The following is a 72,089-nucleotide window of genomic DNA, read 5'->3' on the forward strand; positions in this document are numbered from 1 at the left end:
TCACATCTTAGGGATATTGCTGACTCCTCTCTCCTTCCTGTGGCAGGCTGAAATTGTTCCAAGGTCAGCATAATCTGGAGTAGGGAGCTGCCAGAGAAGACACAATCCCACAATTACGCGCCTCCGAAATTTGTCTACCTGTTACTTCTTTCAGTGGTATTCTGGCCCTACAGTGCTTCAAGTCCAGTGTCCTGAGGAATGAGAAGTGCTGGGAAAGAGTGGAAACTAAAGGAATGATGGCATTATGTATCCATATTTCTTACCACTGCATTTCATCTCCTATTCCATCACACATCAGCTCAGGCAGGATGTACAGTAAATGGAAACACTGGAGCAGGACAGAAGTAGAGTACTGTCTGTCTTCTAAAACGATCGTCTCATAGGGTTATTTTGAGGCTGAATGTAAGACCAGAAGTGAGAGAGAGGCCCCTCTCACGGGAGTGCCGTCCCTCCTGCCAACCGCTGAGAAAGAAAGACCCCGCCAGTTCCCCCACCCAGGAAGACAAGACCACCTGGACCAGACCTGGGGAAACTAGAGAAAGATTTAAATGAACTAATGGTTAAAGAGACCGGGACTTTCTTGGCGGGAGAAAAAGTGTGGGAAGTAATGGAGGTGGGGTCGGGAGATATAAAAAGTGGGGAAGGCGAGTTGGGAATGGATATGGGCAGAAGACCCTTGGACGGGGAAGGTGGAAAAGCTGAGGGTCCCGAAGGAAGAGGCGTATGCATGGAAAAGGAGAGAACTCACCCCCAAGCCATCATACTGGGGTGAGAGAGAGACCAAGGAGTGGCGGAAGAAGTTAAGGAGAAGAGAAAGAGAAGGTTGAGAGAGAACAGAGAGAGATATTAGAATAGAGGATATGGGAGATGCATCAGCGGGGATTCGAGAGACCCCATGGCAGACAGGGGAACCCACTCAGGAGTGTGGCTAGGTGGACTTTCGAGAGGAGGATACCATCCCCTTATTGGAAGGAGAGAAAGGATTATTATTAAACCCGGATACCACACCTGAGTGGCCCGGTCCTTGCAATGGTCATAGTAGAAACCCTTTTAAGTCTTGAATGTCAAGAAATAATAAATTTCCCATTTCTCTGTACATTATTTATATTTGTAAATTTTGCCATAATGGCATGTTTTTTAGACATTGATTCCCATGTATTTTGGCATCGCCCCCTCCCACTTTCCTCTTTTAATTGTACTAATACACTAGAATCCAGTGCTGGACAGGTTTGGCAGAGTGAATCAATACAATACGCTATAGGCTGAGAGCTGGCTGGATAGCTCGGAGAGTACATGAGTGCAAAGCTAGAGGTTGGAAATTTGATTCTCCAGTGTGTGTCCCAGGAGAAGAGCCAGACTGTGTAGCTTCAAGCAAGTTGGACAGTGTTGCCAGAGCATCCCTTGAACAAGACTTCTGAATACTCAACAGAGAAAACCCTTGAAAGAGATGCCATGTCAGGATCAAGCTGATGACACATAATTATTAGGATCAAGTTGATGACACGTAATTATGACAACTTTTTGTACAGCAGAAACCACTTCACCAGATGCATGAAATTTGTGTGATGAATTGGGTTCAGGTTGAACAAATGTTAGCATTTGATCCACATTTAGTTTTATTTAGAATAGGCACAGTGAAATTAGTGGGGTATATGTTAACCACTAACTAGTCCCATTGCTTTCATTGAGTCTCTTCTTGGTTTGGTATATCACTGACTTAACATTATTGCTTTTAAGGGGTCTTTTTAAAGCATGATCTGTCTCTGGACCTAGTCCTATCTTTTTTAAGGGGATACAAGAGCATCTGTTGTTTTTGACACAACAGATGCACCATGGCTGTACATTTGGACATCTTATTTACGATAGTAGTCCAGAAAGATTATATTATTTCATGTCATCTTAAATACCTAAATGCTGTTTGATTTGGTTCCCCCTCCCCCCCCCCACACACACACCATTGCTAGGGAAGAATTAAAACATATTTAACCAAATATAAGAATAATCCTTCATTAAAAAAAGAAAGAGATTGTTACCACTTCGAAAAGGAACACATTTTACTGAATCATATGGTACATACTAGTTATAATATTTGGCTAGGAGTTTTAGCAGAAATTTAAATAGGGATTGAGATTTCTTTTGTTGGTTACTAAATTACTCTGAAAAAAGTAGGTGGTGAATCAAAGAAAGACTATAGAATCTAGTCATTTTTAGCTGTTTATATACGTAGCATGAAAAAAGAAGACCACCAGCTTCTGTATTAACTTTTAAATTGGGGAAGCATAATACATTTGTCACATTTAAGGAATTCTAAGTAGTACTTAATGGGACTTTACTGGGGGGGGGGGAACCACACCATGACATAATTTTCCCCCTTGGATTTCTGATCGTGGAATGATTCAGTATAAAAGTAACTCTCACATTCTGCTGTCTCCTAGCAACTGCCCTGACTGGCTTGGCATCTCTAGCAAACTGATACTTTTAGAATGAGTGACAATGACATCACAGTACATCAGAGGAACCAGAGGCAAGAGTGCCTGTCTTTCAAAGTGACCGGGTTACTCGGCTGTCCTATACCTCAAGTGGCATTAAAAACCAGGCAGTGTACAAATGGAGTTCTTTGGTGTTTGGTTCTCCATACTCTCTGTAACATTTTTAAAAAATATTGAAAGAGAGGTAGACACATTATCCTATTGCAATAGAAACAACAGAGAATCTTCTAAAACTTTAAAGACATTACGGTGGTGCCTCGCTTAGCGAGGTTCCGGATTAACCCTCGCCTAGCGAAACATCGCTAAGTGAACTTAAAAAGCCCATAGGAACGTATTAAAACTGATTTAATACATTCCTATGGGCTTAAAACTCACTGTTCTGCGAGGTTCCTCCATTGCGGCAGCCATTTTGGGTGCCTCGTTAGCGAGGCGAAACAGCGGTCGCCATTTTGTTTTAGCGGTGGCCATTTTGAAACCACCGATCAGCTGTTCGCTATGCTTTGATCGCGTCCGCGCGATCATCGCATAGCGAAAAAAGCCCATAGGGGCCATCGCTGAGCGAACGCTCCGGCGATGGCCAGCAACCCCTCACTATGCGGTTTCATCGCATAGCGAGGCGCTCACTATGCGAGGCACCACTGTATTTGTGAACTGCAGCCCACTTCACCAATAGTATGTAATAACTGTGTGCCGTCAAGTCAATTCTGACTCGTGGTGACCCTCTTCAGGATTTTCTAGGTCAGGCTTGTCCAACCTGTGGCCCAAGGGCCGCATGCGGCCCAGGTCGGCTCATAATGCGGCCCAGTGCAATTTTTTATTTTTAAAGAAATTCCAAAGTTTCAAGTTACACTGCCGGCGCTTGCGGCCGAAATGCGGCTGGGGCATGTCACAATGGTGGGGGGGAGAAAGGGAAGGAAGGAAGGAGCGGGAGGTGGGGGGAGAGGGTGGTTGTGGGACTGCATTGGGCCGTCCCCATCAATAGGTGGACCCCCTCCCGGCCCCATAAAGCTGCCAGAGTCGAAGCTGGCAGCCTCTGCTGTCTGAGATCACAGCTGCCAGTAAGCGCGCTTGGAGCAGGGCTGTGGAGGATGGCTAGGGCTGTCCCCCCATGTGGCCCAAACCAAATTTATGTGGGGCCCAAACCAAGTTTTCATCTTCTAATGTGGCCCAGGGAAGGTGAAAGGTTGGACACCCCTGTTCTAGGTAGACTCATCAGTGGTTTACCATTCCTTTCCTCTGGGGGCAACCCTGGGACATTGCAGTTTGCCTGAGGCCTAACAGGCTGGCTCTTTCAGGATGCACTGTGGGCATTTGATCTCCTAACCAGATCTCCAACTTACTGCGCTATCCAGCCAGCACCTTGCTTCACCAGATACACCAGTTAAGACTGATGCAGTGGGTAGTAGTCCCCAACGGCACATGCAGAATAAAATGTTTTATTCTTTCATATGCCACAAACATGGCCCATTATATGTGAAATTGTCCTTTCCACTTGTTTGTATTCACTACTTACACACAGAAATTCCACTGCTTTTAAGAGGCATTCTCTGGCTTGAACATCAGCAGACTTAAGTTTGCACACAACATTATGTTGTCTGGCTACTGTAAGCTGCATTTCCTGAACATGCTTCTGCTCTTTGCTATTAAACTTGGTACCCAGCACCAACATGTGTTACCTGAGGTGACTACTTCATCCTGTCTAATAGTAGGACTGTGCCTGTTCCTTATTTTCAAATGCAATACAACTACTAGATGGATTGCAGAATCTCTGTAGCTCCTTTTGTTCACTGTTATCTCTTGGGTGAATGTCAAAGAGCAAGTGAAGAATTAATGTGGATTACCAGGGGGACGAAAACACACTTGGCTACCTTTGATGTTACCATCTGGCCAGGCCAATTAAACACATAGGTGAACCTGCTGTATCATACAGTTATTTGCTAGAAGAAAGATATCACACAAAGATATTACAGGGCTAACTGTGAAATATGGCTAGAAGGATGTCTAATAAACTACATTTTTGTAGTTTTTATTTATTTAATAGATACATTTATTTTATTTTTCTATTTTTACCATTATCTGTGGTTTGGATAAATGAAATTAGCAACTGACTTGGTAAGGACCCACCCACTCACTGTGCAGCACCAGTCAAGAAAGAATGCTCTGGTGGCTGCCATGCCAGCAAAATGTCACCATGTGGGTTTGTGAGATAGTTTTCATGATGGTGCAACTGTGCTAGGCTTATTTTTAGAACCAGAGTGCCCGTAAATGAAGTAGGCACATTCTTGGGTGGGGGCAATTTTATCAGTAACGTAAAATGTGATCTTTAACAAGAAAGTCTGCTTTAGGAATAAAATGTAGGCTTGATTTTCAGTATATTTTAGAGTAATTAATAAAGTACAAGGATGGCAACCAATGGTGTGGGCTAAGTTTTTTAATGTAGGTCCTCACAACAGTCTTCATGGCCATGATCCCAAAGAAAGTCCAAAAAAGCAGGCAGCTGCCTATTGATATTACTGTATATCCTTTTTTCCCTCTGTGTTTGTATAACTGACGGATCATTACTGCCTGTTCAAGACCAAATCACCCCACAATGCCCTGTGTTAATAATATTGCTGTGAAATCTATTTTCTGAAGACCACAGCTAAACTCAGAAAGAAGAATGAGACCTGAGGTAGTAGAAGATCATGTCTGCATCTCAGCTAATAGAAAATGATGGGCACATATTTATTTATTTATTTATTTATTTATTTATTTATTTTATTTACGCCACTGTTCTCCTTAAAAAGGACTCAAGGCAGCTTTCATCATTAAAAAGACAATATTTAAAAGTTTAAAACAGTAAGTATACAACTATTTAAAAAGAATTAAACAAATATCTTTAAACTGGTAAAGAAAACCAATACTAAAAAGCAACAAGGCACAACAATCTGTTTTTAAAAATCCTCTCAGACAGCCAGTCACTAAGGGAAAGCCTGCCTGAAGAGAAAAGTATTCACCTGATTGTGGAAGGACAGCAAAGATGGGCCGGCCTGGCCTCCCATGGGTGAGAGTTTCAGAGTCTGTGTCCTCACAAAATGCACCTGTGACGGTGGCAGGATCAAGAGATACGCCTCCCCTGATGATCTTACAACCTGAGCAGCTCATAAAGGGAGACACAATCCTTGAGATAGATCGGACCCAGGCCGTTTAGGTATTTAAAGATTCATCCATGCAGGTTCAGGCTCACTAACGGAGAATATTCTGGTATGTTTATCCGAGAACTTCATACTGTACATTCTTCATTGATGGACACCTAAATGATCATGTTATAGTCAGAAAAGGGCCTCAGCAAAGACAATCTAGAGGCAAGTTGACGCATTGCTTTCTCTCAAGTGCCTTGACAACTCAGTTCAGTTTCAGTTTACAGAATAGGAGGTGCCCAACTCCAACCTTGCATTGAGATTTATATTATGTTGCTACATATTATTTGTGGACAACATGATGACTTTGAAAATATGCATGACCTTTGAATATTGGGAGAGAAACTGTACATAGTCTTCAAATTAAAAAAAAAGTAAGGAAAAACTGCTTTTCTCATACATTTTAGTACCGTCCCTGCCACTACAACCTATTAAAAAAATCTCTACTATGTATTTCCAAGAGAAGATAGTATATTATGCAAGCTGTCACAGCCTGTGATTCTGCAGACAAAAATATCTCTTGCACATAAGGTTTCTGCTGGCACAGTAATCACCACTTACTGGGCACTTTATAGTGAACATTCAGATCATGCAGGAGGCAAACCTCAACTGTACAAATAGCACTGGCAAAACATTGTTATGAGTGACTTTCTTATGACTAACACATACTGCAGATGGGTCATTTACAAGTAGAAAAGCAGAAATGCTTCAGTTTGTTTTATCTATTCCCCTGCTCAGTTAAGATACGTACCACACACTCAGTATTAGTTAGACTGAAATCCAGTAGTACTGTAAGTCACAACTAGAGTAGGCCTGCTGAATCAGTGGAACATATGGAGAAGCCAACTTGCCAAATCCCCAGTGATTCCATTGGCCTGCTCTAGTTGCGACTTACTACTGGATTTGAGACAGACTATATCATTTATGTTCTTTAAACATCAGTCACTGAGCACATGTCAAATAGAACATGGAAAAATTACTTTTGTGAACGATGAGCCCAACATCCCTAGCCAGCGTGGTTACTGACAGGGCTGTCTGGGGGAATCCCGGGATTGCACTCTGAAAAAGTAACTTTTCGAACCTCTGTTCAGGCAGTAGTCACAGACGCTGTCAGTGGGATCACATGATAGCCAAACTTTACTGGATATTTACAAACATGAAAGAGGGATCACAGATGTTTCTTCAGCTAAATGACCAGGTACTGCGTGTGTTAGAGAGGCACACACCCTGCACTCACTCAGGCCTACGATCAGATATGCGAACAGCACTTTGTCAATTAGCTGTGGCAACTTCTGCAGTTCCTCTTGACATGCAAAAATCCAGTTGGACTCTGGCCATTGTTTGTAACATTTCCTTCCACTGCCCAAAGTGCAGGGGCAGACTTTTTACAGCAATAGCTTCTGTGCAAGGAAAGAGAGGATGCTTAGTGTTTCTATGATATCACCTTGTTTATAAGTATAAGTATGTGGAAGTGGACAGTCAAATGAGCAGTTCTACTCTACAAGTTAAAGTAACAATATAATTACCACCCACTGCCTTCTACACTAGGATCATTCTTGATAGTCACCTGTTAGACTCAGATATCAATCCTGTTTTCCAGCCCAAATGCCAAGCTGCATTTCTCTAGCTATTATCTAAACAGAATATAAACTAGTATATTCAGAATATAAGCTAGTATTCTCGCTTATACCTGAAAAATAACAGGCTGCCATTATTTTTTAAAATAACTAAGGTAAAACTACAATGCATTATGGCTGTAACTTAAGAAAGAATAACTACATTTATCTAATGTAACATATGCCTAACTTTATAGTTGCTGCGATTTGGTCTGACTAAATGGTGGAGGAGGAATATCACATGGTTCCAGGGCTGGCTTGTGCTGCATTTCATGAATATTGACAAGACAGCAAGGTAGACATGTGTGTTTTGTGCCAGAATCCAGTGGCTTGTAGCATTCCAATTTCTAAAAAAATATACAAAATTAATGATTTTAGAACTTCAACTTTCAAAAAGAAACTATAATAGTAACTTACTATGCGGGTGTTTGCAATTATGCTGTTGTTATGTGATATCAAGTTGCTTCCAACTTACAGAGACCCTATTAGAACCATAAACTAGTCTAGGAGATAAAATTAGCACTAGAACCTAAAATGATTAACTTGAGATTATGGTATCTGAGAAATATACTGAGAAGGCTAGACTCAGGAAAAAAGGGAATTGTAATGCTAGGAAAAAAATGGAAGACAGTATGAAAAGAGTGAGACCTGGTGAGAGATGCATTGACCCAATAAAGGAACCATGACCTTTAGCTTGTAAGCTCTGAGCAGGATGTTCAAGGTAGGATGTTCTGGAGATCTTTAATCAATTGGGTCGCCACCGTAACTAAGTTTGTAACTATAACAGTAGCAAAGATCCTTGCAGAAAGTAACTTTCCGACCTTTAAATCTAGTAGCTGCCTGCCACCAATTTATTTATTTATTAGATTACCGATCTTTATTTATGGAAGCATCTTCCTGAACTCAGATGAGAGGAATATGAAGTAAAGAGGAGATTTTGGGAAACTAGAGTGTGAAATCATTGCAACTGGACCTGCAACACTATGTCACACTTTAGAGTGTTCTTCTTCAGGGTTCAAGGCTAACAGCCACAACCTTTCTTCAGTATGTTTCATTACATACATCCCCACCACCCCACTGGTTTCCCCCAGCAGTCAGCATTTAGTGTCTACAGTTGTCATGTTCCTATTTATTATTATTTCTTAAAGATTCTCTGTTCTTCTGGAAGACTCAAGATCCCAAAACTTGTGTTGTGGTTTTGGCTACACGAGAAGTGGAGTAGAGACAACTAAACTTTAGTATATGCCTTGATAGATATGTAAATAAAAATTGAAGGGTGTTTGTGGTTTCTAGGTAGCAAAAACAACAACCAAAGACATAATTAACCATAATACAGTTATTACTTCCTTAGTGGAAAGCCATCTTAAACTATCATTATGTAACTTGCAAACTTGCTCCACCCTGTCTTTAATAACAATTCAGTTTTCCACATCTGAGCATACATTCTTCTTTAAATTAAATAAGATATTGGGTGTCATGCATAGACAAAGCTTGATATGATTAAAATACTCAAAATCCACTGATCTCAGTAGAAAACTAAGAATCACCTTAAAACTCTTTTATTCAGATCAGTAAAACCTAAAACACGTATTATGCCTTTGTCTAATTGTAATCTCAATCTCGTTATCTGGCTCTGTTATTTTACTGGTATTTTAAAACAACTGACAATTTCTGAACCTCTCTTCCCTTGAGCCTTTAATAGATAATCTGAACTTGAAATGGGAGTTTCTTTAATTCTTTTCCTAGCCTGGAATGTTAACCTATTCTCTGAACTACCTGGCAAATATGCCAAACTGGTTTAAGGAAATTTTATGGAAGCTCCAGAAAAGGAATCAATCTTCTCCACCCATGAAAAGCCACAAGTCTGGATTCTTCACACCAGATAGTAATACATGGGTGGTGACATGCTATCTTGGAGGAATGTGGATGAAAAATCCCTTGCAGTCTGCTCTACCTCATAGGTTGGAGGTGCAAACATAATGCGTCATAGGACGCTTAGACTGCAGTCTGATAACCTGGTTTCTCCTGAGCACATTAGGACTTGGTTCAGGGTGAATATATATAGGCTTGTTTTGTCTTCCTTATGAATGTCATTCCTAAATCGCAACTTGCTTAAAACTAACCAACTGCAATAGGGTGTCTGACAGAGGCATGTCCTGTACAAATGTGCCATTGTGTAATTTGAGCAAACGCCAATAACAGCCATGTGCACATTCTCTTCAAAATGGAACTTGATAACTGCTGGGCAGTGGCTCATATTGGGTATAAAATATATTCACTAAATCTAATTCTAATCATTAATATTAATAGTTAGCATAATATTTCCCTGTGACTTGATCGCCATAATTGATAGTTAGTGTAATATGTCTATTGGCTTAGCAACTTGTGCTCAGGTGTCCTATCCTACTACACTCTATGCATTAATTATTATTAAAGCATCACACACAGCTAATGATCAGATGAATCTTTGCTCTGCATCTTTTTTCATGAGAGTGGGCAAATAATTGCACAAATTCTTGTTATACAAGAATTTGTGGAGGTGCAAATAGCAGGAATTAGGCAAGTGGGAGGGATAGGATTGCAGTTTGAGATTAATAAACAAATAGCCAAATAATACTTCACAACTTTGAATGAGTTCAAATCCCAAGAGCTGGATGAACTGCATCCAAGAGTACTGAAGGAACTAGCTGAAAACTCTCAGATACACTACCTATTGTTTTTTTTGTGGTTTTTTTTAAAATCATGGACATGGGTGAAGTGCCAGATAACTGAAGGAGATCCCTATCTTCAAAAAAGGCAAAAAGGAAGAACCTGGGAACTCTAGATAAGCAGCATGCTTTAGATCAGTCAGCCTGACATCAATCCCAGACAAAATTCTGGAGCGGATTATAAAGCACTCACTCTAGCCATGCGGGTTTCCTATTGTCCTTGTCCTTTTTCACATGGTGTCATTGTATTTACCATAACAGAATTACACCTGTCCCAGCAAATGGTTGACAGATTGGGCCTTTGGTTTCTCTATTTCAAATGGAAGAACCCAGTAACTTAGTTTAGGAGTCCCACTGTTATTTGGAAAAAAAATGTAAAGACTCTCTCCTGGTTGTGGAGAGCAGAGCCTTCCTATTGGCCTCCTTCTCTCAAGAAAAACAGAACATCATTGGTAAATACAGAATTTCTGTCACGTTGCCATGGTATCCCACGGTTGGCTCCTTGCTAACATTCTTCCAAAGATTCCAGGGGAAGCTAGAAGGAAGATGGCCCAAGCAACATCAATTCCTGCCTCTGCCTATCTCGCCCAAGAACAGGACAACATGGGTGTAACTGAGCGGGCCCAGGCTTTGCAGTCCACACGACAGCTGAGCATCTCCCCAAACATCCTAGAGCTTCTGGGAATGCCTTGCTGCTTAGATGAACTAGAAGATGATTACCGGTAATATTTCAATAAGTTGCCTACAAGGAATAATCAGGAAGTCTCACAAAAGGGGATTTAAGAAAGGCAGGAGGTTGAGGGTTCTTTAGAGGTTCTCTGGAAGGCTCGATCTTCTGTGTGCACACATTATTTTCTTCTTATAATCATATTTTAAATACTTCCTTTCTCACAAAAGTTTGAAGTTGTATGCATGGTCCCTTTTCATTTTATTTGTTCTCCAGTTAAAGTATCTATACACCTCACTCCCTGGCCCACACAAGCATGCTTAAAACATAATAGTTATTATATAAATCACAAGTTCAAAACCAACAGAAGTTTAAAAAAAAAACAAGGAAAAGAGTAGGAAAAAACAGGAGAAAGTGCAAAACTAAAGCTAGGCAAAAACCTGAAACATCGATACAGCCAAAGATACAAAAAGATAAGGTGGGATGGAAACTAAAAGATCTTCACCTGAGCCTAATCTTTGTACCAGTTTTTTTTTGTCTCCTTTTGCTTTTACTGAAATATCCTGTTAGGCATCTAGGAATAAGGGATCTAATTAAGAGCACAGAGGTTGGCTGTGAGAATGTTCATTGATAAATAAGCATTCATAAGAGATTTAGGCAGATGTACTTTGAAAGGGCATTCCATAGCAGAAAACTCTCTGGTGGTTAGTAGATGAAGGCAATATGCCTCTATGTGGGAGTGAAAGCTGGTGAGGTAGATGAGGCCATCTGGGGAAAGGCTGTCCATTAAATGCTTTGGAGCCTGCTCTTTAGGACTTGTTAAATTAAAACTGGTGCTCAGAAATTACCCTCAGAAGCAGGCATGGTACCAAAATAAATGTTACAATCCAGCAGTTGTCTCCATAGCATCTTACAACAAGCCTATCAGATAGGTTAGGCTGAGAGAGACAGTAACTGATACACAAGAGCATGTTTGCTACATGTGATTATGAAGAAGTGACCCCAGGTTTCCATTGATATGGAACCGCACAGAGAATTTGCATATAGCATTGGCCATTGGCTCAAATGCAACACAGTACTTGGTTTTACCTGGAATCTAGTCACACTCATTCAAGCATACTGGGAGTGGCAATTTTAAAAGTCACATTTCCAACTTCTGCTGTAAGCTGGTGCTTCACGTTCATGCATTGATACCTGCTAGTAGTGATATGCATAAATGTGAATGGAATCAAGGATACAGTATTTACAATGTTGAAATAACTATGAGTGGAACAAGTCGTCACTGACTGCCTGTGGGTCGGAGCAACAACCTCATGGATCCTTCATGTTCCAGTTGGCTTTTTCACATTAAAAGGTTTTTAACCAAAGATATTCAGGGATTTGAATTTGAGGAAAAGAAAAAGGAACATAATGCACACTCTTCCATATCTATTGTACTTATTTTAATAAACTGTGTATTGCTAATACTATGGCTAAAATCTGGTTGCTCAGCACATTAAGTTGCATTAGAGTGGGCTGAATGAAACAGTGGTGATCGAGTGAGACAATTCTTCCACAAGCTTCATTGATTCAAGTGGGCCTGCGCTAATTACGAATTGCTTTAACACAGTAAGTTGCAGTTTGAATCAATGGAATTTATGTAACAGTTGAATCACTAAATCCCCATTGATTCAATAAGCATACTGTCGAGTGACTTACTATGCTAAGCAACAGGATTACAGTCTCTGTGTGTGATGGTGGATGAATGCACGTCTTCCTCTTCTATGGGCTTTACACGGCTCATTCAGAATTAGCATTGCATTTATGTTCGCCTCTCCCTCTTTCTCTTGTTTATAGTGGTGCAGCATTGTACCCTTTTAACAGATCGAACTAGAAAAAGTTAGAGGGTTTCCATGTTGGCTACTTATTTCATGTTGCATTCATTCTTCATCTTATAATATCCAGTAGAACACCACAGGAAATCCACCAAGATATTTTTTTCCATGTATAAGATGCCCCCATGTATAAGACACCCCCCACTTTTCTAACCCAAAATTAAGAAATCTAAGCGGGGCTTAGCAAGTGGAGGGGGAAAGCCAGGATCAAAGCACCACAGTATTGGTGCAGGGATCAAAGGCCTGAAAGCAGGGATCAAAGCGCTTTTATTCCTTTGCCCCCTCCTTACTTCCATGTATAATACAACCCCCAATTTTTAGTCTAAAGATTTTAGACACAAGTATCATCTTATACGTGGACCACTATGTAATACGTCCATCTCTGTCAAGCACTGCTGCCATTTTGCCATAGACAAGATAAATATTTACAGTGCAGAGCTCAGAGCTACAACACTCAGATCGCCGCCGCCGCCCATGGCCACACCAGCTAAAAGCTTCTGTGAAATGTAGTTTTTCCAAAAACAAACAAAACATTTTTACCATGTTGTTTCTTTCTTTCTTTCCTGCTCCCACTAATATTGAAGCACTACTCTGAGTGGTTACAACACATATAATAGAAAACAAAAAAATAAAGGTAGTAACTCATGTTGCCTGAGGTAATATGACTTAAAACTTAATTATTTTTCTGAAACAGATTCAGAACCTGGAAATACCTCCATTTTCCTTTTTCTTAAAATGTGGATGGCAAACTTTCTCACGCTGCCATTTCAGTTTCATATATGACGTGATTAACGTACGGGGAACACTTGTGGGTTACAGAAATCCAACCTGGGAGATGTGAACGTCAAAGGCTATTTTAAAAAATAGACTAACATTTGTTCCAACCTTGTCTTCCCACAGTGTCACGCTAAGAGTTCCCTGTCCGAATGAACTAAGTTTAGCTCATGTGACGTACATGTTGACTCAGTTCTAGTGATTCCACAGCTAAAGAACTAAGCAACTGCCAAGCACACCTGTTGCTTCGAGCTGGAAAATCCAGCCATGCTTAGAATAGTAACCACCTTCATGAGAATTCTGTGATGTTATAAACCTACCCCCACAAAAGCCCTTATTAATCTAAATGATTGCCTCTTCACATAGTACAACCAGGGAAATGAAGAAAGGGGTGGTGGTAACTTTCTCACAAATGAAGGCTGTGTCAAGATATTTCACACAGCAGGTGTCACTACACACTGAGCATTTGTATTCAAGTGCTTTGCCATGCGGGGTCCCCCATCTCATGAATGGATTGGGGGTGTATGACAGTGGCAAATTATTAAATCTTAGCTAACCACAGAATGACAGTGAGATGGAAGTCTATCTAGAAGCAGAGCTTGGAAATGTTACCCTTTTAAACGACAACTTCCAGGATCTCCCAGTGGCTGGCGATGCTGGCTGAGGCAGTCTGTGAGTCATAGTCTTGAAAAGTTCAATGGCTAGAAGTCCAGTGTAAACTGCGCTGAGAGAAAGAATGGGATAATGCTGAAAAAATGTTATTATTTTAGCTAGGACATGACTTAATGACTAAACAACAACAACAAAGATGCTGCAATTACATGACACATTACACGAGGAAAAATGATCAGTTCCTCATAGGAAGTTCTACTGAAAGGCTGTGGTTTTCCACTTTGGGCCTCAGTCAGCAGTTCTAGGTTTTTTTTCAAATAAATCAAATGTAGATTTAGTGGCATGGGATTTCCAAATAGTGGTGTTTATTCTTGAGGTGCTGATAAGTGAAAGAGTAATTGATAGTTTTTTTCAGATAGTAGCTCCTTCAAGCTTAATATAAAATATTACTTCCTATTTGGAGCAATTTATGTTTTTTGTTTTGTTTTAATCTGTAGGCCTAGCATTTCAGACAACCTAAAAATTGGCTTTGCAATTTCTGATCATGCCACTCAAACTGATATAAGTGAAATAGGAGATCTGAAAGAGTTTACAGCAACAACAAGACATTTGTTACAGGTAAGTTCTTTTTCTACCAAGCATCAGACACAGCTTTGTTGCAATACATATGAGGTGCTGAAGTCATGTACAGTACTGTAATTTGTTGAAATGCTGCTGCCATTGGGCTGGGAAATTCTGGGAACTACAGTTCAGAATAATAACGGTTCCAAGCTCTGAGTCATTTACATGAGTTAATCTTTATAAAAGAACTATATGCAATGGCTATAGCTGTATTTCAGTCACTAAAGTCTAGAACTTACATACTTTTTGCTTGATAATATTTTCACTGGCTTTTATTTTCATTTTGTTAATTCTTCATTTCTAACCAGTAGATAGCACGTGTAAGTGCATTTTTAAAAAAAATTTGGGACAGACCCTTTCCTGCCTATTTTGCTGGGATTGGACATGTATTGCCTAGTAAATCCTATATCACAGACAACCAGCCTTTCTTGGAAGGGCTTTCACAGGACAGTGCTCTGTCTGAAGATATCCTGTGTTTGGAAAGATCTTCAGTCCAGGGTGCAAGTTCATTGGCAGGCTGAGTTTGGGCTTTAAATTGGCTCGATTCACAGTCTTTTTTACGACTGCATTAGGGTTAGATGACCACACAAAACCCCTGAGTTTTGGTGCCAGTGTTCACAGTGGCCTCTCAGACCGATGTGGTTCAATCCATGTCCACAGTCTCCCTTCCATTGATACTTCCCTCCTGTATGCTGTGTAGCTGCTGGACTGTTTAAAAGGTTGTATGGTGGTAGGGGAAAAGGGAAAAGTTCACTGTATACATACAAATGCACACACATGCCATGGAAATATAGGAGTCTGCAGGAGTTTGTTGGAGTTGTTTTGATTTTATACTGATTTTTTTTAAAAAAATGTGCAGAGGTGATTTATGTAGCCATCCAGTGACCATTTGTTTTAAAAATGAACAAAAAATACTTTGGGGCAATCAGGGAGAAAGAATGTGGAGTTGGGTGTTCCTGCTATCCCAAGACATCACACTCCAACTTAGAACATGACCAGAAGGCCACCCAAAGTCATGTCCCCCCAGTGCATCTGTAGAATGAAACAAACAATCACACAGGCAAAACACAATTCAAATCATTGTGGTCCCCAGCAGCAAGGGGAAAATATCCAGATTGGGGGTCGGGGTGGGGAGATGGCTGATTTGCATAGACCTTTACATCATGTGGGCATTAAAAATACCTCAAATTCACCTGTGGCAATTCTGGTGCAAACAGAAGCAACTCTGATGCTTCCCGTACAAAATTAGCACCAGGCAGCAGACTGAGAAGGCATACAGGTAATCTGGTCACAGTCCTTCTGACATAGTAAGTAAGATATACCAAGGTACAAGGATGTGCACTCTTCATCTTACTGTACCAGCAAGACTTGTGACCAGGTGCCTGTATGTCTGTTCCATTTGTTGCCAGGTTTTAAAGATGTAAAGGTCTGCACAGCTGGCTGGATAGCTGAGTGAATTAAGTGACTAACTGCGGAGCCAGAGGTTGGGAGTCTGATTCTCCACTATGCCTCCCAGAAGAACAGCCAGCCTATGTAGCCTTGGGCAAGCTGCAAAGTCCTAGGGCGCACACACACACACACACCCGAGAAGAAGGAAATTGTGAAATACTTCTGAGTACTGTACTCTACGTATACCTAGAAAACTCTGGAAAGGCCCGCCAATAAGTCAGCATTGACTTGATGGTATGTAAAAATGACTGAGAATGTTTACATGCCATCAAGTCAATTCTGACTTATTGGCCTCCTGACCTGATCTGTGTCTGGACAGAGGGCACTCAAAACCACACCAACCTGCCCTGTTCTCGTTTGGAGACACTCTAACAGATACCTGTTGGAATCTATGATGATATGTGTCTATTTCCAGGTCTCTGTGAAAACCCTATTTCTGTCAATAGAGAAACCCAAATCATAAGGCTAGATCGTTGACGGAACGGTATAGGAAGGACAGTTGGCCAAGCTGGTTGTTCTCTTTTATTTTTGTGCTTATTTCCCCTCATTTTTCAACCCTAAGGAAAAAGTCCCAATTGGCTTCTTAAGTCAGTCACAGGGAATGGAGTGAGGGAGGGAATTTAAAAGGGTAATGGACACAGTTGTCTTTGATTCCGTCTTAAAAAGGCAGTGCAGGGGGCGTGAACTTCAATACTTTCTCTCCTTTCTTTCTGCCTCTGTTACTAGGACTCAGCAACTCTGCAGCCTCAAGACTTTGATGATTTAATTAATAATTTTGTAGCATGAAATTCTTTTTTAATTTTCCTTGGCTTTTCTTTCTTTTTCTCCACTCCTCCTCATTTTTTCTTTCACTTTCCCTGCTTCCAACTGCAATACGAAAGCACCTGGTGTAACAGGAAGGACCCAGGGGGTCTTGCTTTCCCTTGTTAATACCTCAGAGCTCTTTGCTTCCACCTGTGGTTACCCCAGCAATGCTGCTGATTGGGTTTGTTTTTACTTCTTTGTCCCAGCGATGTACCAAAGACAGGGTACATCACTAGTAAGATGTATTTGTATTTAATTTCCTGCAAAAATATTTGCAGGAACTGCAAAAATATACCTTTTTTTGCTCTATAAGACACACTTTTCCACCCCAAAAAGGGGGGGGGAGTGTCTGCATCTTATGGAGCGAATACTGTAAAACAGGGCTCCCCAGGGCCCAGCGGGGGGATGGTGGGGGGAGCCTCGGAAGGGTCCGAGAGTGCCTTCCAGGACCCTTTGGAGGCTCCCCCCACCCCGACAGGGCCAGCCGGAATGAAATTGCGACCTTCCAGGACCCTTCTGAGGCTTAGAAGGGTCCTGGAAGCTGGCAGTTTTGCCCCCACTGGCCCTGTGGGGGTGGGGGAGCCTCCAAAGGGTCCTGGAAGGCACTCTCAGACCCTTCTGAGGCTACCCCACCCCCACCCCGCAGGCCCAGCAGGCTGAAATTGCCAGAATATTTTTTCTTGTTTTCCTCCCCTAAAAATGAAGTGCGTCTTATGGAGAGGTGCGTCTTATGGAGCAAAAAATACGGTAAATGTAAAATTAAAATGCACACATGATATATCATTCTGTGTCCTCTTTTATGTGCAAGTGGTCACACTGTCTGGCATTTGTGTGTGGATGTGTGGGTGGGTGCAAGCACATTTACTTAGTACCTTCTGTAAAGTGAACTAGCTACACTAGAAGTTATTTTCAATACCTGTAACATTTGTCTTTTTATGTTCTCAGTTCGCAAACTCACTCTGTGATGAGTTTGCAATGTATAAAAAGATCCTTAGAGTCCAGTATGAGGAAAAAATACAAGAGCATGCCTCCAATCTCGGGCTAGCAATGAGTGACAGGCTGAAATACATTGAAGACTATTATAAGCAGGTACAAGTTAACTATTCTAAGTCTTTCTTTAGCATCAGTATCTGAAAATAAGAAGGAAATAAATAATTCCATAACAGACCACTCTTTTAGATATAGACATATTGATATATATAGTTCTTAAAGAGTTCATTCCTATTTCCCTAAAAACTTATTTAAGTTACTCAGTATATCTCTTTAGTCATTCCTAAAAAGCATTTTCTTAAATTATGTATCATCTCTTGAAGAACCACAACTTTTGATTAAATAAATAACCAAATATACCTGCAGATATGGATACAGACCTGTCTGTCCATCATGGATATGATGTTAAATCTGAACATAGGTTTTCACCACTCCACTCTTTAAAATCTGTCATAATGTTGTTCATCCTGCTTTTCCTCAGACCCTGACAGTAGCTAATTATCCTTGATGTACATCTCCACTATAATCTATTGCCAGACAAACCTAGACTAAATGTCAATTTAATTTTAAATCATTTCAACTTTTGTCAATTTTTATAACATTTATTAATACATAGATTCTGTCTAACCAGTCCTAAAACTCCTTTACTCTTATAGCAAATAAAATGTGTAATTTTAATTGAAAGTTATTTTTGCTCTAAATTGATCAGGGCCTTAAACCAAGCCCTTTAGTGATGTGACATGACTATTTGGCAGTATTTTCAGTGTTTGGGAATGCCAGAATATAGTTTAATATAATTTGTGGCCACTAAATCAGGATTGCTTCCCATCTCATAAAAAAATAAGAGACTTTTTGCCATTTCAGAATTAATACTTTGTTTACTTGCAATGCTGTACCCATTAACAAAAACTAATATTTAGCTAATACAATCAGCCCATCCAGGGACACTTCAATGATGTCCACTGCTAAATCTTACCTTCCTGCTATATCATGGTTATATTTCACTAGATTACCCAGATGGTAATGTACCCAATTTCCTAAGCATCTTATCCCTCCAAGGAACTACATAGAGTTTTGCAACTTTATTCTTCTCACCAGCCCATAACCCCTTATATTTACAGAAAGAAGTCAAAATGCGACAGAGCTTCCAGCAACAATTATGTGATGCCCTTGCAGTTCTCCGTGGACAATATGACGTGAGTTTTAAATTCTTGTTATTCTGTTTGCTTTGTGTACCTGAGATCTAGTGGGATGCAACTCACCCCATTTCCTTGGTCTAGGCTAGAATTTGCAGTAACTACATGGAGTCAGACTGGCAAGATGATCCTGTAAGGCAGGGTACAACTGAAACACTTCTCAGGGTCAGGTGCAAAATTCCTTGGTCAGTACTGTACAAATATTTCTTTACACAATTTTCTGAGACTCATACCAGCCACAGCTACAAAAGTAGTTAATAAATAACTATAAGGACAGGTACAAGAGCAGCAGCTGCTGGACATGATCTCACCTGCTCCTTCTTCAGCTACTGACCTTCAGCCAAAAGCCATAATATGCTCATGTGTGTGAGTACCCACTGTGCATTCTACTGCAAAGATGTTCATGTTGTAGCATGAAGACCTTTGGCAATCTATAAGGTGGACTCAAGTGGTCCACAAACAGATCATAGAGCAGTATAGAATGCTAAGAGTAGGGTTTTTTTAAAAAAAAATTGGGCTACAATTGGTATAATGCTTCATTCTGAGTGTTCTCTCTGACAGACCCGCACTTATATGCATCTAATTGTGGCACATATAGAGAAAAGGACTAACTGTGAAGGCTTCGAGGCCCAGCAGAGTTTTGCCATAGCTTCCTATTCAGAAAGGAAGCTCCCAGCTAGAAGTCAGGGAACTTCCTTTCTGCAGAATCAAACCTGTACTGGCGAGTTACCTTAGTCTGAATCCAGCTGATAGCGTCCCTTAGAGAAGATCCATTTAATCAGTGGAATTTACATAAATGTTGACTTGCCATTAAGCAGTTGATTCAATGAATCTATTGGGGCTGTTGGATTTAAGTCCTAGTGAGTAGAGATTTAAACCCTGAGCACTTCGGTCTCACCCTGCCCACGGCTGTTCTGCTTCAGCCTCATAAGTGTATTCAATAAATACAGTTGTCAGATTTGGATCTGATTTCAGGTTGCAAAAATCCTTTGGTTATGGGACCATCAGGTGTAGATGTTATGCCCTAGTCTGATATAGTTTTAGGCTTCTTTCACCAGTGCTCTTGTTTGCTTTGACAGAAATTTCTCTGTATAGATAAAGAAATAGATGGAGGAGGTGAAGAAACTGTAGTTGAAAGATTAGCAAGGCTAAGGAACAAGCTTGAGGTGCAAGATGCTTTTATCGAAAGCTTAGAAGAAGAGCTACAGGAATATAAAGAAAGAGAACAGGTAGGTACGAGGCTTTGCAAAGGGTACTGTTTTGCAAAGACTTTATTATATATTTTGTTTTTCTAAGGAGCTCTATGTGGCTCTCCTCATTTATTCTCACAACAGTCTTGTAAGGTAGGTCGGTGTTAGAGAAATTGACCACCCGGTGAGTTTCATGACTGAGAGACGCAGGGAATAGGAGTACAGGACCTGGATCTCCCAGGTCCTGATTCAACACTCTAAACATTATATCAGGAACATGTGGTGACAACAGGAGGGTGCTTTTGCCTCTAGGAATCTACTGGGACCACACCCTCTTCAAAAACATTTTTTTCCTGTTCTTTTCACAACTGGAATCACCAGAATCTCAGTTTTCAATTTGAAAAATAAACCTGTGAAGCGCACGGATGCAAGCACGCATACAGAGGCCCATCCTCTGCTTTAGAAGGTAATAGTGATTCCTGGAGGCTTCCAGGATTGGCAATTCTCATGCACAAACACACCCTCTGAAGTTTGGGGTGATGGCTCTGGCTGGTGCAGGATAGGCCCTTGGGCCCAGGAACAAGCCACAGGACTGTCCCATTGTCACCTCGATTGCTGTGGAATTTCTGTAGATGCACTTAGCAAGGCCTCTTGACCATACTTGCTAAAGTGAACTTTCAGCCATGAAGACAGCATTTAGTCTCTCTGGAATTATTATTTATTAGTTACATTTATATCCTGCCTTTCTTCCGATGGCTCTGGAAGGAGGGATCAACTAGTGCAACCAGGAAGATATGGAAAATCTACGCCTAATGGATCTCAGACAGATGGCCATCCAATGCCTGTTGAAAAAGTTCCAATGAAGGAGAGTCCATCATCACCTTCAGAGTCCATTTGCTTCTGTGCCATTGTTGAACAGCTCTTAAGTCCTATTTAGTCCTTCAGCATCTGGCTGTATCTGGGTTGGCTTCATGAAGGCTTGCCACACACACAAGCCAAAGCCTTGATTTCTCTGTGTTCCAGTTTGTGAAGAGGGCCTTCACAGATTGACCAGACCTGTCACTTCTTGTGAGCAAAAGAACAATGGTGAGAAGAGAGATGCCTCTCCTTCCTCATGCAATAAGCTAACCTGGATATGAGTGACTGAATAGAGCGTCTCTATCAGGAAGTCTTTCCTAATGTTTGTTCAAAATCACCTTTCTTGTAATTTGAATCCATTGATTCTGGTCCCACCCTCTGAAGCTGTGAAAAAATAAACTTGTTCCATCTTCTGTGTGACAGACTGAAGTTGGTTGGTCTGAGAGTGAGTGACCGGACGAAGCCATAAGGTCACACAGGGAGTTTCACGCCCAACGTTGGGACTTGAATCGCCTTATCTCAAATCCTAGTCCAGTATCAAAATGGTGCAGTATCAAAATAATGCAGCAGAAAATGTATGTGGGAAACAGCTGATGGGGTTACTTCTCTCACACACAATTTTCCTATAGTGTTTGGGTAGTAAAAAACAAAAACCCTCCTCCAGAACAGGCAAAGAAGGTTTATAAAAAAGTAGCTGTGCGGGTGGAGAGTGGGGCAGAATTGTAGAAACAAGAACAAAGAAAGTCCTCTTTATGTAGCAGGGGGGAAATATAGTTCCCTATTCCCGGAATAAGAATTAGTACAGTGCTAGTAAAATTAAACGCATCTACAGCCCTGCAGTTTTGTTAAGAACCAGAGTTAATGAGCATATTATTTCTGCCTCTCTTTAACTTTGTAGCATTAACCCACCTTACCACTGGGTAGGTAGAGTGTGTCATTTGTGCATCATTCCTTGTGGTTACCGTCAGCATTGCACTTTTGTAGTCATACAGAACAAAATTAAACCATTCTTTTCATTAAGTGGAATCAATTAAAATGTGTCTTGGTTTCTTTCCGGAATCATAGTGCTTGTGCAATTGCTCCCTCTTGTGGTTTTTCATAATGCAAGTGCACTTCCATTGAGAGGAGGACTGAATAAGTGCTGAATTGTGGAAGGCTGCTTATTCCTACTTATGCTAATTCCTGTAAAATCTACAGAAATACTGTATTCTATGATAATCTAACCATTAGGACACCTCCTTGGACCTTTTTAGCAGGAAGGAAATATTTCATTGCAACCATGATTTGATTAGGCTTCCTTCAGTCGCAAGAGACTATGGTAACGTGCTCTGCATGGAGGACTTGGAACAGTGTCTAGTGTAGCTGAGAAGGCCAATTTGAGAGTGACAATCCCTTCCACACTGAAGTCAAATCCCCGTCTAGCTCCCTGATTTTGCTGCTTTCGTGACTGCCTCTTTGCCTCAGCCTGCTGGATAAGGGTCTCTTCAAATTGGGAGAGGCCATGATACACCACCTGCCTCCAGGCTGAATGCTCAGATGTCAGGGTTTCCCAGACCTCCAACAACTCATTGCAACCAGCAGCCCAGAATTTATGGGGTGAAATGGGTATTCTTGGACCACACGTCCCAGAAGCCCTGGCTAACAAATCCAATACACTTCTGAGAGTTGTAGTCCCAGAATATTGGGAGCTTCAGGTTCAGGAAACAATGGGCTACACAGTTGAAGTGATCTGATACTACTTTAAAGGTTGTAACTTCATGTATTATGGTGGCACTTAGAACTCTCTGCTGTAGTTCAGAGGGGGGAGTGTACTAGAGCTCTCTAACAGAAAATTCTAAGCTGTTCACCAAACTACAAATCCCTGGATTCTATAGGACAAGCCATGTAACAACCAAAAGTGGTATCACAGACCTCTAATTGAGTAGTGTAGATACACTCAGTGTTTCTCTCGGTGGCTGTCTGCCTGCTGTCTTCTTCCCTCTTCTCTTAATCTTTCCATCTACATTTTTAGCCACTCGTCTTCTCTCCCTATCTACTAACGCATCTGCTCTGCCCACTGCCTCCTGTGGTGGTGGTGGTGGTGGTATTATTATTATTATTATTATTATTATTATTATTATTATTATTATTATTATTATTATTATTATTATTATTATTATTAGCCGCACCATTACCAGTGGCTTCTGGGCGGCGTACAATAATATTAAAACTTAAAAACATTAAAAACATTTTAAAAGGCAATATAAAATATCATATATTAAAACAATTCTTAAAACATTACTGGTTTGCTGCTCCTGATAAATTAAACTTGAAAAAAAAATGTGGCCCTCACAAAACAAGATACTCCACCTTGCATCTATCGGACTATTTTTGGAATCACAAAAATCTGCCTCCCTCACCCCAACATTTGTACTGGCCTATTTGCCAGCACACCAGGGCCGTCCAAGCACACGATCAGTAACGTGACACCAGCACACTGATCCAAGAAGGGAGCATTGCAATTGGAAGCTTTCATCCAGAGTTATGACTGATTCATATAAGCTGTGCATGCATGGCTGAACCACAAAAGATTATTATACTAATTCTCGCATTACCTATAAGATTAGTTACACTATGGTGTGGCTTTGAAAGCAGACAGGGATGTACAGTATATCCCCAACAAAGACCAGTGATGGGAACACATCGGTCGCTGGGTACAAAAAGAACAGAAATAGGTCCAATTTGGGAAGGCACATAGTATTACCATAGCTATTAGGATAAACAATATCACAGAGAGATGGTCATTATATACCACAGTGTTGAAATTTGTTTCCCTCATTATCTCAAATGATAAATGTGTAAATAAATTACAAAGAGTCCCAAAATTCCATCAATTGATGCACTATTTGTGTTGCATATTAGCCCCAACTCAAAGTACATTTTAGCAGTTTAAAGTTGCTATAAGATGAATTATAAGGTGAATGACAGGGCATAGAAGTCTTCCAGTGTTAACTACCAGTGCTTTGGTTACTTCTTACTTCCACATTTACAAACTGTGGAACTATTTCCTTTTGTTCCGTTTTGCTAATTTAGTATTCCCCACAGTGTGCCTACTGGGAAAAGAGCCAGCCTGTGTAGCCATGGGTAAGCTGCACAGTCCCAGGGCACCCCCAGAGAAAGAATGGTAAGCCACTTCTGAGTATTGTCTGCTTAGAAAACCCTGGAAAAAGAGTCGCTGGAAGTCAGAATTGACAAAATGATTATCATTGTTACTGTGATGGTAGAACAAGTACTTTATTTGCAGTTCTTGTTTATAACAGATGGTGGAGCTAGAGCTAAAGGTTAACCATACAACCCCCCCCCCCATATTACAGTACCTATAAGAACTAAAAAACTAGAGTCAAGTGAATTGCCAACCATCAGATTCTATGTGAATTTTAAACCATTTTACTTCCATGTCCATAATTAATCCCTTTCTTGTTTTATAAAATCTCCCTCTCTCTCCAAACTCCTATGTTGATTTCCTGGAGCATTTCTTCGCAAAATACCTCTTAAAATGGTATCATCATAATCAACAACAATAAGAGCAGCAGCAACAACAATCAGCAAGAATTAATCATAATTAATAATTGTATTAATAATCTTCTTACTTGTTTTAAACCCTAAACCCTCCAAGGCAAGGAACAACAAATTAAAATGCCTTCAGATAAAAACAAGATTAACTGCTTTTATTTCAGATAATGGTGTCTCCTAGTGGAGTGAGTCCAAATTCTGCCACAGTTAAGCAGCTAATGTTTAAGCCTGTTAACTCCTGGGACCGTTCCTTAAAGATTCTTTGAAACTGTGGCTTCATTCTGTAGCCACACAGATTGAAACGGTGCTGCAGGGGGATATTAACTAATCACTTCTTTGTACTGTTTGATATTTACTGACACTCTCTGGCAGATCTTTCTTGGAGTAATCCTAGAGGATTGCCAAGATTTTGATCATTTCCTCAAACGAAAAGGAATTTATGCTGAGTCCAGTGAAATACTATTAAGAATACATTTTTAAAGGCTTACATACGAGATAATTCATGTTGACCAGAATGTAATCAATATACAAGATTTTGAAATATTTGTCGTATAGTGTATATATATATATATATATATACACACACACTATACAATATATACAGTATATATACACTACATACATACATACATACATACATACATACATACATACATACATACATACATACATACATACATACATACATACATACATACATACATACGTACGTACGTACGTACGTACATACAATACAACAAATAGATTAATTTATATATAAATTAATCATTCATCTTTCTAATGAATTACTGTGTATAATTCATTATTAAAGAACTAATTAAAGAAAAACAGCTGAAAATTAAAACAGTGGGCAAATTTTCGTAGGACCAGACCAAATATCGTTCACTGTTTGCCATATATGTGAATGGGCATCATGCTGAAATTCCAGGGTTGTCACTTGCCCTGGTTACAAACAGAAGGTGCCATTATGGCAGCACTGTACAAAGCAGGTGGATATGGTCCACGATATATACCTTCTTTGCTGCATGTAAAGGAACAGATTGACTCAGGTGGCACAGAACAGTCCACACAGGGCACAACTTTCTCCTCTCCCTTCTTTCTGCCACTGCCCAATGACCACCATCTGAGGCAAATACCTCACATTGCCTCAAGGTTAGAACTAGCCCTAGTACCTATCTGACAAGGAACTCCTCTGCATGATCCCCATTGTAATAAACAGTCGTAGCGCAAGAATATGCATCTAGATTTTCTGTCTCAGAATCTGAAGATGAACTAGATTGTGCATTTTATGTAAATTGGTACATTGTACAATTGTCAAAGCTATGGTTTTTCCTGTCGTGATGTATGGAAGTGAGAGCTGGACCATAAAGAAAGCAGACCGCCGAAGAATTGATGCCTTTGAATTGTGGCGCTGGAGGAGACTCTTGAGAATCCCCTGGACTGCAAGGAGAACAAACCTATCAATTCTAAAGGAAATCAAACCTGAGTGCTCACTGGAAGGACAGATCCTGAAGCTGAGGCTCCAGTACTTTGGCCATCTAATGAGAAGAAAAGACTCCCTGGAAAAGACCCTGATGCTGGGAAAGTGTGATGGCAAGAGGAGAAGGGGACGACCGAGGATGAGATGGCTGGACAGTGTCTGCGAAGCAACCAACATGAATTTGACACAACTCCGGGAGGCAGTAGAAGATAGGAGGGCCTGGCGTGCTCTGGTCCATGGGGTCACGAAGAGTCGGACACGACTAAAGGACTAAACAACGACGACAATTGATTTCATTAAATCCCTCCTTATTTCCTCCAAGGAGTCCAAGACAGTACATGTGATTTTTTTTCCCCTCACCACACAACAACGCTCTAAGGAAGGTTCATGACAATATAATGACATGCTGTCAAATCAATTCTGACATGGTGAGCATTTTCAGAATTTTCTAGAAATAAGGGTACTTAGAAGTGGTTTCCTTCTTCCATGGACACTCTAGGATCATCCAGCTGCCCAAGACATGACAGGATAGCTCTTCTCCCAGGAGAACAGTGGGAAATTGAACTGGGGCCCTAGGTGTTTCAGCTCATTGAGCTACCCAGTTAGCTTTGAGGAAGGTTAGATGCCTTGTGAGTGGAACAACCCCAGCATGAAGCCGCCCATGGGCTGTGAGATAGTGGCCAGTCCATGGTCATCTGCTGGTTCATTCACTGCACAGTAGGGATTTGAATCCCAGTCTCCTTGATTTTTATTCTTCATTTTAACCACATTATAACATATATTCTATGTGAGTGACTTAAAAACAATCAAGCATCCAGACACAAAAGAGGCCTGACTGCAGCAGCTTTGATAATTATATAGAAGAGATATTTGAAAGATTAATCATACAAATTATAGCTAATGGAATTTCTTCTTCTATACAACCATGAAATGTCAGCCCTCCATCTTCTTTTACATCAAGACATTCTAGAAACAATTGATATAAAGGTCATTTAAGCATAAATATCTTCTACACACCACTTGGTTTACGTGTAGTTCTAGCCCGCCAAAATTCAACTTCAAAGTTCTAGTTCTTCCCTTCTTTATCTTTCAGTGATCTAAAGAAAAGGCAAACCGGCTTTCAAAATTCAAATAGAGACAATAATAGCAAATATCTCCTTTAAACAATTGTGGGAATTACTAACCATCACTGTTTTAGCACTTTTTAAAAAAGATGGGAGGGATTTCAGAATTCCATATAATGCCCTCGTATGTTACAAAGTTGTGTTTCCACTTTCTTCTGTCTCATTAAAAGAAATATGCAGCAGTAAAATCTCAACAGCCATTTGACAATATATGCAAATGTGTTAAATAGCTTTGAAGCCGAGAAGAAGAAAGAGTGGCTCTCCCAATAAGCTTGGATGCGTACAAAGTCCTTTTCCATAATGAATGTGGCAAGATTTTAACAAAGGGCATGCATAATAAAAATGTAAATGAGTTTGCTTTACTAAAAGTATAACTTTAAAGTCTTTTGTTGCATGCTGTCCTGGAACTTTCCTACAAGGTTATCACTGTTCGCATGGAGATTTAAACCAAAAGTCCTCAATAGCATAAATAAAAAAAAAAGTAAGTAGGAGGGGGGACCATGAACAGACCTTGTGTGATGTGCATGCAAAGCTACCTCAGTGTTTCAGATTATGAATTGCCTCTGGGTGGCTCCCGCACTAAGCAGAAGACCAACTGTGTTGGTATCAGACTGCCTGATGGACTCCGTGTGGCTCCCAGCCTGGAAATTTCACTGGTTTGACATGTGATGTGCTCCTCATGGCAATGGCAGTGCTGTCACTGAGAAATGGTACAAAGGGGACACCTCCCCCTTTCCACCCCTTTAGCCATGCACTTTTGCAGCCCCCTGTAGCTGCCTACCCACGGTTTCTCTCCTGCCTGCCTAGTTACAGACAGCACTTCATAAACATAGAGAGAAGTGTGGGTGGATATGTAGGCCCCAGCTGCCTCCTTGGACACAGGCTCCACAATACACATTGGCCTCAATGATGATGGCAAACAAACAATATGATATGCATTATTCCTGTCAGTTACCCATCCTCATGGGTTATGGTCTTTTTTGTTCATGGGGAGGGGGGGTACCAGCGTCTTTTCTTCCGGCAAGTTCCGTTGAGTCTGCTTGCTTTCCCTCCCATTCATATTATAACTAATATGACAGGATTCAGAAAATTTCGTGATAGTTGTATTGTGTAACCGTTGTGTGCCCCAGCAGCATATTTACATTCCCCCTCCCCCTCACTTTTACACATCATGTTTTTGAAATAAGAGAGCTTCTTAATCTTCCAGCTTCCACGTGACAGAGAAATTGAAAGGGAGTTGTTTCTACAAGAAAATCGGGAATTGAAAGAACAAATAGCAAACCTGCTTGAAAAACTTGCACGCCTCCAAGAGACTGTGAAACGCAGGGAGAAAGAACATGCTGACTTAGGTAAACTTTCTCACAGAACAATAAAGTAGTTTGATTTTCGCATATATTGATACATGGGGAACTGACATTTTAACACCGGAATTTAGCCAAGAAGTATGGCATAGTTATTTGAATCATGTGGTGTTTTTTTTATCTTCTTTCCTAAACTTTCTCAAACTTAGCAGAAAATAACCTTGTTTCAACATACGTTTATTTCTCTTGTATTTACTGATGGAGAAGCTTTTGTTATTCACATATTGTGACTTCTAATATATGTCGTTCAAAGTGAAGATGACATCTTAATGTAACTGTATGCATTTAAATTTTATCCTTCCAAATCTACATTTAATGTGTGCTCCAGTGTAATAACAGTTTTTATCAAGTCTTATATCAGTAAGCATTTTATGCTGACTTTTAGGAAGAAATATGTATGAACAAGGAAAAAGCATAAAAGCCACTGGACTTAAAATGCTGTGTGTGCTGCCTAATTCTACGTGGGCCAGATGTTTTAGACTTTTAATTCTTTATATATTTTGCCAATTCTTTTAAAAACTATAGTCTCTTACTTATAACATTGTACTATAAGTGTGTGCAGTCTAATACTGCAAATGCTAACATGTGGAAAAAAGTGTGTGTCTAGGTACAGTTTATTATTGTTACACAGTTAACAGTGGAAAGCTAGTACAGTAATCTGTTGCTATATTTGATTGCTTTCTGTCTACACAGAAACAAAGACAGAGACACAGATGGAGAAGGTTTTTTTTTTACTCAGACTTCCAGAATTACCCCAGCCAACATGGCCAGTGGCTGTGCTGGTGATGATATTCTTGGGAGTTCAAGTCTAACAATGAAACTTTTCCCATTTTTGAGGTATAGGTATAGCTTCTTCTTCTCCTCCTCTTCCTCCTCCTCCTTCTCCTTGTGTTCTGGCTTTCTAGGAACTCTCAGGGTAACTAACAAGCTTTATAGAGATGCACTGCTTATTAAAACAATTTTTAAAAAAAACTAACCATAGCAATTAAGCTATGAAGTAGGCATGGCAGCATCTAGGAAAGAAGGAATAATAAAGACACAACAATACTGTTGGACAAGAATATGAATTTAACATGAGTTCAGTGTTGTATTAAGAAAGCTGTTATCACCTCACATGATGATGTCTTCCCCCTCCCTACCTCATCCTATCTTCAGAAACGTGATGTGGACAATAAGGAACCACCTGCTAAAACATTTTGTATGAGCTGTGACTAAAAGCAAGGATGTGTGAGTCTATATTAATGAAAAGCAGTGAGTGCTTAGACACACTTGACTCTTGAACTTATTTCTTAATCTCTCTCTTTCTCTCTCTGGCCAGCCAGCTGAACAGCAGGGGGAATGCTGTGAAGGTCAAGGGCAGTTGTGAAGGTCACCAGTCTGCCACTGCCTTCGTCCGCTCTGCGTTCCCGTGGGCTTATAGACTGACCTGTAGTGCGCAATATGAATCTCTTTAAATAGCCATGTAATTTCATGGTCCGCTTTATTTCCCCACCCACCCACTCCCCACTCTCTCCTTCTTTCAGAGACTGAAATGAAATGTATGCAAGAAAGAAAAGAAAGAGATATGAAGACAATTGAAAAGGTACTGTATTCTTTATTTATTTATTGACAGTGATGGATTAACTAGCACAAAGACACAGGAGTCTGGGAGTCATTCACCAGTATAATGGAAAGAACGTCCAGTGGCTGGCTATCTTCTAGTGCCCTAAGACTTTGAATGCATCTATTCTATGAAGTCTTAGCAGCTTAGTACCCTTTTAATTGTTTTTTCTCCATACAATAGAATTGTGGGAGACTGGTGAAATATTTGAAATTCTCTGCTATAGAGTTCTAGAGCACTCCTTGAAATTACCAGTGAGATTTTTTTTAAGCACCTCAGCAGATTGTGACAGTCGGTGTGGCATGAGAGCCATTACCTTGTAATGGGTAAAGTGTTGGACTAGGTCTCAGGAGACCTGGATTCATATCCTCACTCAACCATGAAAACCTATTTGGGTAGTGGTGATGTTAATGGTAGACCATTCCTTGCATGTCCAAATATTTCTATCAGTTGGAAATGACTTGATGGCACATAAGGGCAGCACACCAAACTAAAAATCTCAGAAATGCATAGGTTGGAGCCATGATGGTTAAAGCAATATCAAACTGCTATTAATCTCTGCAGTTAGAAACATAGGTACAGTATGTTCTGGCCAATGGCAAACACCATCCCAATGTCTTCTCACTGTGTGCCAAAAGTTAGAAGCTAGATCCGACCACAACGTTGGTGACCAAGAGCTAAAGGACCTCATAAGCAGCATCTCCTGCCATTCTGTTAGGTTTGATGTTTATAGCAGGGGTGGCCAATCTCAGGGGGCTGCGCTGAAACAATCTCTTGGGGTTTCAGTCTGGCCTTCCGAGTATATATGGTCACTTCCCCTTCCATCGTCTTATGGTTTCTCAATTTTTGTATGAAGATGGAAATGCCTCTCTAAAAGCTGAGATACTGATAGTAAGAACTTTATACCATAATTGGCTGGCACTTTGATTGACAATATATTACCTTTAGCTCTACCTGTCACAGAAATGCAGCCCTGAAATCTCAGAAATCAAACTTCACCCCAGTTTGAATTGTGTTTTCTACTCTTGATTTATAGTTATGCAGCGCACATATATCCAGCCAGCGTATATAAGGCATTGTCATTTTAAAACAAACAAAGTGATGCCATGCCTTGCTATGATATCTCACAGTCATCCTCTGAATTCTAGCTAATGACCACTCAAGAAATATTGAAGCTGGAACTTGACAGGGAGAAGCAGCGAGTTCTAGCTAAAGAGCGGGTAAGATCCTGAACAAAAATATTTCACTGTTAAAAAACATTTTTGGCTGAAACTTGCTTCAGGGACAACAGCACAGTGTTTTGCACATTTCTTTCTCTCACCCAGTGCCTGACAAATGGCTGGAGAAACTGGACTGGTCTTGCAACTTGAAATGGAAAATTATGACAGCCATATACTATATACTATATACTATATACTATATACTATATACTATATACTATATACTATATACTATATACTATATACTATATACTATATACTATACTATATATAGTTTCAATGTGACCTCTCCGTGTTCAGTGGAGATGCTGTATTGTACAACAATAGGCCCAAACTACCGTCACTTCAAATAGACCATTCTTACTGGTCCCAGGGCTGTTTTATCTCCTTTTAAAAGGGTTCAAGAACTTTGCAAATGGCTTATCTCATTGTATACCATTAGATTCTTCCCCCACTTTTTGTCTATTGATAGCTGGTATGCTTTCATTACAGTAAGCTGAGTTGGTTTACTACATTAATAATTCTCTTCGTAGCTTGACTTGCTTTATTTAAATATACCAGAAAGAAATGATATTGTTCAGAGCAGAAAAAGTTTAAATAGCAAGCCAGTATTTCTTCAGTTAAATATACAGTATCTTTTTGCAGATCACTACACTTTGTGCTAAGTTACAGTTGCTCTACTGAAGGTGTGACTACATTGCAGTCTACTTGGCAGTTTGTGCTGGAGTCAGCACATCTAAATTAGATGTATTTCCCATTGCCCACATGACATACAGCTAATCATTAGTAAACCTGCCTTTTTTTCTCTTGGGCATTCATTGCATTTTGTTCAACTGATAAAGGCTAGTGTTTTTGGGTAGCAATTCCACTTGCTTGGCTTTTTTCAATTTCTGACATGTGTGGTTGCCCGTATCAGTCCACAGGGGCAGTGACAAATGTGTTCTAGCATGATGCTGGATTGCTGGGGGTGGCAGTAAGCAATGCACATAGCCAGGTGAGGAAGAGTCTTGTGATTGTCACAAGGGCCAGCCAATGAGCATGCTGCAATCTGAGCAAACTTCCTTAGAATTGAGCCCAACTCAGCAGACATGTATGTGACTGTGGTATCAGTCAAGATGCCTCCCAGTGCTAGAAATGTTATAAACAATTTGTTCTCATAACCATACCGAATTATTTTTCTTTTCTCTTTATTTTTAAGGATGTGAAAGAAGCACAAGATGCTGTGGCAAAATTAACACAAGGCTCATTTCATGCTGTACGAAAGGTGATTTATTATATTTGCCATAAATATTGCTTTATTTTCTGTTATGAGAAGCATTTTCCACACATATTTTATTCGATTCCTAGCAGAACTACCAAATTCTTAAGGCTTAGGATGGGGTTAAAAATGGTATTTCAATTGAGTTGTGCAGGTTTGGAATTGATTTTAAAATACAGTGGGGTCTCTACTTAAGAACGTCTCTACTTAAGAACAATCCAACTTAAGAACAGCTCCATTTGCTAAATTTTGCTTCTACTTGAGAACAGAAATCCAAGATAAGAACAGGAAAAAAAACACCTTTCCTGCTCTTTTTTTAACCTTAGGTCATCTTAGGTTAAAAAAAAAAAATTCTCCCTCTAGTGGTAGAGTACGTATTAACCAGCTTTGCATTAGTTCCTATGGGAACTAATGCTTCAATGTACGAACGCACCTCTACATAACAAAAAAACAGCCAGAACGGATTAATTGGTTTTCAGTCCATTCCTATGGGAAATTTTGCTTCAACTTAAGAACGTTTCAACTTAAGAACACCATTCCAAAACGGATTAAGTTCTTAAGTAGAGGTTCCACTGTATCCATTTACATGATCTGCAGCTCAGCATGCTGCTTTTTATTTTTTAACCAGGATGCTTGTGTGTTTTTGTTCAGACATAAGGTAAAATAAATAGCCACCAGGGGCTTGTTCATTTTAACTTGAATGTGAACGCAGCTTCTTTTCAGTCATTTCAGCATATGTAAATACCTATGTAGGAGTAAATTATGCCTATGGAGTTTGTCAAGAAATGGATGCCAGGATCACAGTTTTCAGGCTGCAGGAAACATTGTAGTCTGATCTGTTTTCTCCCCCATCTGTAATACTGACATAGCGATATGCCAGTTTCATACCCCCCCCCTAGTACTTTCCCTCTTTTCTTCTTCTCTTTCTCTTCTCCTCTCCCATTACTTCCTTACTTCCTTATTGATCTTTCTCTGCCATCATCCTAGTGCTCCTCCATTCTTTCCCTCCACTCATTCTCCACCATTCATTACCCATTAGTGGGACTTTGTCTTTCAACTATTTGAAGAGTTCATGAACCCTCCAGGGGAGAGATGTCCATAGGCCAGGTGGAAAAATCAGAACAGCATCTTCATTGCAAGTTAGGAAAATCTACTGCCTAGTAAGTAAAGATGGTGCTGCAGGTTCCAGATAGATTCTAAGTACCAAAAATTTAATAATTAGTCTTAAAAGCAAAATATCTCCAGCATGCACATCCCAAGGTCCCACTTACATATTTTCAGGGATCTAGGTTTCATAGACATAGAGCTATGGTGGAAATAGACAGATGGACATGTTCATGTGACACGTGGACATGGAAACATGTGCTCTTTTATTACTATAGATTGACCTTTGAATTTGGGTCAAATTTGTGTATATTTTGTGGACGTGGTGGCACTGTGGGCTAAACCGCAGAAGCCTGTGCTGCAGGGTCAGAAGACCAGCAGTCGAAAGTTCGAATCCACGCGACGGAATGAGCACCCGTCGCCTGTCCCAGCTCCCGCCAACCTAGCGGTTTGAAAGCATGCAAATGTGAGTAGATAAATAGGTACCATCTCGGTGGGAAGGTAAACAGCGTTCCGTGTCTAAATCACACTGGCCATGTGACCACGGAAAGATTGTCTTCGGACAAACGCTGGCTCTATGGCTTGAAGAGCGGGATGAGCGCCGCCCCCTAGAGTTGGACACGACTGGACAAAAATTGTCAAGGGGAACCTTTACCTTTACCTTTACCTTGTGTATATTTTACTAAACTCTAATAGGGTATATGAATGACTCACAAATTTTATAATAAAAACAACCTTATGTAATATTCCCAACCAATGTGATATGCTAAGAACGCAAGAAAGGTCAAATCTGTACAGACCATTGTCTTCTTTCCAACAGTAGTCAGCCAGAAGGTTCCAGAAGATTCACAAATATGGTGCAAAGATAACAGTAGCTCATCTTTTGATGTCCATGATTTGTCAAAAAGCATGGGAGTTTCATATAGCAAATAGATATAATACATCTGTAGCGTGTTAACAATGAATAATACAGTATATGATGTTGTGTTTAAAATACTGTATATCTCTTATACTAATAGATAACATTTTTGAATCTGTATCCTGGTGTAACTGAAGCTGCATCACCAAAGCACAAGATTAAGTTTCTACAGATTTGAAGCAACCCCCCAAATTGCTCACTCCAAATAAGTGCCAAAAAAACAAACAAACAAAAAACCCAAGCCACATTGAGGAAAACATTGAAGAGGGAGGAGAAAACGCTGTAATAACAACTGGGCATGTGCAGTAGTTATAGTGTATTGGCTGACTGATGGCATATCAATGGATGGGAGGAGATAGAACTTAATATCCTAGAAAAGGCTGGTTGGAACCATGAACGTGAGCTCTCCACACACCACAATATTTTGTGACCGATCCCTCTTATATACCCTCCTAAGGGGAGCAAATTATCAATGGCAATTAATTGTAATGACTGATCATGAGGTATGATAGGCCTGTATAGTGTGGGTGTTCCATTGGTTAGTAAAAATCGATATATTTCTGCACTGATCTTCCACACTGACTTTACTGAATTTTTGATATCTTATTAATATCTTATATTAATTTTATTGTTGGTTTTGTTATACAGGCTGTAGACTGCTTTGTTATCTTCTGTGTTGAAAGATGGTCTATAAAGGAAACAAATGAAGGAAGAAACAACTTGGAGAACAAGTGCCAGTATATTTGGAAACATTGGCCGCAGTGCAGCTGTTGCTGCTCTCATTGACTTCCCAGAGGCATCTGGTGGCCAGTGTGGGAACTGAATGCAGGCCTAGATGGGTCTTTGGTTTGACCCAGCCTGTTTCCTCTTATGGTCTCAGGTTTACAGTCTGTCTAAAACAAACAGTGATTTTGTAGCTATACCATGTAAGAATGTAGGTTCAGGCTGAAGAGCACATCAAAACCTTCCTGTTAGTGCAAAGCTGGCGTGACTAGAAGAAGGGTTCTACATGACGTTCCTGCATGATATATTTATTTTCCATGGGAAAGGACTTTTTTTAGAACTTGAGGAAACATTTAAACATGGCATTCTAATATAATGCAGACCCTAGAAAGTTGTACTACAGGCTTTTTCTGAATATCTTGACATGTTTTGGGATTGCCACTTCTGCCCAAATTCTTGACCAGAGATGGAAAAATCTACTCTTTGTTGTTGGATTCTGGGAGTTATGGTCCAAAAAAGTAAAAATTTTAATTAATTAATCTGGCCTCCCAGGCTCTACTAAATCGGCTACCAAATGTTGCTAAAGCTTCTAAGAACAGTTTCTGAACAAAAGACAGTGTTTTCCAGGAGATCACACTGCTCAAAATCTTACCTGTTGTAGCCCACATTTGTCAGTGTTGTCTATAATGCTTTATTCAATACCTGGATGAGCCAGGTGGCTTTTCAGTAATAAAGCATTGCTTGTCTATTCCTTTCCAAAGACAGACTGAATTTAGAGCTGATAAAACATTGTTTGACTAAAGGTTACTGTTATCTGACGTCTCCCTCAAATTTCAAATAATGGCACACATCAAGCAAGTACTCCAAAGTTAATGTCTAAATTCACGTGCAATTCTCCTGACCCTTTCATGTTGTATTGCCTCCGAGAGGTATTTGACTTGCTTTATTAATCAAACCCATATTTAGGAAAGTGTGACATTCAGTGGGAAAGCAACACATGCTGAGATTAGCTGAACCTAAAAACAGTTCTAGAAGAAAGAAGTGAGAGCAGTTAATTATAATGTGAAAATAGTTTTGAAATATCTCCAGTTTGTACAATGAGTTCTTTAAATGCAGTGTGTTTTCGCTGTGCATGTGTGTATCTGTTTACTACTCTTAATGGTGCATTACAGTAAAAGTCATTAATCTCTTTCTTTAAAAAAATTGTCCCCTATTACCCTGAAGTATCCATTGGATGTCTAAAATCTGCAAGCCTCTGTACAGTGAAAGTTCCTTAATTTTAAATTGAATTCAAGGAGATTTAAGTGAGCCATAGCAAACTTACCATCTTCAATCTCAATAGCGTGATTCATTTGCTTTGCATAGGGATCAAGAAATTAATTTTCAGTTATGAAAAATTCTGTACCACACTGTGTATATATTTGAAGAGACACATTTTCACAGAGAGAAGCAAAGGCAAAAATCTTGTTGATGAAAACTGTGTACAGAAGGGCCATCATGCAGTGGCTTTTCCCCTTCAGCACATTGTCCTTTGTTTGATCGATTGTGCAACTGGTTGTGCAATGGTGCACAATCAATGTACAGCAGAGAGCCTGCAGGGAAAGAAAAGGCTTACATGATTGGCCTTATGGGGCTGCATACATGAATAAAAGTTGGGCGAAGTTCAAATTTGGAATAGGGTATGGACTGTGGCATATGGACCTGTTGTAACCATCTCTAACTTGCACATTATATCCAAAGGGCCATTTTGCACTTTCTATGAATAGATCAGCAAACACAACTATCTAGATGTTTTTGGCCAGTAGTTAGAGGCAAACTAGAAGGCATACAATGAAGTTCATAAAGTAGCACAAGAGAAAATAGAATACAATTACTGTTAAACATACATACACCTTGTTCAATATTTATCTTCTGACAGCAATTCAGTGAAGTAGCTTGAATGGTGGAAAAACACAATGGTGGGCACCTGTAGCCATTTCAAAAGATTTTCTAAGCCTTATATTTGAATATATCTGAGCTGTGTTTGCACAAGAAAATCTGTTTTTGCGTGTGTGTTTACAAAGATATCGAAACGCAATAGGATTCCTGAGTTTCACTGAAAGTTTAGTCAGTTGTGATAAAAGTCATGTTTTGCACTGCCTACTCAAAGTAGGTATCTATTTAAATAAATATTATATCATCTGGGAAATATATTTATGAAAAAGATATACTTTAATATTTAAAATACAACCCAATGGCCTAAAACAACAGACCAACACACTAGCTGTTTTTATTTAAGCAAGGAATGCCCATGATGCAGATTTAGATCCCAACAACCAGCAATGTTTTAGAAAATCATTTAAAATAATTACCGGTAGCTTATTTACCTTGTACAATTCAAGCCCATCTTTTCTTGGAAATTTGAGGCTGAAGTATCTATACATTACAGGTTTTCTATGTAAATAGAACCCTTGTTTCTAGCTTAGATAGTGCTTCTTCTTCTTCTTCTTCTTCTTCTTCTTCTTCCTCCTCCTCCTCCTCCTCCTCCTCCTCCTCCCATATCCTTTCTTTTTCTTAAGCTAAACTCAATTGCTCCAGGCTCTTCATCATTTTGGTTTGACTTTTCTATTTACACAGAGGAAATTCATAATACTCTATTTACGAGGACCAACTGCCAGCAAGCTTCATTCTCTAGCTTCCTCTTCACTAATCTGTAACAAACAATAACTGTGCTTAAAAGCCTTGTTATCACTTCGTCTGCTTGGGGGATGTGATACTCCAACAGATCATGCATGCTGTTTTGCTCCTGCTCCTAAAGATCCAAGTCACGCTCTTCATTGCACCACACTTCTGGCAGCAAGTCGTGATTTCTGAAAATCTCAAACAAGGTTGTCTAAATCTATTTGACTGATGCTCCCCTCCCTCCCCCCACAGATATCATTGGCCCATGAAGAAAAAGCAGAAAAGGCGAAAAAAGCACTGAAAGGGAAGGCAGCAAAAGAAGCCGCGGCCAAAGAAGCAGCTATGACAGAGATGGCCACGAAAGAAGCAGATGCTGCCAAAGAAGAAGCTGCAGAAGAAGATATTGTATTGGAGTCTGACGTGGTACCATCTTATTATTCTACACTAACATAATCTTAGTGGATCCATTTTATATAGCAAAAAGAGGGGACCCCCTCCTTTTCTTAGCGGCATTTGCAGCATAAGGACAACCACAAGCTGTGATGTCTTGTGGGCGATCCTCGTACAACAAGTTGCATGGCCGACCTCTTATCCCATTAGCTTACCTAATTGGGCTAAACATTTTAAAGAAACAAACAAACACACCTTCAGTGATATTTTCACTGCCCTTCCCATATATATTGGAATGTCTGGACGTATGTACAAGAACATAATGGGATATTGCAGCATGCAGGGGGGCAGATCAGAGAGGCCACCAAATTCAAGTGTATTTTTAGGGTTGAACTAGATAATGCAGATAATACATCATTACTCTGTTAAGAGCCAAAAGACATTTACCTTAGCATGCAGTTCGTTCAGCTCCATATGCTGCAGATCACCTTGCTTTTGTTTTACACTTAGGCACTTGGAAGTAATGACAGCCTTAATTTTAAAGCCTTATTGCATGGTCATGGAGCCTTTGAAGGAATTGCATGCCTGAAAAAAATAGTTAGAAATGAATGAAATATGCTCTTCCCTTTATGTATAATGCAAACCTCCATTCATTTAGCTGATAAATGTCATCAGCACCAGGGCTGAATGAATGAGGATTTGAATTTTGGAGTCTTCAAACCTACCATGTCCAACACTCTAAAGCTGTGGTCAGAGGACCTTTGCCCCTTGGTCCTTATCCAGCCCTTTCTTACAACCCATGGAGCTCCATCACCAAAGATTACACCACATTTAAAGTGATATTTGTTCATTTTTTATTAATGATGTGGATGGGTGGGTGCAGGGAATGCTTATCGAATTTGCAGATGACATAGAATTGGGTAAACTAGCCAATACCCAGAAAGAAATGAAATTTAAAAAGATCTTGGTTCAGTAATACTAAGAGTGAGAAGGACCATGGAATTGTTGTAGATCCCAAGCTGAATATAAGCCAATAGTGTGATGTGGCTGCAAAAAAGGAAAATGCTATGTTGGGCTCCATTCACAGAAGTGTAATCTCCAAATCGCGGGAAGTACTAGTTTTCATCTATTTGGCACTGGTTAAGCTTCATCTTGCATACTATGTACAGTTCTGGGGACACTGCACTTTAAGAAGGATGGTGACAAAGTGCAACAAATTCAGAGGAGGACAACAAGGATGATCAGGGGACTAAAAACCAAGCACTCTGAGGAAAGAGTGAAAGAACTGGCCATGTTTAGCTTTGAGAAAAGAAGACTGAGGGGATATATGATAGCACTTTTCAAATATCTGAAAGACTGTCATACAGAGGAAGGGCAAGATCTGTTCTCAGTTATTCCAGAGTGAAGGACACATAACAATGGGCTCAATTTACAGGAAGCCAGATTTCAGCTGAATATCATTAAAAAATCCCTAACTGTTAAAGCAATATGATAAACCAATTACCTTGGTAGGTAGTGAACTCTCCAATGCTCAACAGATGACCATCTGTCAGATATACTTTGGATTCCTAGATTGAGCAGGGAGTTGGATCTGATGCCGTAAAGGTGCCTCCAACTCCATTATTCTGTGATTCTAAAATATAGCAGACACATACATACATTGCCAACAGCTATAAATGGCAGGGCATCTTTTCTATTACCTACCATTAACAACTTCAGTTGTTCATTCTCAAGTTACTTCCAAGCAAGATTTCGGTCACAGACAATACCTGGCAATACCTTTGATCACTGTCAGGGAACTTCAGCTTCTCTAGAATGCAGCAACCTGGCCAGCAGGTTGATGCACATCATGATGATACTTTATTGGCTTAATTTGTTCTCCAGTCAGAAGTTGGGTTTTGACTCCGAAGGCCTTAAACAGCCTGGACTAAAGCATTCATTCAACTTCAGAAGCCTTTGGATTCTCTCTTCACAATCTTTCTGATGAGTGTGCAGCAGGAAGAGACAAGAGAGAGGGTCCTTTGGTTGTGGTGTCCATAGTTATTCCAAAAAAGATGCATCTGGCCATCTTACTCCCCAGATTTAAGCAAACTTTAGGTTTTTTTCACTTCAGCAGGCATTTAAAGAGACGTGATCTCTTACTGTATTTTATCCTGCTGTTGTTATTTATTCTTGTTCTTTATTTTAGTTTTCAGTTATATCATTTATAGCATTGTAAGGGATCTGAGTTAAACACACATCTCTGTAGGAAACAGAAACATACTGTAACTCTCTGAATGCATGCATAAATGTTTACCTTACTGTTCAGCTATTATGGTTATGTTTTTATGTATTTTGCATACACTGATAATTAATACAGGACTCTCTTTTGTCATGCAAACTGTATGTGAAAAGGGTAGAGCAGCTGAAAGAAAAGCATTCCAGGACGAGATAAAGAGGCTGAAAAAAGCTGAACAAGATGCAAAGTTGCGTGCCCAGAGGTATAGTCAGAAATATTTGCTGTGGACTTAATATTCATCATTTCACATTTTCAAACCGTACTAATTCTTTTTATTTCCTGCTTTTAGACTTCAGCATGATATGTATCACTCAAGTCGTTCTTGGCAAATGAAATTTGAAATTCTAAAGAAAAGGTATGGTTTATCTACATATATTTTTCTGTGGAATGCAATCAGAATGCCCAGAAACTTTTACCCCTCCTTGGGTGCCACTTGACAGAGCAAAGAAGCAAGGAAGATCAGACCCCGGGAGATAAGCTGACGTTTTTTAGAGAGGACAGTTCTCTATCTGAACAGTCATGGCTGCAAGTTGCCAATCATTAACAAGGTGCTGGTTACTTTCCTAGAAGCAAATCGAGTCATGCAGCTGCACCCAGGTGAGCAACTCAATCTCACCCTGTTAATGGCTGGCAATTTGCCACCATGATGTACACAATCTCCCTTAAACAAATGGAAATGAACAATAGGATTTTGAATAATAATGTGGTCATAAGTGAACTGCATGGGAAATATAGCTATGGGCATGAAATTAAAAAGTCATGAAGAGAAAGAATCAGGGTGTTTGCAGTTGACTGTGTTGGTTTCACTTCAGTCTTATGGAATGTCTGTTTGGAAAAAAGAAAGCTTTTAGCATTTATCTCTGATATTCAAGAATTTTTACAATGCAGTATCAGATTAACTGGGCTACTTCACAATTGCAAGGATAAAGTTTTTACTTTCTTTGGGAATTCAGTGATAAAATATTGATGTGTAATTTTCCCCCCTGCAAATTTGGTGTGCCTCCAATTATAATCCACAAAATTACAGTCCACCTGTGTCCTGGGTATTAATGATTTGGGAATCCATGGCTCACTGGGGTAGAATCCCTGAATCAAAGGATCTTACATAAGTGTTCACATAGCAAGTTCTCTTAGATTCAGTGGGTTTACTGTGCTTGGAACTAACATACAGATTCAGGCCTCTCTCTCTCTCTCTCTCTCTCTCTCTCTCTCTCTCTCTCTCTCTCTCTCTCTCTCTCTCTCTCTCTCTCTCTCTCTGTGTGTGTGTGTGTGTGTGTGTGTGTGTGGTGTGTGTGTGTGTGTAACCCTTCAGTGTATGCAGTGTGCAATGTTGTTCAGCAGCAGCTTGTTTGTTTAAAACAAAGTGGAGGAGGGAACATGTGGAGGATTACGTATTTCCTATCCAGAGTTTAAAAGGTCTGTTAGCTGCTCTTCTGTACAAAGACTCTCTGATCACTGTATAATAAAGCAATAAGAATAGTGCATTTTTTAAAAATCCGGACATACTGTACTCAAAATCTGTGACAGAACCAAATATTGACATCAGATTATTAGCGAGCAGAAGAACCATAAAGCACCAGTCAAAATTTGCTATTCAGGTGTGGGGCTGGCAGAGAGCTTTGCAGATTCCCTGGACTGTCAGAAACACAAACAAATGGGTTCTAGATCAAATCAAGCCTGAATTATCTCTGGAGGCAAAAATGTTGAAACTGAGACTGTCCTACTTTGGGCTTATCATGAGAAGGAGGGACTCTCTGGAAAAGACAGATAATGGTGGGAGCTGGGAGATGCCTTCTGTTGATGAATGTCGTCACACTGGCAGCCTTGTGAGGTAGCCAGAGTGGCTCTTCAGAACTTGCCAAATGCAAACTTGCCTTTGGTTATCTGTGTATGCTTTCTTGTTCTGCTTGAAATCTCGAAAGCAAAGATGTGTGGCCATCTGAGTGTGCTGGTCTTGATCAGTCGTGTTCCAACTGTAGTCCAAGAGTGTCTGCAAGGCTATGGATTCTTCATTCTGCTCTACAAGGAGTACTAGAAAGAACAGTTTGATTTTCTGATATACCCCTGAATAATTATTTAGATCCTAGCCTTCCACTTTTAAAAAATGAAGCTTATGGTGGGAGGATATGCCAGTCTTTCATTGAACTGAATCATATCCATTTATTTGCCAGCCTTCATGCCATTAAGGATGAGATGTTTCTCAGGCAATCCTTGCGTCATTCAGCAAAATTTAGACGGTCATCACTAGCTGAGAGGGTATGTACAGAGACATCGTGGTTTAATGTGTTCTCAAAGGCTTTCATGCCTGGGATCTGATGGTTGTTGTGGGTTTTTCACAGCCAAAGAGCCCGAAAAACCCACAACAACCATCAAGTCATGGTTTGTTAGGTACTTTAAGCTAGGTTGCTGTGGGAACTTTTGCAAAGCGAAAGGCCAAGGAGATTATCTGGCTACCAGATAGGAGAAACCTCTGCATCCGCTCCAGTGCCAGTTTTTAAGCACCAGTGACTCCTAGGCACCTGGAATTTATCTCTGCAGGCTTTAATGCTCTGTTTCTGTTGGGTGGGTTTTGATCTGCTGCAGACACAGCATTGGAAAGCCAGGGCTGAATTTTGTGATTTGCTTTTTTGCATTAAGGTTTTTTTGTTTTTGTTTTTTGTTTTTTTGTTTTTGCTATAAATACTGTACATTATACAGTATATTGCATAGCTACATCAAGGTTCATTGCAAACTGCTCTGTCTCTTTGCAAAGTTTGCTTTACCTGTGCAAATAAGGAGACAACCTCAAGTCTGCATCTTTTATCTTCTCCTCCACAGAAGGACATTATCCTACATCAGAAGTGTGGAACATTTCTTCTGCTAGATGTTTTGACTTGCAGCTCTCATCAATTCTACTCAACATACCCCATGGTTCCAAGTATTACACCCACCCATATTGCAATTCCTAGTTTTAACCTTACATATGATCCTGAATAGGGCTTTTGTCTCTCTTGGTTAAGAAAGATATAGCTATCTTTTGGGGACTTCAGACTAGCAGACAAAGATGGAACTACACACTCCAGTAAGATTTCCCTTAACTAAAATTAAGTAAGCCATTCCAAGGATAAATATCCCCAAGAGGTACACACCCAGAGTCCTCTTATCTTTCAGGTGTTTGGGTTTTATAGTGCTGGAGCTGTGGTGGCAAGATGGACACATACACAAGGACACAGATTCTTTTTTTATTGTTATGACATCTTCAGTCATCTATGATATGGAAAGATGAAACTTCATAAACAACAAAAGTCCTTAACCTATGTTCTGTGTTTTATTTCCTTCCAGACGAATACTCTTCTACGTACCCAGAATCCTGCACGCAGAAAGGATTCATTTCTGACTGGTTTATATATGCAAAATCCACCTCTGGTATACAGTTTATTATTTGGAGTGTGTGTGTGTGTGTGTGTGTGTGTGTGTGTGTGTGTGCGCGCGTGCATAGAGTCAGTGTTTCTCTCCCTACACTGACTCCAAACAAACCATGGCCTTCTCAAAGGTGACAATGTTTTGAAAATACAGCCCCCAATTCAGAAAGCAGGGCTAAACTGAGGCATGCCTTTTAAAGATGGTTTTGTTTTGTTGCTGTTTGGGGCCTACCCATCCCCTACCTTCCGTGCTGTTTTTGTGGAATAGTGGTCATAACTGACTGTTCATAGAAGGCTATACGGGGGAGCATGACTTAGCAAGAGATCAGCTTATTTATTTGTTTGCAACCTTTGTACCCTGCTTTTCTTCCAGTGAGCTCAAGATAGCAAGCAGGACACTCTGCCTCCCTACTTTGTAAGCCAGTCTCAGAACTTGGAGAAGTTGATTTTTTTAAAAAAATTAAAAGTCCCAGATTTCCCAGCCAACATACTTACTAGATGAGGAGTTTGGGAGGTTTAAGGCTGAAAAACTAATTTTCCAAGCTGTCCTCAGGTTGGAAGACAACAACTGGCCCAGGGTCACCCAGGGAGTTTTATGGGTCATGAGGCACAACGTACCACTTGCATCTGCCAAATGATTTCACTGAGTGCTTCCTTACTTTCACCTCCATAATCCAAACAAGAAACCAGGGTTTGTGCTGAGTATCTTCTGCATATAAATTGGTGCTGTATCAACAAGCTATGGACTAAAGCAGGAGTTGGCAACTTTGATCCTTCTGTTTTTGGCCCACAACTCTTGTCATTGATAACCAACATAGTCAATAGCTTGTGGGAGCTGTAGTCCAAGAAAGTATTTGCAAAGTGACAGTTGCCTACCCTTAGACTAATTCAGGCCAGGGGAAGCCAACATTAAACCATAGGAACTTGTACGGAGTCAGGGTGGAATCAGATGATCGGCCTGATTGCAGCAGAAAGGGTTGCTTTAATGGGAGTAATCTCCCCTTTCCATCTGGCAGAGATGGCCCAGAACAGTAGAAGTCCTGCTTGGGAATGGATTGGGGTCAGACTGGAGCACATTTACCCATCTATGTTGTGATCTATTTCCCCCTGTGATCACACCCCCAGACTATTTATTTAGTCCTGCATTCGGTGGTCAGGTGGTACATTGCAAAGCGAAGGCACTCAGCATGGGCGTCCTCAAGAGGAGTAGCTCACAAGGATGTCTTGTTTCTGAAACAATCTACTGTCACCACCCCAGCTGCTGTGAAGATTGCAGCTGGGTTCAGCCAAAGAACTGGGAAGCCAGGGGTGGCACGGATTCTGTCATCCAGCTGGCCAATCAAAAATCCCAATCCTTCCATCCTGTAAGCTCTGGCTCTATAAAAATATGACCGGTATTGTTTATGCTATGTGACGGCAATTCTTCCAAGAATTTAGACAGAGGACTTACCCTTTACCAGGAATTGAGCCTGGGAGCATCTTTGGGCCATTTTTGTAGTCCATTCAGCACATCTGGAGAAGGCCACTTAGTTCAGATATGTTGCTTTACAATAGCTGTTCACAAATGTGAAATTTAGTTGGGAAGGGTTTTTCCCCCCTATGTGAGTTCTCTCTGCTGGCCTGTTGAAAGTATTTAAGGTTACAAAAAAATATTTTATTAGGCAAAATCCAGAGAAACAAAACAAGACAAAAATACAAAGACAACATAGACTAACATACTGTAATATGAGCTTTCATGGACAAGTCTACTTCATCAAACACTTGCACAGATTAACACCAATACCTCTTCTAAGAAATATTTTAGTTTGCAAGTGTAAAAGATTATGTTCCTATTCTTCATCATTCCTACCATTTCCAGTACCTAAGATACCATCTTGATCCTAAGTGTATATAGATGCAATGTCATTACAATTTTCTGACCCTTAGTAGTGGGACAGCTTTTGAGTGACTTTCATATTTCATATTCAGCCAGGGATAGGGTCCCAGGGAGGCCCAGCGGCAAATGAAAAAGGGCATGATGATGATAAAATTCCACTTACGATTGAAATTCCCAGTGCATATGAAGGTGGTAAGTATGATATTAAATTTTATATACTTGGTTCATATCATTGAACAGTGTCGTTTAATGTTTCTCTGGCTAACAAATAGCATCGTAGATGCTTAACCTTAAAAAAAGGGTGTCCAAATTGTGTTATTTCCAGTTTTGAAGCAGAAAAGCTTGATTTAAATAATTTTCATTTTTATTTAAATATTTAAAGATATATCTTACCATTCCACAAAGAGGACACAAATATAAAAAACAGACATTGTAACCATCCCAGCACATATAAAAAATTAAAACAATTAAGGTTGCGATCCCATTTGGGTTTACCTGAGTGCTTCTGTCTGGGTGTGTTTCTGAGTAGACATGGTTGCACAATAGTAACCGAACATGCTGGGATATTATTTCAAGAATAGCAAAACAAGGCAAGAAGATAAAAAGTCAGAATCATAAAATAGACTCAAAGGACTAAGGCAGTTCTCAATGATTAGTGGGCTAGACCAAAACACCAATGTTTTAAATGGTCTTCAGTTTAGTTCCTGCATATTGTGGGGGAAAAAAGCTTGGCCTGGGCCATCCCACAATATGTTGCTGCCTGAGGCAAAGGTCAAGCTGACATCCTCTGCAGCAGTGGTCCCCAACCTTGGGCCTCCAGATGTTCTTGGACTACAACTACCAGAAACCTTCACCACCACCTCTGCTGGCCAGGATTTCTGGGAGTTGAAGTTCAAGAACATCTGGAGGCCCAAGGTTGGGGACCACTGCTCTACAGAACCAAGATGAATTAGCAGTTCAACTTTACTTCAACACTGGAATGGTGAGGTGAGACGGTGTTCCAATCTATCTAAGTGTCATACAAGTGTTTGGCAATTCCAAGTACTGCCTCCTCTGGCAGGCACCCACTTATAGGTAGCACCTGGAGGAGGCAGGACAGGGAAGCTGGGGCACTGCCTTTGAGTGGGTACCTGCTGGAGGAGGTGGGGCTTGGAAGCACCAAACACTTGTTCAGCCATTAAACGAACCAGCACAAACCACCAAACCAATAGTTCATGCCTGTTACTACTCAGGAAAAACGGCTTCCATTATTTCCCCCATAACCTGCTGTCTCCATTGGTTGTCTTATTCTGCCTAATAAGAGGGCTAGCTTTCACTGAAGCCCACACAATCTGTGAATCACCAGGAGCTTGCTAGACCTCATGTTTTTGCTACCTACCTGAGACTATAGCAAGGAGGTGGAGGATTCCTGAGCATACTAGGCTGTATTCAGCTTTGTGGGTCATGAGCATATTTTCTTGGAATCAAATTGCTTTAAGAAAATACAGTAGAAAGGTGCTGTATTGCACTGTTTACTTGGATCGGGAGTGATTCTCTAGAGCAGTGGTCCCCAACCTTGGACCTCCAGATGTTCCTGGACTACAACTCCCAGAAGCCTTCACCACCACTTCTGCTGGCCAGGATATTTGGGAGTTGAAGTCCAAGAACATCTGGAGGCCCAAGGTTGGAGACCACTGCTCTAGAGGCCTCTCTAAAGACATAACTTGCATCATCTGTTACCTTTAAATTAGAGATGTTGATCCTAGCATCTTTTTAATGTGACATATATGTAATGCCACTCTCATGGGAGTAAGCCTTTGTGTTTGTGGCACTTACTCACAGGCAAATGTGCATAAGATAACAAATGCAGTAACTGCTTGGGTTTGTTTGTTACTTTCTAGGGGAGATGGGGTTTCCTTTATTGGGCCTTCATTATCTCTTATAAAGCAGAGATAAAATGTGATGGTAGAGAGAGTATTTAAGCCCCTTATTGTGTGATATATAAACTATGGGTTTCTTTTTATGTACTCAAGAAGACTTTTCTCACAGACTGGTAGGGGAACACTATTTGCTCTGTAATCTTGAGAGACAGTCCTAATGAACAAAAAAGACACGAATCTCTAAGATAAAACTGTAGAGGAACAGTGCCTCTTTGCGTGGCCTGTCAGAAAGAGAAAGCTCAAACAGACATATCTGATGCACAGAAGCAACTCCAGTTGTTCTGACAGATTACACTGTTTGTTTCTGTTTCAAATGTATTTGTCAGCCAAAGAGAAAGGGTTAAGAGGAAGGTCAGCTTGAACAGACAGTTTCAGTAAAGGCCAGGACAAAGGAATTTAAATAAATTTAAAATCCATTCTCATTTATTGTTCTAAGTTCCTTGAAGTTTAATGTCAGCCTCTAAAGTATTATTGTACACTTCACCAGTTGGTCTTTTCTTTAGTTGGTGGAATGCCTCTCTTTGGTTCCAACAGAAATAAACATTGTAGATCAAGGGAGAAAGTAAATACAGTGGTGCCTCGCATAACGATGTTAATTGGTTCCCAAAAAAGCCATCGCTATGCGAATTCATCATTGAATGAAGCAATTGCTAAGCGAGGCACCACTGTACATGATCTAGCCACATTTGGGTGCCCAGTACTATGTTTTGGAGAGATACAACATAACAGGGTAAGGCAAGCGATACTGAGTTAGACCAAAGGTGTGTGTAGCCTAGTATTCACCAGAGGTATCAACCAGAGTGGAGTGGTAGGTAAGTGGTAGGAAATAGTGACTACTATCCCATTAGGAAAGGATCCATAGTCAGTGCAGGCAAGTTCAAATATTACCAAGCTGAGATCTGCTGTATGTTCCATAGGAACTAAGTATGTGCTGTAAAAATCAGCCAACGTCTACCTTCCTAGTCCTACTTGTAGTTCTGGTTCTTCATCATGCTGGTGTGTGACTGAATGCCAGCATTTATACTCTCAGTGAGTAATGGTATCTTTCAAATTCTACAAAATAGAGCCACAACAAGAGGAAGCCTCAGTTGAATCTCAAGCTACACTGAAGTACAAACATCATCTTCATCATCATCATATTTGGAAGGAAATAGTCTTAATGGGTAAAGTGGGAGACCAAAAAAATAGCCCAATGTGATGCTTGGTGAGCACAAATTGCTCTTATCTTGGGGGCAAGATCAGAAAAGAAGAAAGGAGGAAATGGATGAAAAGTGTTCTGGGAAATGACACTACAGGCTTGCCGGAACTCAGAACAACAAATAATTTTGACACTTTTTATTATTCCTTTTTATCCATACAGATCAAATGGATTCTGTATTTTAGACCTCAATTTATGTTAGGATCATTCTTTGACTGATACATAAGAAATGACATGCTATATACGAGAGAATAAGTGATGGACAGCTACTTTTTTTGTTTTAACCATAGTAATCATAAAAAAACACAACAGTGATGACAGCATGTTAAGAAATAGTCAATCTGCCTTAAGCTCTGAAAGCTTCCATTCACATACTTCAGTTATTCTTCCTTGTAAGAGTTTGGCCAGAATACAACAACTAACCCAAGCCACTAATAGCCTCTAATAATGAAAAAGTAACTATTCCAAGCTCCATAAGGATGATTGCATAAGGAGTTTGGGAAAGTTACCATTTTGGATTATAACAGTGAGACTCACCCAGACTCTCCCAGCCAAAAAGTAACTTTTTCAAGCTCTGAATTCCCCAGAGGTAAGCATCAAACATATCATTACAGTTCAGCATTTGCTGCTGTTCAAAAATTTGCAGCAACATGTGGTAAAATGTTTTTCTTATATGTAGCCTAGTCAGAAGAAATCCTTAAATAGATGCTAGAGTTTTCTGAGTGTATAAAAATAATAATTACAAAGAAAGTGTGATTTATTTTTTTCATATTATGTTCAATGGGCTGGTTTGGGTTGTTGATGTTGTTTGAAAGACAAACACCTTTTAATTTATGAATGCTCGGTTACATTCCAGAAGAGCATTTTCCCTTCTGATATGGCAATATCATTCAGACTGAAAGTTTCATTGGTCTTTGGCTTTAGATTTGTATTTGTTTATTTATTACACAAACAGCTCTCTTTCTTCCAGTGAAAGCAATAAGGATGTCATATCCCTGAAGTGGGGTGGCCACTATATTGAAACATTATAGTGATAACTTTATCAGCAGAATTTGACACGGGGTGACATCAAATCAAAACATGTGTCTTTGTTGTAGGTGCCTACAAACATTTCAGAGAAATTGTTTGCCTGTATATGATCAGAGTTTTGAATCTGCTAGAGGAGCTAAAAGCCAGGCTGAATGGCAAACTCACAAGTAACATTACTAGTGACTCTTTAAATGGAATTTTTCATTCAGAATTTGACATTAAACTAGAAAGGCCCTTTGGCTGTGGCCATACAAGCATAATAAATTGTGTATGTTTGCGATGCTGAATGAATCCTGCCCATATGCTGCGCGGCAAGGCTACATGAATGAGACATTTACCAAATCAGGCCCACCACATTAAACAGAAAAACAATCTTTATTCATGGTAACTTATCAGTTTCAATTAATCAACCTTAACAATGGAAATTCTGATGTGTTCAAGCAACTTGAAAGCCATAGGTCATCTCCAGGGCAGCCATGTTGTGTCTTTGTGCCTATGGCTTCAAACAAAGCAACATCTCCCATAAACGTCCATATATAATTCCATATTGCTGGAGTTGCTGCTTTAAAAATTCTAAGCAAACCGTCTCTAATATACCTCACTCTACAGATATATGTCTACAGTATTTGCTTTGGTTTTTGTTGTCGTTCCTTTTGTGAGGGGGGGCATTCCCCAGATGTAATTGTTTCCTAGTATTTTTGGAGCTGTGTTAAGTTCAAACAAAAGGAAAAGACATTTCCATTGGATGACCATCCTTTCACTTTCTCTGCCGCTATGTGAATAAGCATTGTGCAACCCATTCCAGTGGTATTGAAAGGGGGTAACCATTGGTTTGATTTGGTTACACGGTTTCGTAAAGTGCTCCCTCCCACTGCCTTAGGGTCTGTGAAAGGTCCGTGACCTGTTTAGAACTGCCAAGTGAAATGTCATGTCGCCCCTCCCAGATGGGAGTATCTGCATTCATTTGATCAGTATAAAAAATGATTGGGGATGGCGAGATCAGTGCTTTTGAATTGCAATTTATAGCAGTTTACAAAAATGCACATTGTTGGAAAAGAAAACATGGAAGTGTTTCTTTCTAAATTGCATTACCTGTGAAATGTCATTAGTCTTTTTTAGAATATTTGCATCCAGTTCTTACTATGAAAGTTAGCAGAGACTTGAATCCAGCATTTCTCTTATTTTTGTTAACATTTAGTATCTTCGTTGTTATTTCTTGATTTAATTTTGTCATCTGGATTTCTTGAGGACTGAATTTTCCTGATTCTTTTGCAAATGTTTTATCGCTGCCCTTTTTCATGATAATTGCATGTGATAGTGATTTCTTCAGAACAGCATGGCAGTTGTATTTCCCTAATTAGAGCTTATGCAAAGTCAATATTTTAAATGCATTTCTATTAATTTATTTATATACTTAGCTGCTAATTTATCATGAGTACAACTAGATAAACATTTCTTCCTTTACCTAGTCAGGCAGCTCCTCTTCCTCCCCATTGTAAGAAGGTTTTCAGGATGTCTCAGGCAATGTTTAAAAATAATTATTTGAATTGGGAGCTTCTCTTATCTTTGTCAAAATGTTTCACATGGAAACATTACCAGTAGAAAGTGCACTTGTTTGTGTGTGAATGATGTAGCACTTCCTTGACTTTGTTCCCCACTTACAAATTGAACGCACACATACAAACTTCTCACATTTGATTGCATACATATTATATACAGTAGCTATGTTATCTGTGTTACTTTTCTGAATTGAAATGGAGGGCTGGTGCTACAGATCTGCAAGATACAAATGGGTTAGCAAGGGGCTTCCAAAATGAGATTGTGCAGCTAGCTTCTGTTCTTTCCTTGCCAAAGAATGAGAGGCTTCCTTGTCTCACCTCCCAATGGAAACTGAGGCGGATTATTTATAGGGATTCCCTCGGAGACTCCACAGGCACCTGCTTCCTAAACCCTGGAAGGTTCATAGAGAACAACAGTATTTCACAAAGGGTTGCATCGGTGACGTTACCCAATTGACTCTGTTCTCCACATCAACAGCAACATGTGGGTGAACAATGAGAGGTTTGCACAGCAGCTGGAATTAAGAAACAAAAACAAAAACCTAACTTGTAAATTAAGATGGCATGTGAAAAGAGACCACCATCTCCTTTTTTTATGGCATCTTCCTGTGCCTCAGAATTTTCAGCTGGATCCACAATAGGGTTGCTGTCTTCCCCCTCTTCTGACAGATGTTTCTGTGCTTCATACAGCTGTATCTGGTTGAAGTTCAGCAACTGTAACTTTCCCCAGCGTAGCAGTTCATTGACAGAAAAAGGAGGGCACCTGCTGAATGTCTGCCATTCATGCAACTCTTAAAAGCACAGAGATGTTGAAAAAAGAGATAAGAACCTAATTTCACTGTATGACACTGTGTGCCAGAGCATGGGAAGTGAGTTTTTGGACTACAGCTCCTAGCATCCCCTAACCTGCATGGTCACTAAGAGGTGTAGTCCAGAAGCGATGTTTCTAGAGTGGTTACAAATCAGAAAAAAATGGTGATTCATTTTCATTCATGATTCATCAAGGCCAATGAATCACAAATAACAAATTGCTGATGAATTGAATAATCAATTTGTTGATTCATTTTTGCCTTTAAAACCTTACAAAATGGCCCCCAAAGCATCTGGAGATACCAAAATCAAAAATAAGCTTTCTCCGGCTCCCTTCTACAGGTGCTCCGAGTTTGGTGAAAATTGGATTTCAGAAATCTGGGACATACACCCACAAAGTGGGTCCCCCCAGGAAAGTGCCCCTTAGCAGCTGGCTTCACCCAAACTTCACCAAACATAGCAGGATTGTAGAGGAGAACCAAGGGGAGCTCCTCTGCAATGCTGGTGTCCCTAGGTATCTGGAGGACCATTTTATAACTCAACAAAGCAACAAAGCAAAAGTCGTTAAAATTCTTTGGTTTTTATTCATCAGGGGCATTGATTTGTATAAATATGAACTGACAAATTAGTGATTTTTAAAGTGAATTTGGTGGCTCATTGTTTAATTTGTGGACATCTCTAGATGCTTCCGATCTCTAAGCTGTGCCTGTTTAAGTTGCGTTCTCTGCGTCCCCACTTTGTGCACTGCTGTACAAAAGTACTGCACAGAAGTATATTCTGTAAGCCACCCAGAGTGGTAGAATTATGGGAGGGATATAAATCAAAGAAAGAAAGAAAGAAAGAAAGAAAGAAAGAAAGAAAGAAAGAAAGAAAGAAAGAAAGAAAGAAAGAAAGAAAGAAAGAAAGAAAGAAAGAAAGAAAGAAAGAAAGTTGAAACAAGTGAAACAGCCTTGACTTTCACACCTGTTCTAAACACAAGTTGCATGGAAATCCCATTGGTCTAACCTGAGCCTTTTTAATGCATGTTTAGATTCAGGGTGGCAGATGGTGCTATTAAAAGGCAGTCCTAGACATGTCTGTACAGATGTAAGTCCCACTGACATCACTGAGACTTTCTCCCAAGTCAGTGTGCATCCTATGTGTGTGTGATTTTGTGAGACAGGGCTAGGCAAAGTACAGGCTTCCAGATGTTGCTGGATTACATCTCCCATCAGATTTAGTGGAGGCCATCCGCCAGGAGCTCTCTCCTTTTTTTAGATACAGTGAGTCGAGTAGAGATGTCCAGCGCTCTGCCTTGTCCGGTGACTCTTGATCTTTTTCAGACTGTGATGCCAGACACTGTGGACAAAGCACTTGATTGCTGTCATGCCGCCACCTCATACCTTGACCCTTGCCCAGCCTGGCTAATCAAAGCAGTCAGGCCTATAACAACAGAATGGGCCACAGCAATAATTAATGTGTCTTTCACTGGGGGCAGGGTCCCTCCTGCCCTTAAGGAGACACTCATTAGGCCTATAAGGAAGAAACCTAGTTTGGTGGTGGACGAAATTGGCAATTATAGGCCCGTCGCCAATGTTTCTTTCATTAGCAAAGTGGTGGAGAGCGTGGTGGCCGAACAGCTTCAGGCTTATTTGGATGAAACAGATGTGCTGGATCCATTCCAGTTGGGTTTCGGGCCATGCCATGGTACAGAAACGGCATTGGTTGCCCTGTATGATTACCTCAGGGAGGCTGACAGGGGTAAAACCTCCCTCTTGGTCCTCATTGACATCTTGGCGGCCTTCGATACCATCGACCATGGTATTCTCCTAAGGAGGCTCTCTGAGTTGGGAATTGGTGGCCATGTTCTTGCCTGGCTCCGATCCTTCCTCGGGGACCGTCCTCAGAGAGTACAGCTTCGGGAGATGTTATCAGCCCCATGGACCCTCAATTGTGGGGTTCCGCAGGGTTTGATCATCTCCCCAATGCTGTTTAATATCTACATGAGGCCGCTGGGTGGGATCATCAGGGTGTGGGTCATCAGTACGCTGATGACACCCAGCTCTACATCTCCTTTTCTCCAACTGCAGAGAATGCCATTCTGTCCCTTCAGCGCTGCTTGGAGTCTGTGCTGCAATGGATGCAGGGAAATGGGCTGAGGTTGAACCCGGACAAGACGGAGGTCCTGATGGTGGGTGGCCCCACCGTCAGCGGTCTAGGAAACTCTCTCTCATTGGGGGGTGGTGACTCTTACCGCAAAGAGTGAGATTTGCAGTTTGGGGATCCATCTGGACCCGGCGCTCACCATGGAAACTCAGGTGGCGTCAGTGGTCTGTAAAGCCTTTTTCATCTTCGGTGGATAGCCCAGCTGCATCCCTATCTTGATGTTGAGGTGCTCACCACCTTGGTACATGTGTTTGTAATCTTGAGATTAGACCACTGTAATGCACTCTACGTGGGGCTAAATGTATAATCACTATACTGGAGGTGCAAAAAAGAATAGGGGATGTATTTACATATGTGGTGGTCATGTGAACTAAGAAAGCAAGAATGTCCCCATCAATGGTTTTATTGAATTTGGTTAAGAAGGATCAATTGTTGAAAGAAAATAAGGACTTAACAGTAATAGTGATTATCGCAGCAAGGTTAATTTTTGCAAAAAACTGGAAAAATGATAACCAACTCAATTTAGAGGAATGGCATAGAGAACTATGAGATATGGTAATTAATGATAAACTGACATGTGATATGAAAATGAGAAGAGGCCTATCAAAAATAATGATTTTAAGAAAATATGTATTGTTGGAATATGTATTTTGGAGAGGGAAGGGGTATACACTGAGGGAAGAAACAATAAAGTTTTGGAGAGAAAATGGACTGAATGAAATTTAAAATATTATTAATGCTAGCCCTGATGGTGATGGTGGCAGTGGTGTATTATGTAATTGTATTTTATTGTGTTGTTAGGTGTATGTTGTTTAGGTTGGATGTTTGTTTAATAAATTTATTTTTAAAAAAACCAACAACACAATCCCTAGACAAAACAGGATTTAAAAAGTTTGTTGGGAGGTCTCAACATGTTGAATTTCTGATTGTTTCACAGCTGTGAAAAGCACAGCCCACATACAAAGGAAGAGGTGCTGGCCTGCAAACCAAGGCTAATGCTTATGTTTGTCCATTATGAGGAAAATAAAGCAGCAGTTAAAAACTTTTAGATACATGAGATAAATGCAGGTGAAATCCAGCTGCTAGTCCCAACCAGAGTAGATCTATGAAATGAATGGGACTTGCTATGTGTGTGTTTATGACACAGGGTCAGTGGATGTGACATAATTGGTATTAGGGACAGAATTTAACCCAGTGCTTGAATCAGACTTATTATTTTATTAATTTTCAAAATATAAAAAAGGGCTAAGTGCCTGTTCATTGGGCCAATCCATTTGCCAAGAAAATAAACCATTGACGAACAGATATATAAATCCTGCACCCCCTAATTACTAGAAGCTTCCAAATGAGGCAATCAAAGACGTCCCTGCTTCTTTTTGATGTCAGCTATTGGCCCAAAGCCTTTCAATCCACTGGCGGAAACTTGGAGAAATATTACTCCTCGCTCAGCAGTGAAGTCTACCACAGTCTGCATGGTGCTACCCATGTGTCTCTACCTTTAAAAGCTGAAGATACACAGCTCACTACAATGAATATTTGCTTACAGGCTAAGTCTTACTAAGTTCGATGGTTCTTTTATTTGCTTCAGAGTCTGTAGATGAGGAAGATTTTGAGGAATCCAATCCAATGCCTTCACCTCGTTCTTCTTCTCAGCCCTGACATGGAGATTGGTGTGGTCTGTGGGAAGAACAGAGAAAACAGGAATTCATGACAACATCTGGTGCCACACATGGCTTTCCTATGTGGTGAGAATGAATGCTTTTAAGTTCTCCTGCTGGCTGCTAGGACTTCTGGACAAAATAGGTTACACATGAAGTTGTCCCTCCAGAATATATAATTTTCTAGTCAAGTTTCTCAATTATTACACAGTGTCAAGGTCAACAGTTTCTACACTGTCCATTTGCTTGAAGTTTTTTTCCATCTGCACTGGAAAACTAGATGGGCATTTCCCCCCACCCTTCCAATCACTTTAAGCAACAAATTGCTTAACACAACATATTGTGTGTGTGCTTTTTTTAAAAAAAGTCATCAGTTTAAATCACCATTCAGAAGAGACTGTAATGTTCCTTTTTTATATTAGGATATTATGAACACAACAGTTTATCCTATGTTGTGTTGGCTGTTAAGAATGTACAGGCCTTTGGAAAATAAGTATAAGGTCATGGCCATTTTGTCAATGCATTTTTAATTTTATAGATTTTTATTATCATTTACAGCTGAATATTTGAGTTGACTCCATTAAAACTTGATATGAACATTCCCTGTTGCTTATTATTTACATTATCAAGAAGCATGATGCTGTAAGTCATCAGCTGATGAATGACTGTGTGAATCAGCCCCCCTAATCATACTCCTTCACCATATGGTCATACCATCATGGATATACATTATTTTCCCTTTTAATGGTTACCCGTTAAGATCCAAGGATCACTTTAGCTACTGGGAACATAGAAAATGGCCTCATATGGACGTTACTGGTGTATATGTTAGGGATGATGAACTTGTCCCCCTCTGCATGTTGTTAGACACCAACTCCTATCACCCTACCCAGCATGCCCAATGGTGGAACATTATTGTGACTGGAGAGCACCGACATCAGGAGCTCCAGATGTTCCCTGCCATTGGTGTTTGTGATTCAGCACTCCCTATTGCAGCCTCTCCAGTGTGTTGCCCTCCAGATTTGCCATCAACAAATCTCATCAACCCAGACACCAATGGTAATGCTGTCTGGGGATTATGGGGATTTGAGTCCAATAACATCTGGATGGCAACAAGAAAGGCTGTCTGCACTAATTAGCTCTCCTGGTCTTGTTGCAGGGCCCCACGTAGAGATGCCTTAGTAGGAACTGTGCTGACTCAGCCTGTAAAGTACTATGTGTCCGGCCCATAAACTACCACCCTTCATTTCCTATAAGAGTGGAAAACCTGTGATCCTCAAAATTTCAGTGGCTGAGCTCCAGTTTCTATAATCCCTAAGCGTTAACCATACTGGCTTGAAACTGGTGGGTATTGGAGTCCAACAACACCTGGCAGGCTGTAGGTTCTCCACTCCTGCTTTAGCAAACGTTGAAAAAGTGGCTGATGTAAACCTCTCTGCTCTAGAATCCTAGCACCCAGTTTTGAGCAGTTTACTTTCATGCGTGTCTTAAATTGTGCCAGGGGTTATTGTGCAAACTTCTTTCCAATGCAAGGAGTCCCCCACCTCAACTTGAACGTAGTCAGACTGATGGCAGTGACACAGAAAATGCCTCTGGACCTTGACTTTCCCTCAGACACTGTCAACCCTCTTTCCAGCATAGATGGGAATTAGTCTTAGAGCTGCCATTTGAAACTGGACGACACTGTTCGTCTGAGGAGGGATTTGCTTTCCCCCTTGTCAGCTGTACTACCTGCAGTGCAGCCTGGTTGCACACAGGTTTGTTTGGGTTTTTTTTTTTTTTTAAATCACCTTGTGGGACTCTGGTTGCTGCAAGCAACACATTTTCCTGAACTGTCTCATCTTCCTCATCAACCACAAAGGAAGAACGTGGATCCGAAAGAGAGCAGCAACAGTAGGAGCAAAAGTCATCACTGAGATAGGCCTTATCAGGACCAACCCAAATGCCACAAAGGTGTGCCGGTTTACCCTTCTTTATATACCACTTGCCTTCCTGAAGAACTCTGGACCACCCTCCAGTGCCTCACAATATGGCCATACTGGATGAAATGTTTCGAGAGTGTAGCAGAAAAGTAATTTTCCCCGCCTGTGGCTTGATCGCAGGATATTCGCCAACTGTGATCATCCTCAGCCCCTCCCAATGAACCTGGTAGCCATCGGGCCTTAGAAGCAGCAGAGAAATTTCTCAAGTTCAGCGATGGGGGAGAACGATTTCCCCCCCTGCGCCCTGTTAATACAAAGCCTCGTTACAGCCTCAGCCAGCCAGGCAGGCTTCCGCCGTTCCTTCTGGTCTGTGTGCCGCAGAGGCAACTTCTAAAGGATCGTTGCCCTAGAAACTTGGGTTTCAATCTCCTGCTATATATCAACGAGCTTGTTTTAGCAGTCCCCTGGCTGAATTACAGTTACACAGTTTGGCGCTTCTTTCAAATTTCCTCCCATCACTTGGGCCAAAGAAAGGAATTTTTTTTTCCTCCTTTAGAAATGAATTGGCTTAATTAGTAAGTAGATTAATGGCAATGGCTGGTGAGTTGGTTTCCAGCAGAGTTTCACCAGAGAGGGTTAATCGGAGTCAGGGCTGGAATCTTTCCCAGAACTGGCTGCCAGCCATTTTCCACCAACCAATCAACCTAGAAACAAATGCTCTCGATGCAATACCTACCGGAGAAAAAGAGCTGATTGGTTTTTATTGGAGGGTCAGCAGCAAAGCAACCCAGAAAAGCGCTACAGGGCCATTCAAGTCACTTTGCCTTGCTTTTTAATCCAAGGATGGCCAGCGGGCGGGCGGACAGATTCGTGGCTAATGAGGACATTTGTCTTTAGCAGGCCGATCAAAAGGGCAACAAAATGAGTGCACCCTTTGGAGATCTCCGGATCTCTTCCTAAGACAAGATGTGACACGTCTTGTAACCTCATAAAGAGATGTTGAGATCTCAAACGTTTGCACACATTGTGATGCCCTTTTAAGTTGGCCTGATAACAGCCGCAGACATTGTTACTGAGGCTAACAGGGATAACCTCTGTTTCCCGCGCCTCCACCAGACAAAAAAAGGTTTGTAATCTTGAGAAACGGCTAGTTAACAGTGTTCGCTATGGGAAGACGGGCAGCCTCTAGTCTCTTAGCACAGAGCACTCCTCCTCTGTTGCTTTTTTTCATTTCTAAAATGGGGTGCAAAATGGTCGGCTGTGAGTACTGAGGGCATCAACAACGTAATTACCCGAAAGCTACTTAGACGTTACATAGTGCCTCTACTGTAGGAGCGTTCTTGCATTCCGCGCACTGGTCTTGATCAAGATTCTTGTTGATTCACACGCGGGTGCACACCACCTGAGGTCTCCCACAGCACTGCGTTATGACTACTAATAGTACAGCTGCAGAGGTGGAAGGGACCCTATGGACCATCCAGTCTAGCCCCTGTCAGGGAGTCCCAATGGAGAATCGAACTCCAGCCTGTGGCTTAGCTCTCAGATACCTAAACCACCCAGCTATCCAGCAGTTCACACTACGTGTGAACCCCCTTTACTGAAAAGCATTGCTTTTGAAGCGTCGTCACCTGCTAAGGAAGTACTCTCAGAGTTGACTGAAGTTTGGGAGGAACGCTCCAGCCAGGCAAATCATCCTGCCCTACCCACCCCTGCAGGTTCGAGTGAAGAGTTCGTCCGTATGAATTCGAGCTCCGTTCCAGGCATTCTTGTTTATCCATTTACTCTAGAGAAGCCTGGGAAATGGCGGGCAAAGTGTGAGAGTCTACCTGCAAAAAGATATGTTTTTTTGGGGGGGGAGGGTTGCGGGAGAAGGGTGAGAAGCGTCTTCAGTTGCACACACACCTGGCTGGAGAAATCAACACGTTGCCTCGAGCCAAAGCAATTTTACAGTATAATCAGATTGTTCCAAATTCTGAAAAATAAAGAATGAATGATATTGTAAGATGAACTGAAATTTTATTTTTAAAACCACAGACTGTTCAAAGGGAGAACAAATCCCTGTTTACCCTAAATCTGGAAACACCACAACAAAACGTTTAATAAGAAAGTGCACAACACGAATATGCAACATTCGCTCTTATTTCTTCCCATCGTGATGAAAACGCATTCATAGTTTAAATGGCAGCTGCAAAAAAAGAAAAAAGAAAGAAAGAAAGAAAGAAAAAGAAAAAAAAAGTCCCCGCTGAGAAATGCATATAATGGGGAAAACAGCGCCTGGATAGAAGTGTAATGAATGCCAGAAAAGGCCAAGACTGTTTCATAGTTTGTCTTTTGAGGATATCAAGACGAGACCTTGTGAAAAATGACGCATGCTTTAGCATTTCAGAAAGCTGGCAACTGGCAGCGTTTCGTCTGCGCACCCCCCACCCCGCCCTCCACAACTTTCTTCTTCTCTCTTTAACTTTCTGCCTCTGAACAAAGGGGTCGGCAGAACTAGCTAGGATGTAATGAGTTCTGTGTCCCGAGCCCATTAAGGGCATCATGGAAACATATTGTATCGAAATAGTTTGGAGGAGAATACTGGGGATGAAAGAGAATGGATGCTTTGATCAACGCCCTGGGGTCCTGAGTGCGCACAGACCGACTTGCAAGGCCTTATTCAGCTCCAGCGAGACACACTTACGAGACCATTCAATGTGATTTGCATATCTGTAATTTATCACATTGGGTACCCCTCCGAACATTCCCCCCCCCCGCAAGGTAAATAAAAGTTGGGCTGAATAACAAATATCAATCATCTGAGGGCGAAAAAGAGAAGGGGAAAAAGTCGGTGCTCCGAGACAAACATTGGCTGAAGAATCCTAGGAAATAGGCGAAAGAAAACGTTTGGCCCCAGCAAAGGGAAGTTCAAAGAGTCCCTTGTGACACAGGTTCAAGGCTAGTAAAAAAAAAAAGGGGGGGGGAAACAAGGCTTTTGCCACGTTGCCCTCCACCGCCGTCCTGCCACAAAATCAGGTTTTGGAAACCGACTCCTAAAAAGAAAGGAACGCAAGGCACGTGGAAAGGAAGATGCGGTCCACCAAGGAAAGGTTTAAAAACGAAAGCGGGCACCTTGTGCGTCTCTCCGCCACCTGTGGAGAGCGAGGAACATTTTTATTGCCCTTTATATCTGATTTAATTCGGGGCATTCCTGTTAATTAGTTGGATTCGCTCTTATTGGAGAGCTTTAAGGGAGCAAAGAATCAGTCTTCTCCCCCAGCGCTCTGTCACACACACACACACACCCCGGCCGCCCAATCCTAAAGAGATCTCAATAAGAGCAGGCGTTTGGAAGGTTTGTTGTCGTGCACAAGAGGCAAGTTAACAGGCGGGCATTGTGCGGGACTTTAACCAAACTTCAGTTAAACACCAAATAAGAATCTTCAACTTGACCTTGAAGAAAAACTCCGCGCCTCCGGCTAATCTATCAAGCCACCCCCAGTGACAATGATGCATTTCCAAGTATTGTCAGATCATGAAAAGATTGATAAAGTCTCTCCGCTGTACACCCAGACAGACCGCTTCTCTATGGAAGGAGACACGCTGTAAAAAAAAGAAGTGCGTATCCTTGTCTCCAGGTTCTGGGAGCTGTGCGGGGAGGAGGAGGGAGGGAGGGAGGGAGGGAGGGGGGCGATGGATAAGAGGAACGAGCCTCCCTTAAATCAGACTGGTCATATTTCTTGAAGGAGCACGAGAAAGCTGGGGACAATCCTTCTCATATTAAACGCAATATTTCTTGGCTTTGGCGGGGAACAAAAGTCATAGCAAGACGTCTTTGTGACTAATTCAGTCAAAGGGCCGGCTCTGGTTCCCCCTGCAGAAAGGTCACTGTCGTTGTGTATGGTCCACCAAGGGAGGGTTTTCACAGGGAAAACAGAGCCAGCTGTCCCTGTCACACTCTCCGCACTGGGGGAGCACACACTGTGCATGGTTGTTAACGTCTTTCTACACCTGCAAAATCTACCCAATTCCAAGACTTTTCAAGGGTTTTGTGTTTTTTTCCCCCGGGACCCCCCCCTCTTTTCCCCCACCAGCCTCATCCACTTTGACAACAACTATTCACATTTTTCTTGAAAGCGCCCGGGGAAGGAGGGGGGCGCTTTCTAAGCTTCTGGTGGGTGCCCATTGAGGTCCTCGCCAAAGGAGCTGGCTGCCGAAAAAAACAACGTTTGACAAAGTCTGGAATACTTTTGCACCCACGGGGAAACGGGCCGTTGCTAATGGAAGTGCCCTTTAACCAAAACTCGGTCTGCAACGGGGGGAAAAGGCGGGTCAGTGAAATTCTGCTCTTCCCTTTCAAGAAGTGGGTCTGCGCTTTCCTTCTGATTTATCTTCCTTTCTTTACCACTAAGCCAGAGCTCCAAGAAGCGTATCTTCTTTCCTTCGAGGAAAGGAAAGGAACCCCTCTACAGATCAACAGCGCGATGATTCAAGAGCAGGCTCAAAATGGCTCAAAGTACCTAAGAAGGGATCGTTTTAATTGGGAAGCAATTTTATAACTTGAAAAGGAGCCCCAGTCAGTGTCCCAGGTTCACTCCACTGACAAGAGTGCACAGGTCCTAAGCAAATTAGGAGCAAACGTTTGGTGGGGGAAGGAAAGGACAGAGATGTGGCGGGGTTCCCCGGGAATGAAGAAGTAAGGGTTATTTGGCTTGCTGCTCAACAAATGCCTTGTTCGCTATCGAATCCAGGTTCTTTCCTTGCCCGGACCAAATCCTTCCGGAATCCTCGGTAACGCTCCCCGCAAGAAATGTTTGGAGCAGAGGCCTGACGAAACCGTGGACGCCAATGAAGACAGGCGCGCACCACACCGTGGCGAGAGCAGTCCGTCTGCCTCAAGAGAGAGGCGGGAAAGCAATCCCCCCACAAAAATCCGCCACCAGAAAAAGAAGGGGTTCGGTATTGGGCCTTTGGCTGGGGGTGGGAAGGGCGGCCCGCCGCGGGAGGACGCGGAGAGCCGGGGAGCTGCGTTGCGGCAGCCCGACGGGCGCTCAACGCAACACGTTGCCTCGGGCCGGGTGCGCGGGAAGGAGCAGGGGAACAAGCTCTCGGCCGGCCAGCGAGGGACCGAGAGGGGCGGAGAGCCCCACCGGGACTCCTGGGTCCGCCGCTCAGATCGGGGCGAGTTACCCTCTTCGGGGGCGCCTCCCGGCCACGAGCTGAGCGACCCTGGGCAGGCCTGGGCACAGAGCTGCTGGCGAGCGCCAAAGGCACCGTTCCTGTCAGGGGGACCCGCTTTTCCCCCCCCCCGCTGGTGGCGGCCTGGGGGGCAAGTCCTGCTGCGGAGGCGATGTTCGCCCTTTGGCAGCCCCCTTGGGGTCTCGTCAGCCGCCGACCCGCCGCCGACCCACGCACCCCTTCCTCAGGCCAGCTCTCCTTCATGGGGTCCCTCTTGGAGACCTCCATGCGCAACGAGGCCAAGGCAGGCGGGCATGCCTTCTTGGGGGCCTTTTCCCAGGCCTCCAGGCCCTCGAGGGAAAGAGGACGGGGTCTAGGGTTGCACCCGGGGGTCTCTTCCTCTCCGGGGTCCCGCACGCGGGCTCTTTGCCGACTCCCCTAAGCCCACAGCTTTGGGGGGAGAAGGAGGGCGCATGCGCGTAACCAAGCGGGGACCCTCCCCAGACGCTCGCTTCAGAGTTGGAGGAGAGTTTGCCCTAAGCTGCCCAGAAAGACGCCTAGTTCTCCAGCGCCGCACTTCACGGCGCTACGGAGTCTCTCTAAGGCCTTCGGGGACTCTCCTGCTTAGGCTGGGGCGCGGACTGAGGCCTGGGGCGGCCTTGGGGGGGGCAAGGGCAGGGCTTTTAGGACACCCGAGAAGGCCTCTGCGCACCAAGCTCGCGGCGCGCTCGGCTGAGGCGAGGGCTCCTTCAGGCAGCCTGGCGCGCCTCATTCGCAGCTCCAGCCACTCAGCGCCCCCCCTCCCTCCGCCCCTTTGTTCGCCTTAAAAGTAATGCTGCGAATTAAAAGAAATGACAATGTTTTCCCCCTGCTCGCAAGTCCCAGAGAAGGGCCCTTGAGCTTGGCAAAAATCAGGCGAATCATTCAGCATGCCACCCCGCACCTGTGATCTTGGCATTGAAAACCCCGCAGACCTATTCCCTATTGCACTTAATTATTCCTCCCAGGCAACACAATGGTTGAAATGGAGCAGGTTGGAGTCTGTTTATTGGTCGTAAATGTTTTTCTGAAGATCTTCTGAATCTCATTGTTAGCTCGTTGTTTGAGGCTGCCCTCTTTCTTTCAGCCTAGAGTAGCCTTGGACTTTTCAATTTTCAATCGTAACATCTGCTTAATCGTACGGATCAAAATATGGAGACACAAAACATATGTAATGGTGGATTTGTTAAATCCTGGTAATGAGTTATTAACAAGGGAAAACAATAGGCCAGGATGGTGAGAGCCTTATGGTATCAGAGTCACTTTATGCAACGCCCGACGTTCCCCTTCTTGATAAATGGAACGAAGGTCTGAACGCCAGGTGATAGCAAGAAAATCAATGTCTTTAGAAGCTAGCATGGAGACTTTTTTTCCCCCTCTGTGTGTGAAAAATTAGGAGACATAAAATTTAATTGGCTGATCAGGGAGGGGGAAAGTAGTGGTCTTAAGTTTAATTGCCAGTTGAAGGCTAAGCAAAAAGGAGACAAAAAAACAGGACTTGGGCCTGTTTGTTTGCTTGCATCTCAGCTCTCACTGCAAGTGTATCATTGAAAATGTGTTTTATTATAACACATGTCATGCTTTACAGTTCCCATATTGTATCAAGACAATGCTTAATGGTACATTAAAGACAAGCAAACCATGCCAACACGTCTTGGAGACATTGTAAGGGCCTCTCTCTCTCTCTCTCTTTCTCTCTCTTTGCTTGTTTTAGGCAGCTGCAGCTCTGCACCCAGAAACACAAAAAGAACAAGTTTGAAATACCAGGTGCATCCGAGAGAAACCCGACAGGGATAGATATGTTATAGCCCAGGACATGAACCTAGCAATAAAGATATCATTTCAATTGTCTGCGGCTTCCACGCCATGTAAAAGAAGAAGAAGAAGCAAGAGGCGCCCGAGCAGCCTGGATTTTTTGTGTTTGTGTTTGTGTGCGTGTGTGTGTGTGTGTTTTATTCCCCCCGCTGGCAGCAAAGCTCGCTTTCCCCTCCCCGGGCTTCCCTATCTCCCTCGGCCAAATCCGAACACCTGTTGGCCAGACCTCACATCCCCGTCGTGGGAATCGTTGCCTCCCCATGCTTCCAGATCTCGGAAAATGCCATTTGTTGTGGAATGAGCGCGGGGCCATTCCCACAGGCTTTTAGGGAAGGGAGGAAGGGGAAGGAGGGAGGAGACCGGGGGGGGGGGGAAGAGTCGGGGGGGGGAAGAGAGAGAAATAGGGAGAGTGAAGGAGATTTTCTAAGGACAGTCAACTGGTGTTTGTTCATCCTGGCAGCTGGTCCTCGATGCCACTGCAAAAGAGGCCTTAATGAAAATGGGATGAGTTCATGCCTAGCCCAAGTTTCACACCCCATATATTATAGGGACCTTAATCCTAATATTGGCAGATTAGAAGGCCTGGGAATCCCAAAGGGGCCGGTTCTCAGTCTCCCTTCCCGGGGGCAGCCTCTGTTCCTCTGCGCCCTGCTTTTTGCTTTGCAGGGGAGAAGCCCTCCTTTTTCCCACACCTTTCTTCCCTACCCTTTGGGTGGGGGGCCCGCAGAGATTAATGCCTTGAGGTTTTAATGGGTCTCTCTTTGCCTGTTTTTTTGTCCAGCGAAATGGTCCTTTGAATGGGATTTAAGGAGCATCACAAATGCTATTGGTCTCAAAGGGCGAAGACAGTCTGACTTAAGGGGGAAAAAAAATAAAAAGGCAGGAGAGGTTTGGGAGCCCTCCCCTCTTTCTCTCAACACGTCAGCGGCCTTTTGGGGTATATTGCTTTGGCTTTGCCTTAAAGCAAAACAAAACCAAACACGTAAATCACAATTCTTCACTGCTGGTGCTTCCCAGTTTGAGCAAGAGGGGGCACGGTGGGGCCACCCTGAGGCCAACAAGCCCTAGAAAACAGCCCCGGCTGATAACGCTGCTTCACACAGGAAGAGCGTTGAGAAGTTACATTTTTGGACTATGACCCGGGAGTTGGTAGCAATAAAGTAACTTCTCCTAACTCTGTTTCACAGACAGACTCCCAAAGTGAATCGCCCGGTAACGTTTGTGTGTTTCTCGTAATAATGCGGCGCTGTTCCCCTCCATCCCTTTCTTCGGCTAGCAAACTTTTTTTTGAAGGGAAGGGCCTCTGGAATTATTAAAGCTCTCTGGGTCAATCAGATTCCTCTACCGTCCGATTCATAAAACAAAAATCTTCATCTGGCTAATTTTTGTAAGCAGTAGTAATACTCTGGTTCGGTTCGCTTCCCAGTAAGTACTGCTTACTTCCAATCAGACAGCTAGGGGTGGGGGGGAGAGAGAGGGAGAGCATGAATGCATAATTCATTTGAATACAAACCCACCAGCCCAAGGGGAGGGGCAGATCTATGAATATTGTTATTGTTGCTCTTGTAAGGGGAGGAATAGAAGAGAGAAGGCTGATTTCAAAGGGTTGAATAGCCGTCAGTCATGCAAGCCCACACGCTGATTTCTTTCTAGTGCCAAGCAATATTTCCACCACCGCCGCCTCCATCCAGTTCTGCTCCATTTTCGGAGGGGGGGGTCCTCTTTCAGCTTCCCTGCCTTTCCCTTCCTAGTCTAGTCTCTTTTGGGAGTGGAAGGACCAGAAAGGAAAGTTCTGCTTTGGCTTAATAATAATAATAATAATAATAATAATAATAATAATAATAATAATAATAATAATAATAATAATAATAATAATAATAATAATAATAATAATAATAATAATAATAACAACAACAACAACAACAACAACAACAACAACAACAACAACAACAATAGTTATTATTATTATTATTATTATTATTATTATTATTATTATTATTATTATTATTATTATTATTATTATTATTATTATTATTATTATTATTATTATTATTATTATTATTATTATTATAACTGTTGACGTTTAGTGACTTTTTCAGGAGGGGCTCTCTCCAAAATTGCTGCTATTGGTCTGAATGGGCTATAAGCGAAAGCCAAAAGAGCTTGTCAGCCTCTTTGAAGCTCTCCTGTTTGAAAAAGGGACGTGCCAAGCCAAGACAGGAGAGTGACAAGATAGAGACCCTAGTGTTTTTCCCTGAGCAGCCCGGCTCTTCCGCTTGATCTGCAACATACTAAAGGACGTGATGAAGCATTGAAAGACAAAAACCACACACACAAGTGGCAGGGCCGAAGAAAAGGTGCTCCTTAACAATGCGTGTAGTGTTTTGAATTGTGTATGCCACGGTGGCACGTCCAATCGAGGCGGAGCGCTTTCTCCAGACACGCATAAACACACACACACACGCAGAGGCACACACTCGGCCAACGGGACTCGCCCTTCTTCCACAAGGAAAGTTCACGACGCTCAAGTCGGACGACCATTTGACTTTCTAATGAGTGTAATAAGATTACATGCCTCATGGAAGCGTTTGTGCCAAGGCGACTTTCTGTGTTTAATGAGGTCCTAATACAAGGCAAAATCGAATTAAAGTTTGGTCCTTTCCCTCCCTCTCTTTTCTCTCCCGCTTTTTCTTTTTCTTTCTTTCTTTCTTTCTTTCTTTCTTTCTTTCTTTCTTTCTTTCTTTCTTTCTTTCTTTCTTTCTTTCTTTCTTTCTTTCTTTCTTTCTTCTCTCTTCTCTCTCTCTCTCTCTCTCTCTCTCTCTCTCTCTCTCTCTCTCTCTCTCTCTCTCTCTCTCTGCTTTCCCCTGTTCTATCGCTTACAAGAATCCGGGTCAGTCTCAGCGCGGGGATACCTCATTTTTAAGACTTCAGGTACCAGAATCCCCAGCTATTGTGGGACTTGTAGTCCTCCAAAAGCAGAGCTTCCACTGTCCAAGTGGAATGTACTATGGATTTCCTCAGCCCATGACTTGGGGAGGGGGGTGTAGGAGGGGTTTGGAGCGGTCTTTCATCCTCCGATCCCATCTGAGATCTTTCAGGGGAGGGTGGGGAACTCCACGGCTTCCGTAATTGCTCTTGGAAAAGATCCATGCCAGGCGGGAGCTATCTCTGGGCTAACTAGGTTAATGCAATTAGCCCGCTGGAGCTGGCCAGGCAACCATATTGCTCCCCTAAATTCGCGGGCGGGAGGGTTAATTATAGACTTGGGCTCTGAGGTCAGCGTTGCGGTTCTCATCCGCCTGGCTGGACATCCCAGGTCGGGGCAACTCAAAAAACTACGCCCGGATCAAGCCTCCAGGCCTGGGCTGGGCATCTGGGATTCTCCCGGGGGACCCACCCGGCCCGCGACGTCTAACAACCGGCGGGTACCACGGGAAAATCAGCACCTGCGGCCATGGCCCGCAGCGGGAGCAGAAGCTGCAAGAGCAGCCCTCGGGGCAGCCGGAAAAACCTTTACCACCTCCGTGTAGACCCAGCCGCCTAAGGAGAGTGCGCGTCCTCGCGGGGAGAAGGATCTGATAAGCTGGAGCTGCACATTAACCCCTCCAGCGCCGATACCCTCACTCTTACAAGGGCGGTGGTGTGTGTGTGGGGGCTGTCACATGTCTACCATTTGCATCCGGTCCCCATCTCTACATTTTAAAAACAGCAAACGTTTTAGGGTGTAGGCTGCGGATTCTCTCAAGAGTCCAGAGTACCTTTTGCACAGCAGTTCTCAAACTGAAGATGTTCTTGGACTGCAATTCCCAGAAGCCTCCACCACTTGCTGTGCTGGCCAGAACTTCTAGGCGCTCCAATCCTAGAACATCTGGGGACCCCAGTTTGAGAAACACTGCTTTCGCACAGTGGTTTCCCATCTTTGAGTAACCCAGGTGTTCTTGGGCTACAACTCCCAGAAATCCTGTCCAGCACTGCTAGTACTGAAGGCTTCTGGGAATTTTAGCCCAAGAACATGTGAGGACCCAAAGTTGGGAACCACTGATTTAGCAAGACAAAGGAAAGGCTCCGGGTTGTCTCCCGTTAGTTTCCCTTCGATTTTATTCCAAAAGGAGTTTGGCCAACATTAGTTAAGAACACACACACACACACACACACACACACCTACACCTAACTGAGGAAGGATCAAACTAGAGCTACATGCCACCTGTTGACATTGGGTATAATCCAGACTGACACCTGGAGCAGATCACTGAAGTCAACGGGAGTTCATTTAGACACAGTAGATCAGCCCCAGTGGGTTTATTCTAAGTATGGCTTGAATTTGGAGCTAACCACAAAGTCATCTAGTTAATAGCTAATAGCTTCTCTGTTATTTTCAGGGTGCACCTTCCTCAGGTCAGTCTTGTGAGACGGATCTGCTTTGATCCTAATTTACACACTGGGAAGTTGTGAATTATGCAATTAACTATCTATTGTTGAACAAAATATGACTTTAGTCTTAAAGGAGCAGGTTCCTCCCTGTTTATATCACTCAGGCTTCCAGTTACTTTTGAGCATGCTAGCAACAGTTACTGCTTGTATGCTTTTAATAAATTACTTATTTCTCTAATCGGCCAATCTGACTTGTACCTAATTGATCGATGTTCTGTATATTTATCTATGGTAGAAAGCTTACAAAACATATCAGTTTGAAGGATATCCTGTACAATAATTCCTGAAAGGACATTGTTCCCCCTACTTTGGAAATACATAAGTAATTTCTATTGTAATAACAACTGCAGCAGCAGAAGTAAAGAAAACAATAACCCTTTATAAATAAACTTAAAACTGTCCAAGATTAAAACTTGTGCAAGATCAGGATGGACTACAAAGTTGTGCCATGTCCTTCCTCCATATCTTAAGTCATAATAAAAGCTGTTCAACTTTAAACATGTAGAAAGGACATGATATAACTTTGTAGTCTTCCTACCATGCAGGAATACAATCTTTGCTTCTTCTCAGACCCAAAGACCCAATGGGGGAAAAAATGAGATATTTTCATCTGCAAAAAATGTATCTGCCCATTCAAATCATAGGGCATCCTAAGAATGTTAATTACCTAACTGTTTCTTCAGGGTAATTGTCTAATATTTGTCCAATAGATAAAATCATGCAGTTGGAAAAGGTCTCAGCTTTCAGCTACATTCAGGAAATCCACAGCTAAAGCACCTCCCTCCCAAATTCCTTTCAGCTCTCTGCTTATATTGCCAATAATGAACAAAATTTTGAATCCTACAACACACTTTAATACACATCTACTCCAAGAAAGTAGAGTTCATTGGGGGCTTAGCTTTAGTTGATTTCCAGACGTTATCTGTGTTCCAGAGAATTTCCCAGAAGCAGGATGTAGCTGAGTTAGCCTGTTGCACCAAAACCAACAAAGAGTGCTGTTGCATCGTGAAGACTAACAAGACTTATTCGGCATTAGTTTTCCTAACATATGAACCACAAAATTGCATCTTAAGAAGTGGACTTAAGTACTTGAAAATCTATGCCGAATAAAAATAGTTAGCCTTTAAGATGTTACAAGTCTCTTTGGCTGGAATGCTGCAGCAAGTTACAACTAGAGTAGCCCATTGAATCAGTAGGGATTTGGTGATTTGACTCCTCTATAAGTCCCTTTGATTCAGTGGGCCTACTCTAATGACAACTTACTAAAGATATCAGTCAATGTTGATTTTTACTTCTAGGTTAATCTATACACCTAGAATTGCCACCGAACGTGTTATGTTCCCGGTTTGGTAGGTTATCTTCTGATGCAAATAAATAAGTGTATACATAAGTGTAGGTGTATGTATATTTCTGAAGATACCCAGTGCAATGTAGTGGATAGAAGTGATGGACTAGGACTCTGGGTTCATATCCCTGCTCAGTCATGAAATCTGTCTAAGCCTCTCCTCAAATATCTTATTTACCTTGAAAGTCCTATTAGGTTGCTATTAATTGGTTCCAGCTGGAAGGTAGATAACACAACACACCATACTTCCAAAGGAAATTTTCATGAATGTTTTCTTCAACCCATAAAATCCTTAATTCTATGAAGGAAGGTTGCCATACGTTTAAAACAATTCTTGCTGCTATGATTTTAACCACAGGTAGACACTCAGGTATTTAGTAGGTAAAGCTTCTCCAAGGGAAGGTGGTAACCTTGCACTGTAGTCCAAACTGTGATTAGGATCTTGCAGTTTGAATCAGGTTTAAAAAAACCCTACTTTTAAGTAATTACAAGATACTCCTACCATTATTAAACATACAATTACATATTAAGATTCCATATAAAAACAATTTATCTGGAATGTGTGAGACTATGTTATTCACTGTTTTAGCCAGATTAAGGCTTCAAAAAGCTACCCTCTATTCCTTTACTTGAAATCACTAATTTAAATCACCTTTATTTTAATCAAAGTTTATTATTCATAGAACATAATCGACACATTCAACAAATGGTAATAAATTATGTTCACATTTTCTGGGAAGTGTTTTCTATTTCCAACAAAGAGTTTTGCATGAAAGGTGCTGGTGGAGGAATCTCAAGTTATTGCATATTTTTAAATTAGGATAAATTACATAAATTATACATTCAAAAGGACAATTCTATTTCTGTAACTCTATCAAGTAATAAATAGATAAATAAAAGTTGATTGCCATTAGAATACATTTTTTTCATTTCAAAGTACATTTGAAAAACACACTGTTCTTAAGAACAAATATACAATGATATAAAGGCTGGTATGTACAGTCACATCTCATGATATGAAGTCAAATGGTGGTTCATTTTCTATGTTGTTTAGAGAAGGTTTGTTGGTTAGCTTTCTGGGGTCTTCT

The 72,089-nt window shown here is 41.5% G+C and overlaps 2 protein-coding genes across 2 annotated transcripts in view; one reads left to right on the plus strand and one right to left on the minus strand.

Moving 5' to 3' along the window:
* The first annotated feature begins 3,604 nt into the window (after nucleotides 1-3,604).
* C6H10orf67 (chromosome 6 C10orf67 homolog) lies at nucleotides 3,605-56,891 on the plus strand. The gene is made up of 16 exons (XM_020802025.3): nucleotides 3,605-10,714; nucleotides 14,417-14,537; nucleotides 17,739-17,882; nucleotides 18,905-18,979; nucleotides 20,059-20,208; nucleotides 28,391-28,532; nucleotides 30,068-30,126; nucleotides 31,293-31,364; nucleotides 32,563-32,628; nucleotides 38,282-38,452; nucleotides 40,814-40,899; nucleotides 40,987-41,052; nucleotides 42,869-42,953; nucleotides 44,019-44,102; nucleotides 46,067-46,166; nucleotides 56,223-56,891. Exons 1-16 carry the CDS (start codon nucleotides 10,473-10,475, stop codon nucleotides 56,291-56,293), a joined length of 1,734 nt encoding a protein of 577 aa, XP_020657684.3. The 5' UTR covers nucleotides 3,605-10,472; the 3' UTR covers nucleotides 56,294-56,891.
* Nucleotides 56,892-69,401: 12,510 nt separating this feature from the next.
* PTF1A (pancreas associated transcription factor 1a) overlaps nucleotides 69,402-72,089 on the minus strand; it is a 5,068-nt gene continuing 2,380 nt past the window's right edge. The window contains exon 2 of the mRNA XM_073002554.2: nucleotides 69,402-72,089. This exon is cut by the window's right edge and continues 124 nt beyond it. Within this exon, the coding sequence (XP_072858655.1) occupies nucleotides 72,011-72,089 (79 nt within the window). The 3' untranslated portion in view covers nucleotides 69,402-72,010.

This window comes from Pogona vitticeps, chromosome 6, assembly GCF_051106095.1.
Source record: "Pogona vitticeps strain Pit_001003342236 chromosome 6, PviZW2.1, whole genome shotgun sequence".
NCBI classification, from domain to species: domain Eukaryota; kingdom Metazoa; phylum Chordata; class Lepidosauria; order Squamata; family Agamidae; genus Pogona; species Pogona vitticeps.

What these genes read in the sequence shown, in the direction of transcription:
- C6H10orf67 (XM_020802025.3), top strand. Translation starts at nt 10,473, where the DNA reads ATGGTATCCCACGGTTGGCTCCTTGCTAACATTCTTCCAAAGATTCCA. An exon ending in GAGTTCTAGCTAAAGAGCGG is followed by an intron (nt 31,365 to 32,562) that starts GTAAGATCCTGA and finishes TTTATTTTTAAG; the next exon opens with GATGTGAAAGAAGCACAAGA. An exon ending in TCCCAGTGCATATGAAGGTG is followed by an intron (nt 46,167 to 56,222) that starts GTAAGTATGATA and finishes TATTTGCTTCAG; the next exon opens with AGTCTGTAGATGAGGAAGAT.